Source organism: Rutidosis leptorrhynchoides, chromosome 2 (genome assembly GCF_046630445.1).
Source record: "Rutidosis leptorrhynchoides isolate AG116_Rl617_1_P2 chromosome 2, CSIRO_AGI_Rlap_v1, whole genome shotgun sequence".
NCBI lineage: Eukaryota > Viridiplantae > Streptophyta > Magnoliopsida > Asterales > Asteraceae > Rutidosis > Rutidosis leptorrhynchoides.
The window spans coordinates 501,143,806-501,215,894 of record NC_092334.1 but is presented as its reverse complement, the minus strand read 5'-3'; the positions used below and the strand labels follow the sequence as shown (position 1 = coordinate 501,215,894).

At 33.6% G+C, this 72,089-nt stretch overlaps 2 protein-coding genes across 2 annotated transcripts; one reads left to right on the top strand and one right to left on the bottom strand.

Annotated features, from left to right (window-relative positions):
- Positions 1–52,745: 52,745 nt before the first annotated feature.
- On the bottom strand, positions 52,746–56,660 carry LOC139889493 (uncharacterized). The gene is made up of 9 exons (XM_071872441.1): positions 56,354–56,660; positions 56,079–56,198; positions 55,655–55,992; positions 55,155–55,546; positions 54,754–55,002; positions 54,409–54,474; positions 54,257–54,320; positions 53,573–53,899; positions 52,746–53,249 (listed from the first exon to the last, which is right to left on the bottom strand). The coding sequence occupies exons 1-9, from the start codon at positions 56,658–56,660 to the stop codon at positions 52,746–52,748; spliced, it is 2,367 nt and encodes a 788-aa protein (XP_071728542.1).
- Positions 56,661–57,400: 740 nt separating this feature from the next.
- On the top strand, positions 57,401–59,539 carry LOC139892745 (GDSL lipase-like). The gene is made up of 6 exons (XM_071875867.1): positions 57,401–57,919; positions 58,010–58,131; positions 58,266–58,475; positions 58,581–58,830; positions 58,921–59,151; positions 59,233–59,539. Exons 1-6 carry the CDS (start codon positions 57,631–57,633, stop codon positions 59,271–59,273), a joined length of 1,143 nt encoding a protein of 380 aa, XP_071731968.1. The 5' UTR covers positions 57,401–57,630; the 3' UTR covers positions 59,274–59,539.
- The last annotated feature ends 12,550 nt before the right edge of the window (positions 59,540–72,089 follow it).

Sequence of the window (72,089 nt, the reverse complement as noted above, 5' to 3'; positions counted from 1 at the left end):
TAACTACGGCACCTATATTGTCATTGCCTGAAGGGAATGATGATTTTGTAATTTATTGTGACGCATCAAAGCAAGGTCTCGGTTGTGTATTAATGCAACGATCGAAGGTGATTGCTTATGCGTCTAGACAATTGAAGATTCACGAACAAAATTATACGACGCATGATTTGGAATTAGGCGCGGTTGTTTTTGCATTAAAGACTTGGAGGCACTACTTATATAGGGACAAAAGTATTATATATACCGACCACAAAAGTCTTCAACACATATTTAATCAGAAACAACTGAATATGAGGCAGCGTAGGTGGATTGAATTGTTGAATGATTACGACTTTGAGATTCGTTACCACCCGGGGAAGGCAAATGTGGTAGCCGATGCCTTGAGCAGGAAGGACAGAGAACCCATTCGAGTAAAATCTATGAATATAATGATTCATAATAACCTTACTACTCAAATAAAGGAGGCGCAACAAGGAGTTTTAAAAGAGGGAAATTCAAAGGATGAAATACCCAAAGGATCGGAGAAGCATCTTAATATTCGGGAAGACGGAACCCGGTATAGGGCTGAAAGGATTTGGGTACCAAAATTTGGAGATATGAGAGAAATGGTACTTAGAGAAGCTCATAAAACCAGATACTCAATACATCCTGGAACGGGGAAGATGTACAAGGATCTCAAGAAACATTTTTGGTGGCCGGGTATGAAAGCCGATGTTGCTAAATACGTAGGAGAATGTTTGACGTGTTCTAAGGTCAAAGCTGAGCATCAGAAACCATCAGGTCTACTTCAACAACCCGAAATCCCGAAATGGAAATGGGAAAACATTACCATGGATTTCATCACTAAATTGCCAAGGACTGCAAGTGGTTTTGATACTATTTGGGTAATAGTTGATCGTCTCACCAAATCAGCACACTTCCTGCCAATAAGAGAAGATGACAAGATGGAGAAGTTAGCACGACTGTATTTGAAGGAAGTCGTCTCCAGACATGGAATACCAATCTCTATTATCTCTGATAGGGATGGCAGATTTATTTCAAGATTCTGGCAGACATTACAGCAAGCATTAGGGACTCGTCTAGACATGAGTACTGCCTATCATCCACAAACTGATGGGCAGAGCGAAAGGACAATACAAACGCTTGAAGACATGCTACGAGCATGTGTTATTGATTTCGGAAACAGTTGGGATCGACATCTACCATTAGCAGAATTTTCCTACAACAACAGCTACCATGTTTATATATATTAATTGAGATTGATATTTACATGATTAAATGTTTCCAACATGTTAAGCAATCAAACTTGTTAAGACTTGATTAATTGAAATATGTTTCATATAGACAATTGACCACCCAAGTTGACCGGTGATTCACGAACGTTAAAACTTGTAAAAACTATACGATGACATATATATGGTTATATACATAGTTAACATGTTTTTATTATAAGTATGTATCTCATTAGGTATTTTAACAATGAGTTATATACATAAAAATGAGACTATTAATTTAAGAAACTCGAAAACGATATATATAACGATTATCGTTATAACAACGTCTTACTAGGTACATATGAATCATATTAAGATATTGATACACTTGGTTAATTATGTTAAATGATAAGTAAATATATTATTAAGTGTATTAACAATGAAATACATATGTAAAAATAAGACTACTAACTTAATGATTTCGAAACGAGACATATATGTAACGATTATCGTTGTAACGACATTTAACTGTATATACATCATACTAAGATATATTATATATCATAATATCATGATAATATAATAATTTAACATCTCATTTGTTATAATAAACAATGGGTTAAAACATTCAACAAGATCGTTAACCTAAAGGTTTCAAAACAACATTTACATGTAACGACTAACGATGACTTAACGACTCAGTTAAAATGTATATACATGTAGTGTTTTAATATGTATTCATACACTTTTGAAAGACTTCAAGACACTTATCAAAATACTTCTACTTAACAAAAATGCTTACAATTACATCCTCGTTCAGTTTCATCAACAATTCTACTCGTATGCACCCGTATTCGTACTCGTACAATACACAGCTTTTAGATGTATGTACTATTGGTATATACACTCCAATGATCAGCTCTTAGCAGCCCATGTGAGTCACCTAACACATGTGGGAACCATTATTTGGCAACTAGCATGAAATATCTCATAAAATTACAAAAATATGAGTAATCATTCATGACTTATTTACATGAAAACAAAATTACATATCCTTTATATCTAATCCATACACCAACGACCAAAAACACCTACAAACACTTTCATTCTTCAATTTTATTCATCTAATTGATCTCTCTCAAGTTCTATCTTCAAGTTCTAAGTGTTCTTCATAAATTCTACAAGTTCTAGTTACATAAAATCAAGAATACTTTCAAGTTTGCTAGCTCACTTCCAATCCTGTAAGGTGATCATCCAACCTCAAGAAATCTTTGTTTATTACAGTAGGTTATCATTCTAATACAAGGTAATAATCATATTCAAACTTTGGTTCAATTTCTATAACTATAACAATCTTATTTCAAGTGATGATCTTACTTGAACTTGTTTTCGTGTCATGATTCTGCTTCAAGAACTTCGAGCCATCCAAGGATCCGTTGAAGCTAGATCTGATAATGCTAAAAACGAACATATATTTCATAGCATTATTCCTCAAGAAAGACAAGCTTTTAGTTGCAATTGTTCTATTTACAAGAGATATTCGTTTAAATAATAAAAGGTGAAGACAAAAGACAGATTCGACGAATTGAAGACGCAAACGACCAAAAAGCTCAAAAGAACAAAAGACAATCAAAAAGGTTCCAATTATTGATAAGAAACGTCTCGAAATTACAAGAGTACAAGATTCAAAACGCAAAGTACAAAATATAAAATTGTACGCGAGGACGTTCGAAAATCCGGAACCGGGACCAGAGTCAACTCTTAACGCTCGACGCAACGGACTAAAAATTACAAGTTAACTATGTATATAAATATAATATAATATATAATTAATTATATTAATTATATATATTATATATATATATATATTAAAAACCGTCGGCAGAGAAAACTCCAAGGACTGAGCTGTAATTTCTATCTCCGCGACTCGCGGAGTTTGGAGAGGCTTTTGCCGCGAGTCGCGGAGCCCCAAATTTCACTTCTGGCTATAAAGCAAACCGAATTCTGATCAAATTTCATATTCTATTTCTATCTCTCTCTCAATATATACGTAATATATATATATAATTTATATTTTAATTTTAATTTTAATTTTAAATCCTAATAATAAGGGTATGTTAGCGAATGTTGTAAGGGTGTAAGTCGAAATTCTGTCCGTGTAACGCTACGCTATTTTTTATCATTGTAAGTTATGTTCAACCTTTTTATATTAATGTCTCGTAGCTAAGTTATTATTATGCTTATTTAAAACGAAGTAATCATGATGTTGGGCTAATTACTAAAATTGGGTAATTGGGCTTTGTACCATAATTGGGGTTTGGACAAAAGAACGACACTTGTGGAAATTAGACTATGGGCTATTAATGGGCTTTATATTTGTTTAATTAAATGAAAGTTTGTTAATGTTAATATAAAGATTTACAATTGGGCGTCCCTATAAATTACCGTATACACTCGATCGGACACGATGGGCGGGGTATTTATATGTACGAATAATCGTTCATTTAACCGGACACGGGAATGAATTAATAGCCACTAGAATAATTAAAACAGGGGTGAAATTACATTCAAGGGTAATTGGTGTAATTGTTAACAAAGTAGTAAAACCTTGGTTTACACGCAGTCGATAACCTGGTGTATTCATTAAACAAAGTATTAAAACCTTGTTACAATTCGAATCCCCAATTAGTTGGAATATTTAACTTCGGGTATAAGGATAATTTGACGAGGACACTCGCACTTTATATTTATGACTGATGGACTGTTATGGACAAAAACCAGACGGACATATTAAATAATCCAGGACAAAGGACAATTAACCCATGGGCATAAAACTAAAATCAACACGTCAAACATCATGATTACGGAAGTTTAAATAAGCATAATTCTTTTATTTCATATTTAATTTCCTTTATTTTATATTTAATTGCACTTCTAATTATCGCACTTTTATTTATTGTTATTTAATCGCACTTTTAATTATCGTACTTTTTAATTATCGCAATTTTATTTTATCGCATTTTTATTGGCAATTTCATTATCGTTATTTACTTTACGCTTTAATTTAAGTCTTGTATTTATTTAATATTTTACATTAGGTTTTAACTGCGACTAAAGTTTTAAAATCGACAAACCGGTCATTAAACGGTAAAAACCCCCCTTTATAATAATAATATTACTTATATATATATTTGTATTTTTATAAAAGTAAACTAATATAGCGTTGAGCTTTGTTTAAAGATTTCCCTGTGGAACGAACCGGACTTACTAAAAACTACACTACTGTACGATTAGGTACACTGCCTATAAGTGTTGTAGCAAGGTTTAAGTATATCCATTCTATAAATAAATAAATATCTTGTGTAAAATTGTATCGTATTTAATAGTATTTTCTGCTAAAATTTAATAGTATTTTATACCCCTTAGCTTTAACATCAAGTATTTTTGGCGCCGCTGCCGGGGAACTATCTTAAAAGCCGGAAGCGCAACGCTAATAATAAAAAAAAAAAAAAGATTTTTTAGTTTACTTTTATTAAAATTCGCTTTTGTAAAAATACGTTTTAATTATTCAAAAATATAAAAAAGAAAAAACAAAAATATAAGCATTTTTAAGATTTTGTTAAATATTTAAGTTTTATAAGTTTCTTTATTTCTATTTTAGTTTATAAAAATATAAGTTTTATTTTAAAATCTTTTATTTATTTAAAAAACAGAAAACATAAAATAAAAAAAAAAATAAAGAAAAACGCGTAAAAATTGAAAGCTGTCAACAGAATTTCTGAACCCCGCGACTCGCGGGGTTTTCTTCTTTAATTGCCGTGACTCGCGGAGATCATCTGACACGCGCACAGGAAGCCCTAATTCAGCATTAATTACGGTTTTTAATTAATTATTATTAATATTTAAACCTAATTATTATTATTATTATTATTATTATTATTAGTTTTATTTTTACTTTTACTTTTTATTTATATATTTTAGTTAAATTAGTTTTATTAAATTGTAAAATTAGTAGTTTTATTAAATAAATAATATAAAAATAATATTTTTATAAAAATTGTACTTTTTACAACTTTTTGTATATTTTTATATTTTGTCCCTTTTTAATCGTTGTAGCGTAATATTTGTATTTTTAGCTCATATTTAATTTCAAACTTAGTTTTTGCTATAGTTATTTTTACTCCTAGATTTTTAGGCTTTGCCGTAGAATTCCTTAAGTGCTTTTTCTTTAGACTAAGATTTAGGTGCTTTAGAATTTTGCGACGCCTTTTTAAGTTTTAGTTTCTTTTTAAGTTATTTCCATTTGGGATTTAGTTTTTCCTGTAAGCTTTAATATTTTTAGACCTTTTACTATGTACCAATTATCATTCCAATTAATAATTTCAATTTGCGATTATAATTTTAAGTTAGTTGTAGTAATAAGGTTAGGTTAGTTAAGTATTTTTAAGTTTTTATAAGTTTCTTTTATTTTTCCGTCACCTTTTATTTTTTTTAAACCATTTTTTTCTTTTTCGACCTTTTTCGACGAACTCTTTTTCTCTCTTATTTCTCGTCATTCTAGTTTTTAGGACTTAGAATTTATTCTACTTCTTATCTAAATTTCTTAAAATTACGAAAATTTATTTTAAGTGGTTAAATTGATAGACATCAAAATTTTCTGGTTCGTAGTAATAGTTGGATTTGTACGTGGACCGGGTTATTGGAGCCAAACAGTCCTCAATTATATTGAGACCAAACGAATCCTGCCCCTCTGCTGCATCTTTTGGCTATTCGAAACGTGGGCAAAATCAGAAAAGTCTATTGATTGGATAACTTATTATAATTTTTCTTTCCTTTTTAAAAACTAATAGGATATTCAGTGAATGCACCGAGCAAGACGTTCATCACCTTTTGTACGTTCACCACCTGTAACTAGATCAAGACATTTAGCGAATATAACCGCCGTTGATTTTTCTTTAGAATCGTCATCCAGTCAACCAAGTACTTCAGTTCAAATTTCCGATAATCCATTTTTTGAACCCAACCTCACAATTGAGAATCCGGAAAATATTCAGGAACGGTTCATAGATCCTGAACCACTAAACTTTCCTCCGGAACCACCAATCATTCAAACAGAGATTGTTGAGGAACGAACCATTAAATCTGAAGCATCTAGTGATACCGATTCAACAAATTCAATTATGGAGAATCTGGAACCTTTAAGTATGGAAGACCGAATGAGAGCTAAACGCACTGGCCAAGGTCACGCAATTACTCATCCAGACATTAATGCGCCAGATTATGAAATCAAAGGACAAATTCTACACATGGTGACTAATCAATGCCAGTTTAGTGGTGCGCCGAAGGAAGATCCAAATGAACATCTACGTACCTTTAATAGGATCTGCACACTATTTAAAATCCGAGAAGTGGAGGATGAACAGATATATCTCATGTTATTTCCCTGGACTTTAAAGGGAGAAGCCAAAGATTGGTTGGAATCGTTACCTGAAGGGGCGATTGATACATGGGATGTTTTAGTTGACAAATTTCTTAAACAATTCTTTCTTGCATCTAAAGCCGTAAGACTTCAAGCAGAAATTGTTACGTTCACACAGAAACCAAATGAAACTCTATATGAGGCGTGGACAAGATATGGAAAGTTGTTAAGAGGATGTCCGCAACATGGTTTAGACACCTGTCAAATAGTACAAATATTCTACCAAGGATGCGACATCACTACAAGAAAAGACATAGATATAGCAGCTGGTGGTTCTATTATGAAGAAAACCGAAACTGATGCTTACAAAATTATTGATAATACTGCTTCCCACTCACATGAGTGGCACCAAGAAAAAGACATCATTAGATCATCTAAAGCAGCTAGAGCCGATTCTAGCCATGACTTAGATTCCATTTCGGCAAAGATAGATGCTTTCGAGAGACGAATGGAAAAGATGACTAAGGATATTCACTCAATACGAATTAGTTGTGAGCAGTGTGGAGGACCACATTTGACAAAAGATTGTCTAAGTATTGAATTAACAATGGAACAAAGAGAGAATATTTCATACATAAACCAAAGGCCTGGAAATAATTATCAGAATAATTATCAACCGCCAAGACCGATTTACAATCAAAACCAGAATTATAACCGAAATATTCCATACAATAACCAACAAGGTCCTAGCAATCAACAAGTATCCAATAATACTTACAATCAGCAAAGACCAAATTTTCAAAACAAACCACCACAACAAACCGATGATAAAAAGCCGAATTTAGAAGATATGTACGCGAGGACGTTCGAAAATCCGGAACCGGGACCAGAGTCAACTCTTAACGCTCGACGCAACGGACTAAAAATTACAAGTTAACTATGTATATAAATATAATATAATATATAATTAATTATATTAATTATATATATATTATATATATATATATATTAAAAACCGTCGGCAGAGAAAACTCCAAGGACTGAGCTGTAATTTCTATCTCCGCGACTCGCGGAGTTTGGAGAGGCTTTTGCCGCGAGTCGCGGAGCCCCAAATTTCACTTCTGGCTATAAAGCAAACCGAATTCTGATCAAATTTCATATTCTATTTCTATCTCTCTCTCAATATATACGTAATATATATATATAATTTATATTTTAATTTTAATTTTAATTTTAAATCCTAATAATAAGGGTATGTTAGCGAATGTTGTAAGGGTGTAAGTCGAAATTCTGTCCGTGTAATGCTACGCTATTTTTTATCATTGTAAGTTATGTTCAACCTTTTTATATTAATGTCTCGTAGCTAAGTTATTATTATGCTTATTTAAAACGAAGTAATCATGATGTTGGGCTAATTACTAAAATTGGGTAATTGGGCTTTGTACCATAATTGGGGTTTGGACAAAAGAACGACACTTGTGGAAATTAGACTATGGGCTATTAATGGGCTTTATATTTGTTTAATTAAATGAAAGTTTGTTAATGTTAATATAAAGATTTACAATTGGGCGTCCCTATAAATTACCGTATACACTCGATCGGACACGATGGGCGGGGTATTTATATGTACGAATAATCGTTCATTTAACCGGACACGGGAATGAATTAATAGCCACTAGAATAATTAAAACAGGGGTGAAATTACATTCAAGGGTAATTGGTGTAATTGTTAACAAAGTAGTAAAACCTTGGTTTACACGCAGTCGATAACCTGGTGTATTCATTAAACAAAGTATTAAAACCTTGTTACAATTCGAATCCCCAATTACTTGGAATATTTAACTTCGGGTATAAGGATAATTTGACGAGGACACTCGCACTTTATATTTATGACTGATGGACTGTTATGGACAAAAACCAGACGGACATATTAAATAATCCAGGACAAAGGACAATTAACCCATGGGCATAAAACTAAAATCAACACGTCAAACATCATGATTACGGAAGTTTAAATAAGCATAATTCTTTTATTTCATATTTAATTTCCTTTATTTTATATTTAATTGCACTTCTAATTATCGCACTTTTATTTATTGTTATTTAATCGCACTTTTAATTATCGTACTTTTTAATTATCGCAATTTTATTTTATCGCATTTTTATTGGCAATTTCATTATCGTTATTTACTTTACGCTTTAATTTAAGTCTTGTATTTATTTAATATTTTACATTAGGTTTTAACTGCGACTAAAGTTTTAAAATCGACAAACCGGTCATTAAACGGTAAAAACCCCCCTTTATAATAATAATATTACTTATATATATATTTGTATTTTTATAAAAGTAAACTAATATAGCGTTGAGCTTTGTTTAAAGATTTCCCTGTGGAACGAACCGGACTTACTAAAAACTACACTACTGTACGATTAGGTACACTGCCTATAAGTGTTGTAGCAAGGTTTAAGTATATCCATTCTATAAATAAATAAATATCTTGTGTAAAATTGTATCGTATTTAATAGTATTTTCTGCTAAAATTTAATAGTATTTTATACCCCTTAGCTTTAACATCAAGATCCATTTTTCTATTTTCCAGTAGGTTTATTCAAGGAAATTAAGGTAGTAATGATGTTCATAACATCATTCGATTCATACATATAAAGCTATCTTATTCGAAGGTTTAAACTTGTAATCACTAGAACATAGTTTAGTTAATTCTAAACTTGTTCGCAAACAAAAGTTAATCCTTCTAACTTGACTTTTAAAATCAACTAAACACATGTTCTATATCTATATGATATGCTAACTTAATGATTTAAAACCTGGAAACACGAAAAACACCGTAAAACCGGATTTACGCCGTCGTAGTAACACCGCGGGCTGTTTTGGGTTAGTTAATTAAAAACTATGATAAACTTTGATTTAAAAGTTGTTATTCTTAGAAAATGATTTTTATTATGAACATGAAACTATATCCAAAAATTATGGTTAAACTCAAAGTGGAAGTATGTTTTCTAAAATGGTCATCTAGACGTCGTTCTTTCGACTGAAATGACTACCTTTACAAAAACGACTTGTAACTTATTTTTCCGACTATAAACCTATACTTTTTCTGTTTAGATTCATAAAATAGAGTTCAATATGAAACCATAGCAATTTGATTCACTCAAAACGGATTTAAAATGAAGAAGTTATGGGTAAAACAAGATTGGATAATTTTTCTCATTTTAGCTACGTGAAAATTGGTAACAAATCTATTCCAACCATAACTTAATCAACTTGTATTGTATATTATGTAATCTTGAGATACCATAGACACGTATACAATGCTTCGACCTATCATGTCGACACATCTATATATATTTCGGAACAACCATAGACACTCTATATGTGAATGTTGGAGTTAGCTATACAGGGTTGAGGTTGATTCCAAAATATATATAGTTTGAGTTGTGATCAATACTGAGATACGTATACACTGGGTCGTGGATTGATTCAAGATAATATTTATCGATTTATTTCTGTACATCTAATTGTGGACAACTAGTTGTAGGTTACTAACGAGGACAGCTGACTTAATAAACTTAAAACATCAAAATATATTAAAAGTGTTGTAAATATATTTTGAACATACTTTGATATATATGTATATATTGTTATAGGTTCGTGAATCAACCAGTGGCCAAGTCTTACTTCCCGACAAAGTAAAAATCTGTGAAAGTGAGTTATAGTCCCACTTTTAAAATCTAATATTTTTGGGATGAGAATACATGCAGGTTTTATAAATGATTTACAAAATAGACACAAGTATGTGAAACTACATTCTATGGTTGAATTATCGAAATCGAATATGCCCCTTTTTATTAAGTCTGGTAATCTAAGAATTAGGGAACAGACACCCTAATTGACGCGAATCCTAAAGATAGATCTATTGGGTCTAACAAACCCCATCCAAAGTACCGGATGCTTTAGTACTTCGAAATTTATATCATATCCGAAGGGTGTCCCGGAATGATGGGGATATTCTTATATATGCATCTTGTTAATGTCGGTTACCAGGTGTTCACCATATGAATGATTTTTATCTCTATGTATGGGATGTGTATTGAAATATGAAATCTTGTGGTCTATTATTATGATTTGATATATATAGGTTAAACCTATAACTCACCAACATTTTTGTTGACGTTTTAAGCATGTTTATTCTCAGGTGATTATTAAGAGCTTCCGCTGTCGCATACTTAAATAAGGACAAGATTTGGAGTCCATGCTTGTATGATATTGTGTAAAAACTGCATTCAAGAAACTTATTTTGTTGTAACATATTTGTATTGTAAACCATTATGTAATGGTCGTGTGTAAACAGGATATTTTAGATTATCATTATTTGATAATCTACGTAAAGCTTTTTAAACCTTTATTGATGAAATAAAGGTTATGGTTTGTTTTAAAATGAATGCAGTCTTTGAAAAACGTCTCATATAGAGGTCAAAACCTCGCAACGAAATCAATTAATATGGAACGTTTTTAATCAATAAGAACGGGACATTTCACTATGGAGGTTATGGGTATGGTTCGTGGGTATGCTCATGAGTCAAATCTAGTGTTTATCATCTCCGTTGTATCTATGTACTTTCCTGCAATATTGAATCTCAATATTGATACGTTCGTGAATCCGAGGCCAACCTTACACTTGTTCAATGCCATCATATGTATTTTTACTACGAAATACAGTATTGTGAGTTTCATTTGCTCCCTTTTTAAATGCTTTTGCAATATATATTTTTGGGACTGAGAATACATGCGATGCTTTTATAAATATTTTACGAAATAGACACAAGTAATCGAAACTACATTCTATGGTGGGATTATCGAAATCGAATATGCCCCTTTTTAGCTTAGTAGCCTAAGAATTAGGGAAATGGCCCCTAATTGACGCGAATCCTAAAGATAGATCTATGGACCTTGACATGTCCCATTCAGATTACGAATGCTTTAGTACTTCGATTATCATATCCAATGAGAGTCCCGGAATGATGGAGATATTCTATATGCATCCTATTAGTTCGGTTATCAAGCGTTCACCATATGAATGATTTTTAATTCGCGGGTTACGCGTATTATTTTGTACTCGGGTTACGGGTACAATTAAATATCTAGAAATCTTGTGGTCTATTAAAATGATGAAAATGAATGATTATGATAAACTAATGAACTCACCAACCTTTTGGTTGACACTTGAAAGCATGTTTATTCTCAGGTATTAAAGAAATCTTCCGCTGTGCATTCGCTCATTTTAAAGATATTACTTGGAGTCATTCATGGCATATTTCAAAAGATGTTGCATTCAAGTCGTTGAGTTTAATAAAGATTATTATTTAGTAAATGATAGATTAGGTCATTTATAGTTTGGATATTATGAAATGGTATGCATGCCTGTCAACTTTCATTGTAATGAAATGTTGTCTTTTGAAAACGAATGCAATGTTTGTAAAATGTATCATATAGAGGTCAAAAACCTCGCAATGTAACCATATATTATTGTATTCGTCCTTATGGATTATGACGGGTCACTTCATGTGGTATCAGAGCGGTGGTCTTAGCGAACCAGGTCTTGCATTAGTGTGTCTAACTGATAGATATTAAGATGCATTAATGAGTCTGGACTTTGACCGTGTCTGCATGTCAAAAGTTTTGCTTATCATTTTTGTCAGAAATTATCTGCTTATCATTCTTAGTCTAGACACATCTTACTACATTGATTGCATGAATAGTGTATAGACAAAAATTCATATCTTAGCGTATCTGCTAATTCATATCTTAGCGTATCTGTTACAGTAAACTTTGCCTGACATATTCCGTAAATTCCTCCTTAATCTATGAAATCTTTTGTTCTATATATATATATATATATATATATATATATATATATATATATATATTTATATATATATATATATATTCTATGTAATTAGAATACCATTCGATAGCAGGAAATCCTTTCATATAGAAAAATCCTTTATTCAATTGTACGAAATGGAACTCGCCACTAGTTCAAGTCCCTCGAATTCCGATATGGAGTTACACTCAAGCTCCGAAAGCAGTGTAACCGGAATGGATCAACCCATTATCCATCATCTATTCTGGATGATTTGGGGATGAGTTTGTAGTCTACTAAATCATTGGAGACAAGAAGAAGGTGATCCCTTCCATCCACCACATTGCCCCCTTGGCGATGAACCTGAAGCACTTACCGGCAAACCCGTTCGTGACACCATTTTCTTTCTCATTTCCAGAGTATCTCGACACGATAATATACTATCTCAAATTCTAGATCTTATTCACATGCTCGTTCGAACCACTGATCATTCCGGTGTAGTAGAAGAAGTCAACGAGCTCCGCGCTCGAATATTAGCTTTGAAGAATATGGTGCAAAGGTTACAAGCACCATCAGCATCACCGGCATCAACAGTACCACCACCACCAACACCAACAGTACCATCACCACCACCAACAGCAACATCCGCATCCCACACCTCAACATCACAAACGGTACCGCGAGTATCAACGTCACACACACCATAGATACCAAGGAGTACCAACAACAGCAAACGATGAAATATTGATTCATAATTTCATCGGAGAAATATTCTACGGTGATTATGTAATCTCTAAAGTTTTAGAGATTATTTATTCCAATCATAACCATAAACCAAGATGAATGGATGGATAGAGATGATACAGGGAAGAATAGAAACCCTGACAAGTATGGTGCACAAATTATAAGCTAGACTTGTTTACCAGTAGCATCAACAGTACCGTCAGCATCACTAGCACCGTCAGTACCGCCAGCATCACCATTAGTATTACCAATACCAGCAACACCTGTAACATTACAAGCTCCACCAGTTACATAACCACAAACGATATCAACACCACAATCACATATGGATATATTGAAATAATGAGTTATAAAGTATTAACTCATTATTTCCAAAGAATTTATATATTATATAAATTTTGGAAACATAATATATCTTTTCGTTCTAAGCTATTACGTATGAATTGAAAAATGGGTAGATACTACTCGGTTAATTCATATTCATATGACTAATATGCTATAATGTACATCCTTCGTTAGCAACTTAACCATCATTAACTACAATCTCTGTTTCAATGAATTCCATTTCATAATAAACTAAGTGTGTTACTTAATTACATATTTGATTTTACACCTTCGATATACTCGAAACTTTCAATTACATATTTGATTTTACACCTTCGATATACTCAAAACTTTCTAGACAACATCATTCGTATTTTGCGAAGTTCGCAAGAATTTTACGAGCACCAACATCATTCACCGAAGAAATATCAATAAAAATGAATAATGAAGTATTGATTCATAATTTCATTTACATTGGAGAAATAATCCACGAGGATTACGTAATTTCTAAAGTTTTAGGAATTATTCATTTCTAGTTTTAGCCAAAAATTTAATGAGTTTAATATTATATTATATTAACTCATTAAGTCTGTGTTACATCTGAAGAAAATATACATATATATATTTTTATAAAGACTGTAATAAAATTCATTGTACAAAAATATTACTTGTGAAATTTTTTTTAACGGGTAGGTAATACCCTAGAAATGTTTAAATTTCACATTAATATGTTACACTGTACATTCTTCGATTCTGATTCAGTAATCATTAACTATACTCACTACCTTCACAACAGTATACATTCTTTCATAGAAATCAAAACAACCATACTCATTCAAATTCAAATTTCATATTCTGATTTTAACATATCAGAATCCAAGTCGAGATACAACCGATATCATCACTCTTAGATCCCTACAGCTTTCAAAACTATACCTTGACTTCAAAACTGTGCTAGAACATCACTTTTATTCATAAAACACAGAAAGATATTCGAATCATTCAAGAATCACGACGACTGCATCATACAGATATTGACGATGACAACCTGCATTTAAACCCTTCAAATTCTTGAAAACAGATCAACTAAAGAACAATCGAGAGAATCAACCAATCGCACGTTATCAATAGAAAGGAGGATTTACGCGTATAGCGATACACCTGAAAACTCTCGAAACCAAAATAACAGCTTAACACATATCTGTGTCAGACCCTTTGGCATTTATTAGCAAAAAAATAACTTTTCAATTCCTTTTCAAAGTAGACAGTTTTGTCACAGCTCCAGCAAATCAACTTCAATGGTTCATTCGAATAAGCCTTATTATAACGATTACCCCTTCATCATTGTTACCGGGGAACCCTTTATATCTCGCCACAGTAGCAGTAAACTTACCAACAACTTCATTGAACTTTAAGCCTCTCCGAAAAATCACTATATTGATTCATTGAAACCTTATCATGTACTCATCTGTATCTTGTAATGGTAGTTGCCATACCAAAAAGCTTGAATCATTATTCTTAAATTTCGTAGCAATTCTACGCCAACAGTTATATATATACATATAACGTCTATTTCCAAGACTTACATACTTCTAATGTGAAGTTTCTGAAAAACACTCTAAACTGCGAACTAGTTCTCGAAATTTTGAAAAATGTTGATGAAGCAGCAAAAACTGTAAACGACCTTAACAGCCAAAAGTTTGATGATAAAGAATAGTGTGTTTGCAAAGATCAGAAAAAGAGAAGGTTTGGAACTGGAAAACGGATTGAGCAAACCATGAAGGAGGCTGTGGACAAATCACAAAGACAAAATCTGTCTTTAAAGAATCCAAATGATTCAGTGTCTGCTGAAATTATTATCGAATACCTTGCTCCTGACTCTAAACCTTTACGGACAAATCTTCATCATCATCCATCGATGTTAGAAGTTCTAAGATATCATCATATCTTTCATTATAAATATCTTCGATGTTTCTGAAGATGTCTTCATAACTATAGTCATCCAAAATCATTTACCTCTTCGCGCTATCTGTGTTACATCATAAAAGAAACTATTTTAGTTTCTAAATTCTGAAACCAACGAGTTTAAAATATGAATGTTTTTGAAGTAATGTTGGGAACTGAAGCATGAGTTAGTATAATATAATGACACTTGATCAACGTGATTATATTACAGTAAGTCATGCTGAGTTTCTAATGGAACATGATGATTCACAGACCATACCTTCATCATGTGCCATGTTACACGACTCTTGTATTCTATTTAATCTCTAAAAATATCAAGAAAATATTTTCTTGATGATTCAGTCTTTTCCGGATATTCTGGTAATTTGACAAATCAAATCGTGCTATTACCCTTCCTTTCTACTTTGTATATTATGATCATTCGAAACTCTATACCTACGAATTCTGGACCATTATTCGCTTGACTTGAAGTCGGTAAGAGGAGACAAAAGCATGGAACTATTAAATATAAAAGAAAATATTAAACCTGACAACAACAAATAAATTACAAACCGTGCATATCAATACGTATTGCAACTTAAAGGCACGGGATAATTAAGAACACTATAATCCCAAGGTAATAGAAGAAGAAGATAGATTCCTCCGGTGGAAGATGAAAAAGAAGAAAAAGATACGATAGCCGGATGAAGCATTTTCACAATCTTTTAAAAGTATGAAATGAGGAAGAAGATGTGGGGGTGATGAAAATAATGGAACGGAAGAGAGTGAATTTATAGTGAAATATCAGACAGAGCAATTAAGATAGATTATCGCATTTAATCAAAGAGGATCCTAATTTCCTTAATTACCGAAGAACCAAATCTTATTACGAAAATTTTCTCCCAATCCCTTGATATTCGGAAATCAACCGTGACTACATCACTGGTTAAGACAAATCTACATTTATTCATTTCACTCTTTTGTGATAGCTTCACTTATACTCTTTATGTAATCGAGTTGTTTTATCAATACTACTCAATGATGATAAAACTCGATTTATCCACTCCTATTCATCATGAAAACATTTTTATTGTTAGCCATGACGACCTCGATCAAATTTCGGGACGAAATTTCTTTAACGGGTATGTACTGTGACGACCCGAAAATTTCCGACCAAATTTAAACTTTATCTTTATATTATTCCGACACGATAAGCAAAGTTTGTTAAGTTGAATCTCAAGGATTTTTAAACCGTGTTCATATATTCATTTAACCTCGACCAAATTCTGACGATTCACGAACCATTATATAAATGAATATGATTATATATATATATATATATATATATATATATATATATATATATATATATATATATATATATATATATATATATATATATATATATATATATATATATATATTATAACTTGAGAATATTAACAAAGTATTAAACGTATAATACTTTACATGAACGTATTTATTTCAATATGTTTACCGGTGGAATTAAAGGATAATATCAAATTATTGATTTATCAGATACATTGTATGATTATGAGTCTTTGTTGTGAGGTCCATGTTGATTTGAGAAATCGTTCATTTTTAACGATATTCGAAATTATTGGTAAAGTATCAAAGTAACGGGAACTAGACAAGGGGTAGTGGATTTCCTGTTCGATGTCCTATTTATATGCGTCAACTATTTAACTTTAATATTATTTAAGATGAAAGTAAAGTTATAGAATATAGATAACTTAGAAAATAGATATCGACGTCTTACCTTAAAATGATTTCGTACGTTCATTTAACCTTTGAACTTTATCTCACGCTTCATCAATATTTAGTAATTTAAGAACTTGAAACCTACTGTGAGTATATATAACTTTACTTTTCTAAAACGTTTTATGATATAACGATTTCCATTATTTGAACCTTTTAAAATGATTCTTATATATATTTAGTTTTGGAAAAACAAAATTATCATATTTATTTGATTTAGTTTCAAATGTACAAAACGTTTTCAGTTTAAAAAGAACTTTATTATTAAAACATTTTATAAGATAATTTGTTTATGAATTTTGAAGAACTTAATTAAATCGTTGTATTATAAATTTATAAATATATTTTTATTGTTTCAAAAAGATAAAAGTATTACTAAATAATAATTTCGAAACGATTTTAAATTATATAAAGAAATTTGAAATATATTTAGTTTTGAAAAATTATATATTATATTATTAAATAAATATTTCAAATTTGTATTTCGAAATGAAAGTATAAATATATATATATATATATATATATATATATATATATGTATATATATTTATTTTACAATGTAATAAGATTTAATATTAATTTAGTTATAAAATGTTTTTATTTATATATATATATATATATATATATATATATATATATATATATATATATATATATATATATATATATATATATATATATATATATATATATATATATATATATATATATACATATGTATATATAACGAGACGTCGATTTAAAGAAGCAAATGACCAAAACACTCAAATGAATAAGTTACACTTTGAATGAGTTAGTTTTTCATTGATTTGAGTCTTGTTATTTATAAAGGTACAATACACGAAACATAAAGTACCAGTTTTCTAAGCGTACGAAAATGCGTTCGAGAAACCGGAACCAGGACACTAGTTGGGTGACAACGTACAAGTCATTGGAATTAAATTTACAAATTTACTATGCACGTAAATATAATATAATATATAATTAATTATATAAATTATATATATTATATATAAAATATAATAAAAAATGTCGCCAGCCCACGAGATAAATGAGAATGAGCTGGAACCAGTGGTGCCGCGATCGCGGAGGTGTGTACCCCAAAACCATCGCAATCGCGGAGGTAATGGACCCAGACGAGTTGTATAAATGATCTAGTTTTGGTTCAGTTGTTACACCATTCCATCTATCCATATTACTCCGAAGATATTTATTTATTTTAATAATCCTATTAATATTATTATTATTAAAGATTACTAGTATTAGTCTAGTAAGTATTATTATTATTATTATTATTATTATTATTATTATTATTATTATTATTATTATTATTAATATTACATATAAAATACTACGACGAAGTGATGTTCGAGTAATTTAAAAATAAGTTTTTCGAGCGGGATAGAGCTAAGGAAATTATGGTTTATAGCTATGGAGGTTATGGGTATGGTTCGTGGGTATGCTCATGAGTCAAATCTAGTGTTTATCACCTCCGTTGCGTCTATGTACTTTCCTACAATATTGAATCTCAATATTGATACGTTTGTGAATCCGAGGCCAACCTTGCACTTGTTCAATGCCATCATATGTATTTTTACTACGAAATACAGTATTGTGAGTTTCATTTGCTCCCTTTTTAAATGCTTTTGCAATATATATTTTTGGGATTGAGAATACATGCGGTGCTTTTATAAATGTTTTACGAAATAGACACAAGTAATCGAAACTACATTCTATGGTTGGATTATCGAAATCGAATATGCCCCTTTTTAGCTTGGTAGCCTAAGAATTAGGGAAATGGCCCCTAATTGACGCGAATCCTAAAGATAGATCTATGGACCTTGACACGTCCCATTTGGGTTACGAATGCTTTAGTACTTCGATTATCATATCCGATGAGAGTCCCGGAATGATGGGGATATTCTATATGCATCCTGTTAGTTCGGTCATCAAGCGTTCACCATATGAATGATTTTTAATTCGCGGGTTACGCGTATTATTTTGTACTCAGGTTACGGGTACAATTAAATATCTAGAAATCTTGTGGTCTATTAAAATGATGAAAATGAATGATTATGATAAACTAATGAACTCACCAACCTTTTGGTTGACACTTGAAAGCATGTTTATTCTCAGGTATTAAAGAAATCTTCCACTGTTGCATTCGCTCATTTTAAAGATATTACTTAGAGTCATTCATGGCATATTTCAAAAGACGTTGCATTCAAGTCGTTGAGTTCAATAAAGATTATTATTTAGTAAATGATAGATTAGGTCATTTATAGTTTGGATATTATGAAATGGTATGCATGCCTGTCAACTTTCATTGTAATGAAAGGTTGTCTTTTGAAAACGAATGCAATGTTTGTAAAATGTATCATTTAGAGGTCAAAAACCTCGCAATGTAACCATATGTTATTGTATTCGTCCTTATGGATTAGGACGGGTCGCTTCACACCTGAGAAATACATGCTTAAAAAGTCAACACGAATGTTGGTGAGCTATAGTTTGTTTGTAATCAGTAATGTAATGTAGACCACCAGATTTCAGTGCTTCAACCAGCGTTTCAAATCAGTATTTCAAATCAGTATGATAAAGTATATGCTTATCCGTGGGCACCAAAGAACTAACTTAACGTAATATTACCCCCTAAAAGTACACTTGGCGAATGCATCTATTTACGAAGTATTAGACACCCGTTGAATGCTAGCGCGACTAGCCCGAGTGGGGATGTCAAACCCTATGGATCCATATCTAAGATTCGCGTTCACCGGTTCATAAACCAATGATTAAACGTTACCGAGCTAAGGGGAATCTTTGTGCCGTTATGTCACCCACACATATATAAAGTTTAAGTACTCGTGTCTAGTATGTAAAACATAAAAAACGCATGTATTCTCGGTCCCAAAAATAGTTAAAGTAAAAGGGAGCTATAACTCACAGTGAGTGTGCGGTAAAGTCGATATGAAAATTATGCAAGTAGTAAGTCGGTCCCAAAGGTCCTCAACCGAAGTCAAAGGTTACTAGGTCAGTATATTGTCCCCAATAGTTTAAAAGTAAATAAGTTAAGTCGTAAATATCATCATCATTCGTAAAAGATAAAGTAAGTTTTCAACAAGAATAGAGATCAAAACAAAAGGCTGACTTCGGACAGCTGCTACGACCTCTATACAAAAATAAAAGACGCGTGGTCAGTGGCCAAGGCTCCGTATGTGAGTCCTCTAACCACTTTCCAATTTTCAGATCCTAACTGGGTGTCGTTTGACCTTGGCGACGGTTCAAGCGCAAGTAGGTCAAAATTTTCAGCACATCGTTACAAAGGCGTAGTGATTTTCGGAAGGCTATAAATCCTAAACCGTATATCGTATTTAGGCGAGTCCTAAATGAAAAGTCATCTAATCGAAACGAAATATCTGAAAATCAATTTTCCAGAAGTCCTAGGAGTCTGATCAGACCCCGAAAAACAGCAAACAAATGCTCTGGTGGGCTTCTTGGTGCTTGATGCTCATCACGGTTCTCATCCTTGATGTGTGTAAGCTTCAAGTGTACAACTCTTTGATGTTTAGCATCACTTTGACCAAGTTTCAACCATAAACACACAACTAAGAGTAAAAGCTAACATTCTACAAGTTTTGAACATCAAGGTTGTCTCTTTATTGCATAAACACAATAAAGCTTCAACTTTTGTCCTTTTGACACAAGTTTATGCATCTTCATAATATGGGATGATGAAGACTTGATTTTCATCATCATAAAAATCATAAAAAGGTTCCAAGCAAGTGAGATCTACAATAATAACTTAGATCTTCTAGTATTAAGAAACCTAAGCTAGAAAGCTTGGATCTTTACAAGATTAATGAGACCATAAGCTAGAAAGCTAAGATCTAGTAAAAGTAATGAGACCATAAGCTAAAAAGCTAAGATCTTTAACAAAATAATGAAACCCTAAGCTAGAAAGCTTGGATCTTTAATGTTCTTGAAGATCCTTAAAGCAAAAGGCTAGATCTTTAAGTTTCATGAAGATCATAAACACAAGTTTTGATTTTTTAACAAAATAAAAGAGATCATAAGTTAGAAAACTTAGATCCAATAAAAGTAATGAAGATTCAAAGCTAGAAAGCTTGAATCTTTCATGTTCTTGAAGGATTCAAATCAAAGTTTGAATCTTCAAGATATAACAAGATCAAGAAGCTAAAAAGCTTGATCCTTTAGTGATGATGATGATGTCAAAAATAAGAAGAAAAGAAGAAGAAGAAGAAAATTTGAAACTTACACTTTTTAGAGTGAGAAAGACTAGAGAGAAAGACTAGAGAGAAAATTAGAGAGTAAGTGTGTGTAGAATGAGAATGAGATCAAGTGTAAAATGGATGAGATTAGTTTGGTATTTATAGGGGAATGGGGTGGTGGTGGCCGTAGGTTGTAATGGGGTACAAGGGGGACACCTTTTTGCTTTTTGGTTAGTGGTGGTCTAAAGGTGGTGCTTATTGTTAGGATCCAATGCAACATGTGTGGTAATGGCTAACAAAAATGCTAGTATGTTGGCTCTTATAAATGGGTTTTTGTCCTATATCTTAATGGGTCATAAATCCATTAAAATTGGGCTAACTTAAAAGTCCATTAGCTAGAGTAGGGTGGGCTTAAGTCCAATAAGGTAGAAAGTCCAACAAGACTAACTAGTGTGCGTTAGTAAATTACTAAGCGTAATTAAGCAACCAATAAGCCAAGTAATTGTCATTAAAAAATAACAATTAGTATTACATAGTCATAATATTCCAATTACGACAAAAGTTAAACGTGTACCAAGTACGTAGCTCGTTCAAAACGATAAGTGACACTGACGGTCATAAAAGCATTTGGGGATCAAGTTAAGTAATCAAGCACTTAATAACACGTTGTAAGGTATTAACGAAAGTAATTATCATGAAGTAAGATTCCAGAGCATAAAGTAGTTCAGTACGCACATATACGCAGATTCGTGAAAATATAGAGCACAAAAAATATCAGTCGAAAAAGTGGAGTCGTTACATTACCCACCTGTTAAAGAAAATTTCGTCCCAAAATTTTGAGGAGTGACCTACAACGGTACCGAATTTGAAGAAGAAGGAGCGTATCAAAGTTTCGAGAGACTCGTGGGCTCAGAAGTGAACTATTTATCTTGAAAGATACTTGGGCGTATAAAGTAAGAATAGGTATATGCCATTAATTAAGTCTCTTGACCTTAAGATCAATAAATTGATTTTGTTTTTTGTTAACATGAATATGTCATCTGAATATATACCCACAAAAGAAAAGATGATGTTTTTAGCCTTACAGGCGTCTTCAGTAAGCTGGATGCATGAAATGCATCTTGAATGTTACCAAACTCATCTAAAACATTGAGCGCTTATGTCGCAGTACAAAACTGACAGGTAGAATGGAAAACAAGGTGATCACAACCATGCGATTTGATGTTTGGATAGTGTTTGCCACGGATTTTACTAATCCCTTAATTTCGGAAGGAGACCATAGTTGCAACTAACGGAGGAAGAAATATATAGAGTAACCACATCAGTGTCATAGATGTTTTAAGCAGTCCCTTCCAAGAGGATAACAAGATTCATATATTTTTAACGTAATTTACATTACATTTCTGAAAGAGAATCGCACGGAAGATGTGATCTTTGAACGATAGTGAACTCTTTGTACAACGAGCGAGTTGATTCTGAATTTATCCTTATACTTCAGGGGATGCGCGGATGAAAAGATATGTGAACCCTTGGTCATAAAGAATGGTTTACTCCAAGTGAAAAGAATCTCAAAAATGAATTCTTGTACCTCAACGTACTGGATCATAGAAATGATGTTTACGAGGGTGTTGCGATTAGTCGTGAAATATTGAGAGTAGAAACCCACGTAGTTCCTTTCCTACAATGGGGTGACCACTGAGTGGACCTCAGAAAATTGATTTATCGGCCCGCGTTTTTGCCATGTCTAACCTTAAGAGGAACATTTTATGAGCGTAAAGACTTCCTAACAACTTTTATAAAACTGACATCCAAAGTGGCTCAAGAGTTTTTAACAGAGATTTTAATCGTAAGCTTCATCCCTAACGGAGGACGAAAGGAAATGTGATTAATACGAAAACCTTTAATAAAATCAACCAAGAAAGTTTTGAAAAACCTTTAAACGTTTGATGTAACAACATAAATGGAACGAAGTTCTTAGTGAATTTGGAAATATGTATAACGTGTACCATTTTGCACAAAACTATTTGACTTAAGTTAAACAACTCAATAAAGGGGTGATTTTTAAATAATTTGAAGGTATAACTTAGTATGTACTAACCAAAATAAGTAAAGGTAAATTTATTAACTTAATTATATACATACATATATGATTTTTATAAATCGCATAAGTGACTGAAAAATTTTATTACTTTCATTTGTCCATAAATCTCTTGAGGACCGCACAAATAAACAATGTGTAAAAAATTTTCGATAACATAGTTTTTCGTATTTCAGAGGTTACGAGTTGAAAAAGATCGAATGAAAAATCTTTGAATTATCGGGTGACATGTTACTAGGTAATGAAAACTAATGAATTAAATGTAGTTTTGATAATTATCAGAACATAAGTCTTTGGGCTAAAAATGTTCATGTGCGAAGCCGTTGCTAAAAAAAGTGAGGTATGAAGGATAAAGCATGAGGACGAGAAGTTAATCACTTTTTGACTTTGCAAAATGCCAAATAGGTTATGACTAATATTATAGTCGGAATACCTATGGTGTTAATATCACTAAATGAGAATTCCCTGGAATAAGTCAGGACTTAGAGTTATGTAAGAAAGAGCATCGCTCCAACAGGTGTGGCGAATAGGATCCCTGGGGTAACGCAATAATTTTGAATGGTTTAAGTGTTAGTGGATGCCCAAAAGCTCTGCATGACGTGGTAGTAAGTGCCTTCAACTCACACACACACACACACATGAATCTCTCGATGGTTGTAAAGTCTTCATGATGACTTGGATACGAATAAGCAACGAAAAATTTTATATAATCAGCAACGAAATTTTTATAGAAATCGTTTTAGGTGACAATGTAAGAAAAGAAACGAAGTTCTTAGTAAACTAGAGTTATGTACAACATGTATTATTCTAAGTAAAATATCTTTTGAATAAAAGAATTGATTTGTAAAAGTGAAAGTAAAATTTTATACGTACTAGTCAAAATAAGTAATCATTTACTTTATTATATATAACATATACTGTTTCTAAAATTTGTACGAATGGCAATAAAATAAATTTATTTTTATAAAACTTTGAGAGGATCGCATTGTAAAATAGTGTGTGTAAACAAAAATTTTATATTTCGAAGGTTACAAGCTGGAAAAAGATTGATAAGGATAGAGTAAAAGATTTTTAAAATTTTGGGTGATATTTGAGCAACAATGTCACAAGGTAATGAAAACTATTGAATTTAAATGTGGTTGATGACTATTATTAGGGCATAAGTCCTTCGACCAAAAATGCTTAAGTGTAAAGTTGTTGCTTATAAGTGAGATACGAATAGGAGAGTATGAGGATGAGAATTAACCACCCATTGATTCTGGAAAATTTTGAACTGGTATAACTAATATTGAAGTAAGAAGGATGATGGTGTGATTATCATCAAATAAGAAATCTCTTGGAATAAGTTAGGATTTAGAGTCGCTTAAGAATGAGTATCAAATAAGATTCTTGGGTAGTCTTTAATATAGAATTTGAATCGCTGAAGTGACGGGATACAATTTCCTTTATGTATCATTGTGCAAGTTTGTCCATTGCATCGGTTTCTTTCATGGCTAGAAAGTGAGCAGATTTGGTGAGGCGGTCAATGATAACCCAGATAGTGTCATAACCACCTACCATTTTCGGTAGCTTCGTGATGAAATCCATTGTTATTCCTTTCCATTTTCATTGTGGGATTTCGGGCTGTTGAAGTAACCCAAATGGTTTTTGGTGCTCGGCTTCGGGCTACTCCTCTCCCCGTAAACTATTAATGGCTCACCATTCTCGCGAGGTATACGAATAATCTTCTCACTATAAATGACTTTTGCTTTCATCCTTGAAAGCCAGTCCGTTCCAACTATTTCATCAAAGCTTCCTAACTTGATGAGTATTAGGTTAATCCTAAAGTCCATTCCAACTATTGCATCAAGCTTCCCAAATTGATGGGGGTTAGGTTAGTCTTAAGGTTCATTCCAACCAAATCTTATTGTACTACCATGAAAGATTCTATCAATCTTCTCAAATAACATATGCTTGTGCGTATGTAACTAATCCTTTCCACTACCACTTTAAAACTTTTAAGTTTTGTTGACATGAGGTCATCTCCAAATGACTCACCTGTTAATATTAAGGTACTACCTTAAATTATTCCTCTATCTCTGCCAGCTTACCATTAGCTTGTCCTATAGAATACTTAACTCTCATGGTTGTTAATGGCTTATTAGTCATAACACTAGGGTCCTTAGATATAAGGTTTCTATCACTCTAGTATTAAACAACTTCGAGAAAATAAAATGTTGTGACGAAATGTACTCTAACTAAAATCGGGATCCATATGAGTCTCCATAGCTGAGATAACGATTGCTCTACCGCAAGTAAGTCCAAAGTTTTCCTATTGGAGAACTCTTTCCTTAAGTGTCCAGGGTGTCTATATCTATAATAAATTTTCGGGTTATCAATTCTGCAAACAAGGCCCTCCTTGTACAGTATCTGGGCTAAGTGGTCATTCTTTCCCTACCTCTAACAGACCATAATGTATATACTCAAGTGGTTCCTACCAAAATTTTCTTTGAATCACTTCATATTCTTTATGTAGTAACATTGGAACTTCTGCATGATTTACTGCAATATAATCACGCTGGCCTGGTGTAGTGACCCGAAATTTTCCATGTTTATATATATTAAATGAAATTGATATTTACATGATTAAGTGTTTCCAACATGTTAAGCAATCAAACTTGTTAAGACTTGATTAATTGAAATAGGTTTCATATAGACAATTGATCACCCAAGTTGACCGGTGATTCACGAACGTTAAAACTTGTAAAAACTATATCATGACATATATATGATTATATATATAGTTAACATGATATTATGATAATTAAGTATCTCATTAGGTATTTTAACAATGAGTTATATACATAAAATTGTGTTTATTGAATTAAGAAACTCGAAACGATATATATAACGATTATCGTTATAACAACGTCTTACTAATTACATATGAATCATATTAAGATATTGTTACACTATGTTTAATCATAATAAATGATAATTAAACATGTCATTATGTATATTAACAATGAACTACATATGTAAAAACAAGACTACTAACTTAAGGATTTCGAAACGAGACATATATGTAACGATTATCGTTGTAACGACATTTAAATGTATATATATCATATTAAGATATATTAATATATCATAATATCATGATAATATAATAATTTAACATCTCATTAGATATAATAAACATTGGGTTAACAACATTTAACACGATCGTTAACTTAAAGGTTTCAAATCAACATTTACATGTAACGACTAACGATGACTTAACGACTCAGTTAAAATGTATATACATGTAGTATTTTAATATGTATTCATACACTTTTGAAAGACTTCAAGACACTTATCAAAATACTTCTGCTTAACAAAAATACTTACAATTACATCCTCGTTCAGTTTCATCAACAATTCTACTCGTATGCACCCGTATTCGTACTCATACAATACACAGCTTTTAGATGCATGTACTATTGGTATATACACTCCAATGATCAGCTCTTAGCAGCCCATGTGAGTCACCTAACACATGTGGGAACCATCATTTGGCAACTAGCATGAAATATCTCATAAAATTACAAAAATATGAGTAATCATTCATGACTTATTTACATGAAAACAAAATTACACATCCTTTATATCTAATCCATATACCAACGACCAAAAACACTACAAATAATTTCATTCTTCAATTTTCTTCATCTAAGTGATCTCTCTCAAGTTATATCTTCAAGTTCTAAGTGTTCTTCATAAATTCTATAAGTTCTAGTTTCATAAAATCAAGAATACTTCCAAGTTTGCTAGCTTACTTCCAATCTTGTAAAGTGATCATCCAACTTCAAGAAATATTTCTTATTTACAGTAAGATATCTTTCTAATACAAGGTAATACTCATATTCAAACTTTGATTCAATTTCTATAACTATAACAATCTTATTTCAAGTGGAAATCTTACTTGAACTTGTTTTCGTGTCCTGATTCTGCTTCAAGAACTTTCTAGCCATCCAAGGATCCTTTGAAGCTAGATCTATTTTTCTCATTTCCAGTAGGTTTATCCACAAAACTTGAGGTAGTAATGATGTTCATAACATCATTCGATTCATATATATAAAACTATCTTATTCGAAGGTTTAAACTTGAAATCACTAGAACATAGTTTAGTTAATTATAAACTTGTTCGCAAACAAAAGTTAATCCTTCTAACTTGACTTTTAAAATCAACTAAACACATGTTCTATATCTATATGATATGCTAACTTAATGATTTAAAACCGGAAAACACGAAAAACACCGTAAAATCGGATATACGCCGTTGTAGTAACACCGCAGGCTGTTTTGGGTTAGTTAATTAAATACTATGATAAATTTTGATTTAAAAGTTGTTCTTCTGGAAAATAATTTTTCTTATGAACATGAAACTATATCCAAAAATCATGGTTAAACTCAAAGTGGAAGTATGTTTTCCAAAATGGTCATCTAGACGTCGTTCTTTCGACTGAAATGACTACCTTTAAAAAAATGACTTGTAACCTGTAATTCCGACTATAAACTTATACTTTATCTGTATAGATTCATAAACTTAAGTTCAATATGAAACCATAGCAATTGGATTCACTCAAAACGGATTTAAAACGAAGAAGTTATGGGTAAAACAAGATTGGTTATTTTTGCTTGTTGTAGCTACGTGAAAATTGGTAACAAATCTATATTAATCATATCCTAGCTAACTTATATTGTATTATACATGTATTCTAATATATTATGTAATCTTGGGATACCATAGACACGTATACAAATGTTTTGACATGTCATATCGACCCATTTATATATATATTATTTGGAACAACCATAGACACTCTATATGCAGTAATGTTGGAGTTAGCTATACAGGGTTGAGGTTGATTCCAAAAATATATATAGTTTGAGTTGTGATCTAGCCTGAGACGTGTATACACTGGGTCGTGGATTGATTCAAGATAATATATATCGATTTATTTCTGTACATCTAATTATGGACAACTAGTTGTAGGTTACTAACAAGGACAGCTGACTTAATAAACTTAAAATAGTAAAACGTATTAAAAATGTTGTAAATATATTTTGAACATACTTTGATATATATGTACATATTTGTTATAGGTTCATGAATCGACCAGTGGCCAAGTCTTACTTCCCGACGAAGTAAAAATCTGTGAAAGTGAGTTATAGTCCCACTTTTAAAATCTAATATTTTGGGATGAGAATACATGCAGTTTTATAAATATTTTACGAAATAGACACAAGTAAATGAAACTACATTATATGGGTGAATGATCGAAGCCGAATATGCCCTTTTGCTTGGTAGCCTAAGAATTAGTAAACCGATCTATTAATTGACGCGAATCCTAAAGATAGATCTATTGAGCCTAACGAACCCCATCCAAAGTACCGAATGCTTTAGTACTTCGAATTCGTTTTTATCGTGTCCGAAGGATTTCCCGGAATGATAGGGGATATTCTTATATGCATCTTGTTAATGTCGGTTACCAGGTGTTCACCATATGAATGATTTTTATCTCTATGTATAGGATGTATATTGAAATATGAAATCTTGTGGTCCTATAACTCACCAACATTTTTGTTGACGTTTTAAGCATGTTTATTCTCAGGTTATTATTAAGAGCTTCCGCTGTTGCATACTAAAATAAGGACAAGATTTGGAGTCCATGCTTGTATGATATTATGTAAAAACTGCATTCAAGAAACTTATTTTTGATGTAATATATTCTTATTGTAAACCATTATGTAATGGTCGTGTGTAAACGGTATATTTTAGATTATCATTATTTGATAATCTACGTAATGCTTTTTAAACCTTTATAGATAAAATAAAGGTTATGGTTGTTTTAAAAATGAATGCAGTCTTTGAAAAACGTCTCATATAGAGGTCAAAACCTCGCGACGAAATCAATTAATATGGAATGTTTATAATCAATATGAACGGGACATTTCAGTTGGTATCCGAGCGTTGGTCTTAGAGAACCAGAAAATTGCATTAGTGTGTCTTACCGAGTTTGTTAGGATGCATTAGTGAGTCTGGACTTCGACCGTGTTTTTCTTCAAAAACGATTGCTTAACATTTTTTTTTATTGGAAACTATATATTATTAACATGTAAATATTATGTGATATATTAATCTCTTAACGTGTTTGATATTGTGTGATAGATGTCTACCTCTAGTACAAATCCCATTGATTTACCTAATAATAATGAAGAGTCGAATATATTTTGGGAAGATTCACAAATTCCCGAAGAGGAACCGGAAGAGGAAGAACCGGAAGTGGAGGAACTGGAAGAAGAGGAACCAGAAGAGGATGAATCGGAAGAGGAGGAACCAGAAGAAGAAGAGGTTTCGAAGGAAGAAATACTGATACCTATAGTAAATTGATTAAATAAAAGAAAATCCTCAACCAACGGACCAAAGTTAATAATGGTCAATGGTGTTTTCGCCGAGGAAGCAAAATATTGGGAAGATTACCAATTTTTCGATGAATCGGATCCCGATGAGGATTCCGATGATGTTATAGAAATTACCTCGACCCAATTTAATAAAGCGAAAGAAAATAATAAGAGAAAAGGTATAAAAATGGAGAAACCCGATTCCAACCCCGATGAACTTTATATGTATCGACAACATCCGTATTTCCTAAAATGTAACAATGTCCCGGGAACCTTTAACCACCAGGTTTTTCTAAACCATTATGGAAAACGACGGCTCGTATTAGAGGAACACCATATATTCCTAGAAAATTACGAAAACGAACCAAGTTCGAAGAAGAAGAAACCAGTAATTCTGATTAGAAGGTTGTAATCATGTTGTGTATTATATGTATTGTAGTGTGCTTGTACTTTTATGTTCTATGCAAAAATTGCTTGTATTGTTTGTTAATTATCTTTTATGAATCTAATCCTTGTCTATTTTACAGTATAAAAACAAAATGAACGTTAAGGGTAGACAACTGAATATTTTAGAAGACCTACCAGAGGATATGATTGAGGAAATCTTGTCTAGAGTCGGTCAGAATTCATCAGCACATTTAGTTATGGCGAAATTAACTTGTCAAACATTTGAAAGACTTTCCAGAAATACCTTAGTTTATAAAAGGCTTTCCTTTGATAGGTGGGGTATATCACATTGGGGAGACCGTAAGTTACGCCGTGTTTTCTTTAAAGTGTTAAATGCGGGGAACCCAAATGCAATTTTACGCTACGGGTTAAGAACCTATTTTGACTCAACATATCCCAACATAGGATTTCGTGAATTAGAAAGAGCTTCTAACATGCAACATAAAGAAGCATGTTATGCTTACGGGTTAGTGATGTTCGCTTCTTACCAAAGTGAGAAAAAGAACATTAGATTGCAACTTTTAAATAAAACCTTCCCACAAGTGACGGATTCAGTAGTTGGGGTGAGAAACAAGGTTTTTATATTATTACGGGGCTATTGGACATTACGAAACCCTCATCCTTTTGATGACATTACAACATACTGCCTAGCCAATGATCATAACGGTTATTTTCCACAAGACCAAGGATGGGAAGTCCTCTTAGTAAAACCAGAATGCATGACTTGTTTCTGGACTTATGAATTACGTGTATTTATTTTCTTTGCTGAGCAACTTGCGTATTAACTAGATTTATCTTCAAAACTGTCCTGTATCAAAGTGTACTATATTTCATGTTATATGTAATATAGCGATGTTGTATGTTTGAAGAATATTTATATGTGATATATTATTATAATCAGATTTTCATATGGAATTGTAGTAGTTGAATTGTATATTATCTACTAAGTATGAACTTAACGGGTAGGTAGTACCCGAATTTAAACTTATAAAATGCTAATATGAAGAAAAAGCTTTTATAAATGAGTTCATATTATGCTACGAAATACTATTGACTACTCTTAATATTCTGTATGATTAACTCGATTCACTTGGCTATTTTGAAGGAAATGGCACCGACTACTCGACACACCATGAATATGAGCGAAGAGGAATTTCGTACCTTTCTTGCTGCGAACATAGCCACAGTACAGGCTGAGCTACATACCAACAATAACTCTGAATCTAGCAATGTAGCTAACGGCGCAAGAAATCGTGTAGGATGCTCCTACAAAGAATTCACTGCATGCAAACCTTTGGAATTTGATGGAACCGAAGGACCAATTGGATTGAAACGGTGGACCGAGAAAGTCAAATCGGTGTTTACCATAAGTAAGTGTACTGAAGAGGACAAAGTTAAGTACGCTACGCATACCTTCACAGGTACTGCGTTAACGTGGTGGAACACCTATCTTGAACAGGTAGGACAAAATGCTGTTTATGCACTACCGTGGTCGGCATTCAAGCAATTGATGAACGAGCAGTACCGTCCTAGAAATGAAGTCAATAAACTCAAGGCAGAACTTAGAGAGTTACGAACACAAGGGTTCGAGGTTACCACATATGAACGACGATTCACAGAGTTGTGCCTATTGTGTCCGGGAGCATTCGAAGATGAAGAAGAGAAGATCGACACATTTGTAAAAGGGTTACCAGTAAGGATTCAAGAAGATGTGAGTTCACACGAGCCCGCTTCTATACAGAAGGCAAGTCGAATGGCTCATAAACTCATAAATTAGATTGAGGGAAGAATTAAAGAGCAGGCGGCCGAAGAAGCTAACACGAAACAACTCAAGAGGAAGTGGGAGGTAAATGGTGACAAGAGTCACCAGTACAACAACAACAACAATTACAACCACAATCGCAACAACTATCCCAACAACTGCAACAACAATCGCAACAATAACCGCAATCCTAACAATAACTACAACAAACATCCCAACAACAACAACAATAACAACTACAACAACCGTTTCAACAACAATAACAATCCCAACAACAACCTCAATAACAACAACGGCAACAAAAACCAAAAATAGCCATGTCATAGGTGTGAAGAAAATCATCAGGGGTTTTGCACGGCATTTTGCAACAGGTGTAAAAGAAATGGTCATAGTGCGACAAAGTGTGAGGTCTACGGACCAAAGTTTAACAGAACTAAAGGAACAAATAATGTCCGAACAAGTAATGCCGAAACGAATAGTGTCGGAGCAAGTAATACCAACGCTGTTTGTTATAAATGTGAAAAACCGGGCCACATTATTAGAAATTGCCCGAATCAGGGGAATACTAATGGTCAGGGCCGTGGAAGAGTTTTCAATATTAATGCGGCAGAAGCACAGGAAGACCCGGAGCTTGTTACGGGTACGTTTCTTATTGACGATAAATCTGTTTATGTTTTATTTGATTCCGGTGCAGATAGAAGCTATATGAGTAGAGAATTTTGTGCTAAATTAAGTTGCCCATTGACGCCTTTGGATAGTAAATTTTTACTCGAATTAGCAAACGGTAAATTAATTTCAGCAGATAATATATGTCGGGAGAGAGAAATTAAACTGGGGGATGAAACGTTTAAAATTGATTTAATACCAGTCGAGTTAGGGAGTTTTGATGTAATAATTGGCATGGACTGGTTAAAAAAGGTGAGAGCAGAGGTCGTTTGTTACAAAAATGCGATTTGCATTATGCGTGAAAAAGGAAAACCTTTAATGGTGTACGGAGAAAAGAACAACGCGAAATTAAATATTATTAGTAGTTTGAAGGCGCAAAAACTAATAAGAAAAGGTTGTTACATCATTCTAGCACACATCGAGGAAGTTAAACCTGAAGAAAAGAACATCAGTGATGTTCCCGTCGCAAAAGAATTTCCCGATGTATTTCCGAAAGAATTACCGGGATTACCCCCACATCGATCCATTGAATTTCAAATAGACCTTGTACCAGGAGCTGCACCAATAGCTCGTGCTCCATACAGACTCGCACCCAGCGAAATGAAAGAATTACAAAGTCAGTTACAGGAACTTTTTGATCGTGGTTTCATTCGACCAAGCACATCACCATGGGGAGCTCCTGTTTTGTTTGTCAAGAAGAAAGATGGTACATTCAGGTTGTGTATCGACTACCGAGAGTTGAAAAAACTTACCATCAAGAACCGCTACCCACTACCGAGAATCGACGACTTATTTGATCAACTACAAGGCTCTGTTTATTCGAAGATCGATTTGCATTCTGGATATCATCAAATGTGGGTGAAGGAGGATGATATTCCAAAGACTGCTTTTAGGACGCGTTACGGTCATTACGAGTTTATGGTTATGCCGTTTAGATTGACTAACGCACCAGCTGTGTTCATGGACCTCATGAACCGAGTGTGTGGGCCATATCTTGACAAGTTTGTCATTGTTTTTATCGATGACATACTTATTTACTCGAAGAATGATCAAGAGCACGAAGAACATTTGAGAAAAGTGCTAGAGTTGCTGAGAAAAGAAAAAACTGTACGCTAAGTTTTCAAAGTGTGCATTTTGGTTGGAAGAAGTTCAATTCCTCGGTCACATAGTGAACAAAGAAGGTATTCAGGTGGATCCAGCAAAGATTGAAACCGTTGAAAAGTGGGAAACCCCGAAAACTCCGAAACACATACGCCAGTTTTTAGAACTAGCTGGTTACTACAGAAGGTTCATCCAAGACTTTTCCAGAATAGCAAAACCCCTGACTGCATTAACGCATAAAGGGAAGAAATTTGAATGGAAAGATGAACAAGAAAAAGCGTTTCAATTGTTAAAGAAAAAGTTAACTACGGCACCTATATTGTCATTACCTGAAGGGAATGATGATTTTGTGATATATTGTGACGCCTCAAAGCAAGGTCTCGGTTGTGTATTAATGCAACAAACGAAAGTAATTGCTTATGCATCTAGACAATTGAAGATTCACGAACAGAATTATACGACGCATGATTTGGAATTAGGCGTGGTTGTTTTTGCATTAAAGACTTGGAGGCACTACTTATATGGGATCAAAAGTATTATATATACTGGCCATAAAAGTCTTCAACACATATTTAATCAGAAACAACTGAATATGAGGCAGCGTAGGTGGATTGAATTGTTGAATGATTATGACTTTGAGATTCGTTACCACCCGGGGAAGGCAAATGTGGTAGCCGACGCCTTGAGCAGAAAGGACAGAGAACCCATTCGAGTAAAAGCTATGAATATAATGAATCATACTAACCTTACTACTCAAATAAAGGAGGCGCAACAAGGAGTTTTAAAAGAGAGAAATTTAAAGGATGAAATACCCAAAGGATCGGAGAAGCATCTTAATATTCGAGAAGATGGAACCCAGTATAGGGCTGAAAGAATTTGGGTACCAAAATTTGGAGATGTGAGAGAAATGATACTTAGAGAAGCTCATAAAACCAGATACTCAATACATCCTGGAACGGGGAAGATGTACAAGGATCTCAAGAAACATTTTTGGTGGCCAGGTATGAAAGCCGATGTTGCTAAATATGTAGGAGAATGTTTGACGTGTTCTAAGGTCAAAGCAGAGCATCAGAAACCACCAGGTCTACTTCAATAACCCGAAATCCCGGAATGGAAATGGGAAAACATTACCATGGATTTCATCACTAAATTGCCAAGGACTGCAAGTGGTTTTGATACTATTTGGGTAATAGTTGATCGTCTCACCAAATCAGCACACTTCCTGCCAATAAGAGAAGATGACAAGATGGAGAAGTTAGCACGACTGTATTTGAAGGAAGTCGTCTCCAGACATGGAATACCAATCTCTATTATATCTGATAGGGATGGCAGATTTATTTCAAGATTCTGGCAGACATTACAGCAAGCATTAGGAACTCGTCTAGACATGAGTACTGCCTATCATCCACAAACTGATGGGCAGAGCAAAAGGACGATACAAACGCTTGAAGACATGCAACGAGCATGTGTTATTGATTTCGGAAACAGTTGGGATCGACATCTACCGTTAGCAGAATTTACCTACAATAACAGCTACCATTCAAGCATTGAGATGGCGCCGTTTGAAGCACTTTATGGTAAAAAGTGCAGGTCTCCGATTTGTTGGAGTGAAGTGGGGGATAGACAGATTACGGGTCCGGAGATAATACAAGAAACTACCAAGAAGATCATCCAAATTCAACAACGGTTGAAAACCGCCCAAAGTCGACAAAAGAGCTACGCCGACATTAAAAGAAAAGATATAGAATTTGAAATTGGAGAGATGGTCATGCTTAAGGTTGCACCTTAGAAAGGTGTTGTTCGATTTGGTAAACGAGGGAAATTAAATCCAAGGTATATTGGACCATTCAAGATTATTGATCGTGTCGGACCAGTAGCTTATCGACTTGAGTTACCTCAACAACTCGCGGCTGTACATAACACTTTTCACGTCTCGAATTGAAGAAATGTTTTGCTAAAGAAGATCTCACTATTCCGTTAGACGAAATCCAAATCAACGAAAAACTTCAATTCATCGAAGAACCCGTCGAAATAATGGATAGTGAGGTTAAAAGACTTAAACAAAACAAGATACCAATTGTTAAGGTTCGATGGAATACTCGTAGAGGACCCGAGTTCACCTGGGAACAAGAAGATCAGATGAAGAAGAAATACCCGCACTTATTTCCAGAAGATACGTCAACACCTCCAACTGCTTAAAATTTCGGGACGAAATTTATTTAACGGGTAGGTAATGTAGTGACCCGAACTTTTCCATGTTTATATATATTAAATGAAATTGATATTTACATGATTAAGTGTTTCCAACATGTTAAGCAATCAAACTTGTTAAGACTTAATTAACTTAAATAGGTTTCATATAGATAATTGACCACCCAAGTTGACCGATGATTCACGAACGTTAAAACTTGTAAAAAGTGTATGATGACATATATATGATTATATATATAGTTAACATGATATTATGATAAGTAAGTATCTCATTAGATATTTTAACAATGAGTTATATACATAAAATTGTGTTTATTGAATTAAGAAACTCGAAACGATATATATAACGATTATCGTTATAAAAACGTCTTACTAATTACATATGAATCATATTAAGATATTGTTACACTAACTTAAGGATTTCGAAACGAGACATATATGTAACGATTATCGTTGTAACGACATTTAAATGTATATATATCATATTAAGATATATTAATATATCATAATATCATGATAATATAATAATTTAACATCTCATTAGATATAATAAACATTGGGTTAACAACATTTAACAAGATCATTAACTTGAAGGTTTCAAATCAACATTTACATGTAACGACTAACGATGACTTAACGACTCAGTTAAAATGTATATACATGTAGTATTTTAATATGTATTCATACACTTTTGAAAGACTTCAAGACACTTATCAAAATATTTCTACTTAACAAAAATGCTTACAATTACATCATCGTTCAGTTTCATCAACAATTCTACTCGTATGCACCCGTATTCGTACTTGTACAATACACAGCTTTTAGATGTATGTACTATTGGTATATACACTCCAATGATCAGCTCTTAGCAGCCCATGTGAGTCATCTAACACATGTGGGAACCATCATTTGGCAACTAGCATGAAATATCTCATAAAATTACAAAAATATGAGTAATCATTCATGACTTATTTACATGAAAACAAAATTACACATCCTTTATATCTAATCCTTATACCAACGACCAAAAACACCTACAAACACTTTCATTCTTCAATTTTCTTCATCTAAGTGATCTCTCTCAAGTTCTATCTTCAAGTTCTAAGTGTTCTTCATAAATTCTATAAGTTCTAGTTTCATAAAATCAAGAATACTTCCAAGTTTGCTAGCTTACTTCCAATCTTGTAAAGTGATCATCCAACTTCAAAAAATCTTTCTTATTTACAGTAAGATATCTTTCTAATACAAGGTAATACTCATATTCAAACTTTGATTCAATTTCTATAACTATAACAATCTTATTTCGAGTGGAAATCTTACTTGAACTTGTTTTCGTGTCATGATTCTGCTTCAAGAACTTTCAAGCCATCCAAGGATCATTTGAAGCTAGATCTATTTTTCACATTTCTAGTAGGTTTATCCACAAAACCTGAGGTAGTAATGATGTTCATAACATCATTCGATTCATATATATAAAACTACCTTATTCGAGTGTTTAAACTTGAAATCACTAGAACATAGTTTAGTTAATTCTAAACTTGTTCAAAAACAAAAGTTAATCCTTCTAACTTGACTTTTAAAATCAACTAAACACATGTTCTATATCTATATGATATGCTAACTTAATGATTTAAAAAAGGAACCGTAAAACCGGATATACGCCGTTGTAGTAACACCGCGGGCTGTTTTGGGTTAGTTAATTAAAAACTATGATTAATTTTGATTTAAAAGTTGTTCTTCTGGAAAATAATTTTTCTTATGAACATGAAACTATATCCAAAAATCATGGTTAAACTCAAAGTGGAAGTATGTTTTCCAAAATGGTCATCTAGACGTCGTTCTTTCAACTGAAATGACTACCTTTACAAAAACGACTTGTAACCTGTAATTCTGACTATAAACTTATACTTTTTCTGTATAGATTCATAAACTTAAGTTCAATATGAAACCATAGCAATTGGATTCACTCAAAACAGATTTAAAACGAAGAAGTTATGGGTAAAACAAGATTGGTTATTTTTGCTTGTTGTAGCTACGTGAAAATTGGTAACAAATCTATATTAATCATATCCTAGCTAACTTATATTGTATTATACATGTATTTTAATATATTATGTAATCTTGGGATACCATAGACACGTATGCAAATGTTTTGACATATCATATCGACCCATCTATATATATTATTTGGAACAACCATAGATACTCTATATGCAGTAATGTTGGAGTTAGCTATACAGGGTTGAGGTTGATTCCAAAAATATATATAGTTTGATTTGTGATCTAGCCTGAGACGTGTATACACTGGGTCGTGGATTGATTCAAGATAATATATATCGATTTATTTCTGTACATCTAATTATGGACAACTAGTTGTAGGTTACTAACAAGGACAGCTGACTTAATAAACTTAAAACAGTAAAACGTATTAAAAATGTTGTAAATATATTTTGAACATACTTTGATATATATGTACATATTTGTTATAGGTTCGTGAATCGACCAGTGGCCAAGTCTTACTTCCCGACGAAGTAAAAATCTGTGAAAGTGAGTTATAGTCCCACTTTTAAAATCTAATATTTTGGGATGAGAATACATGAAGTTTTATAAATGTTTTACGAAATAGACACAAGTAAATGAAACTATATTATATGGGTGAATGATCGAAGCCGAATATGCTCCTTTTGCTTGGTAGCCTAAGAATTAGTAAACTGATCTACTAATTGATGCGAATCCTAAAGATAGATCTATTGGGCCTAACGAACCCCATCCAAAGTACTGGATGCTTTAGTACTTCGAATTCGTTTTTATCATGTCCGAAGGATTTCTCGGAATGATAGGGGATATTCTTATATGCATCTTGTTAATGTCGGTTACCAGGTGTTCACCATATGAATGATTTTTATCTCTATGTATGGGATGTATATTGAAATATGAAATCTTGTGGTCTATTATTATGATTTGATAATATATAGGTTAAACCTATAACTTACCAACATTTTTGTTGACGTTTTAAGCATGTTTATTCTCAGGTGATTATTAAGTGCTTCCGCTGTTGCATACTAAAATAAGGACAAGATTTGGAGTCCATGCTTGTATGATATTATGTAAAAACTGCATTCAAGAAACTTATTTTTGATGTAATATATTCTTATTGTAAACCATTATGTAATGGTCGTGTGTAAACGGTATATTTTAGATTATCAATATTTGATAATCTACGTAATGCTTTTTAAACCTTTATAGATAAAATAAAGGTTATGGTTGTTTTAAAAATGAATGCAGTCTTTGAAAAACGTCTCATATAGAGGTCAAAACCTCGCGACGAAATCAATTAATATGGAACGTTTATAATCAATATGAACGGGACATTTCACCTGGCGTTATTATATTGTACTAAATCGTACGTTCATTCCAATATCACTCCATATGGTCAATGTAACGTGATCACTTCAAGTTCTACTCAATTTCATCTAACGGTGCTTTATCTATGCTATCTCAAAACAAATCTACATAATTAATCTCACGGTTTCTCGGTGTGGGTGCGTAGGTTCCGTAGGTCATGCATCAATGCCTAAATGTCCTGAAATTTCTTCAAAATGTTTGGGTTCAGGTAATGTCGTTAGGTTTCTTTCTAGAAATTCAATCTGGGTCTCGTGTCGAGTTGTACGTGTAGCAAGTAGTAATACGATATGTCTTGCGACGACTCCCAAGTCTTTGGGTATGGCTGAGCATCAGTAGAAGACACTCTGACCTTGTGAAAGGAGATGTCCTCCAGACTTCTCCAATGCCTAAGAGTGTAAGGGACCTAAGTCCAGAAGTGTCGTTAGATTGTCGAGTAGTGGTGAAGGATGAAAGAGATAAGTGACGGTCATGAAAGCGTATGAGATATGGGTTAACTGAACAACCTTCTAATGTTCATACGTTGTACGTGGCTAATTAGGGTACGGTTACTCCGACAAGTACTCACCTATTTCCTCCTCCGAGGATCAACTTTAGTGGGCGTGTAATCCGAGGGGTACTCTTCCTAGATTACGTGAAGTAATGTTTCGATCTCTGGAATGGTGGAACGGTAGTAACAGGTGGATTACATTACTAGTTAGACGAGTGGGAAAAGAGTTCAGAAAAACATCTGAACTAGGAACGATAAATTTTCCAAGTCGGTACAGTGGATAGCAGACATGTAGCAAGAACGTAATCAGGTATAATAACTATAGCAACCTAGATTGTCTACAGCAATACATAGCATGGCAATAGTAACAGTATTAAACAGAAGTATCATGCAAAAAGCAGATAGTAACATGCAGTAGCGAGTATAAGCAGTAGCATACAGCAAGTTCACATGGCAGTAAAAGTAAGCAGTAGCATGCAGCAGGTTCACATAGTAGTAAAAGTAAGCAGTAGCATGCAGCAGGTTCATATAGCAGTAAAAGTAAGCGGTAGCATGCAGCAGTTTCGCAGAAACAAGTAAACGAGCAAGTTATAGATTAGTCCTATTAGCGAATCCTACTCGACTCGGTCAAGACTCACTAATGCAACCTAATTCCCTACAACCAATGCTCTGATACCAAATGTGACGCCCCGTACAAAACCATCATGTACGAATCGTCAATAACATGTCCATTACATGGTATAATACTACATGCTGTTTTAAAACAAGTTTTGCATTCATGAAAAGATAACGTTTTACAAAAGATAACGAGACACAAGGGTCGTTACAAAGCCATTATTCAAAATAACATAAGTTGCGAATGCAAAATAAAAGTTCCATGATTGAGACATCTCTAAGTAATGCAGTGGAAGTGTAACACAGCGAGTCTGTAATAGCAAGTCTATAACATCAACACAGCAAGTCTAACAGCAGAAGCAACAACGTCTAAGCACCTGAGAAATACATGCTTAAAAAGTCAACACGAATGTTGGTGAGCTATAGATTGTTTGTAATCAGTAATGTAATGTAGACCATGAGATTTCAGTGCTTCAACCAGCGTTTCAAATCAGTATTTCAAATCAGTATGATAAAGTATATGCTTATCCGTGGGCACCCGGTAACTAACTTAACGTAATATTACCCCCTAAAAGTACACTTGGCGAGTGCGTCTGTTTACGAAGTATTAAACACCCGTTGAATGCTAGCGCAACTAGCCCGAGTGGGGATGCCAAACCCTATGGATCCATATCTAAGATTCGCGTTCACGGGTTCATAAACCAATGACTAAACGTTACCGAGCTAAGGGGAATCTTTGTGCCGTTATGTCACCCACATATATATAAAGTTTAAGTAATCGAGTGTGACGATCGCTCCAAATCCATATGGACGAACACGTCATTCGTTGATTTCATTGCGAGGTATTTGACCTCTATATGATACGTTTTGTAAACATTGCATTCTTTTGAAAAGGAACACCATAAATGTATATTTAAATCAAAGGTTTTCGACAACTGATGATTTCTACATATAGACAATCACCGTATATAATAGTTTACAATAGTGCTTTCGTTGACAATACAGTCAAATAAGGTACATGGTGATGAATTGGTGAATGCAACGTTTTCTTGAAAAATATGTCAGGTAAGACTCCATGCACATAGCTTGTATATCATATAAGCAAACAGCGGAAGACTTCTAGGGAACCTGAGAATAAACATGCTAACAAGTGTCAACACAAAGGTTGGTGAGTTCATAGTTTATATGTTTCGCATAATCTGTATATAAAGATGGATCACAAGATTTCAGTTGTTTCTTCCATAAATGGTTATCAAAATATTCTACAAGAATGAGCACCCTGGTAACTAAGCTTTAACGTCTATATAATAAGTACCCCTCGTTTAACATGCAACCAACATGTACAATACACTCAAATAGCATACGTCTGTTTTATAGTTCAGGATAGGATTTCTATACCTGGAACAGACGGGGATGTCAAACCCTATGGATCCATATACTACTACTCGCGCCCACCAGTTCTTATAACTGGCAGTTAACAGTTACCAAAGCTAAGGGATTTTCGGTTCAAACTCGGTGTAGAATTTAGTATGTACTTGTATCCATTGCGTTTAAAATAAAGTGCATGTATTCTCAGCCCAAAAATATAAATAAAAAGGGATCGTATGAAACTCACCCATATAAATATTGTAAATCAGTTAATAAAGCATTTGCATGTATTCTCAGCCCAAAAATATTGAGAGAAAAAGGGTTCTTATGAAACTCACATTTCAATATTGTGGTTCAATATTGTAGGCAAAATATGTAGATGCAATGACAACAACGAATGCATAGTTGGTCTGAGATTCACGAACAATACACCCGAACATTATCCATAACCTCCTTAGCTATAACCCACTTGAAACTCGTTTTCAAAATCACCCGAACATAACCCCGTCGTTGTATTTTATGTATATTATTATTTTTGTATCATAAAAATAATAATACTAATAGTAATAAAATTGATAATAATAATATTAAGTATAATAATAAAATATTGATACTATGAAGTAACAAGTGTGTTTTATAAAAAAAAAAATGATTGAGTGTAATCCATCTATCTATCCATATGCGTATATATATAGAGATATAGATGTAGATATTTTAAATTTAATAATATAATAAAACATTAATATAATATAATAAAATAATAAAATAATAATCATTTTTGTTGTTTTCCTTGTCGACATATTTAAATATAATATATATAATAATATAATAATATTGAAATAAAATATAATAATATAATAATATATTTAGAATCAAATTTGAATCGTAAATGTTTAAAAAAAATCGTATTTATTAAATACTTCAGGGTTATATTATGTAACTTATAATTAATAATTTCTATCATGTCGCTTTCATGTGAATAGTAAATTAATTAATTTCGTTTCATTTACTATTCAATGAATAGTAAATGAATTAATTTAAATTCAACTATTTAAGCTACACGTTGTTGTACGTTATGCTTTACAAATTGTACATTTTTAATTTAACTTCGTTTCTTAAAAAAAATTACAAAAATTATATCATAAAAATAAAATGACTTAATACGTAAAAATTTTAAATAGAAAAAGCATCGTTTAATAGTAAATTTTTATCATTTCATATATAAATATTATAAAATTTAGTTTTCTAAAACTAATTATATTCAATATTCATAACCACGTTTTAAATATACGTCGCAAGTTATTCATACAATTACTATTCCAACTTATCATATATATTCAAATAGATATATAAACCAATAAGTTCAATGTACGGTATCATACAATTAATACCTTATTACGCTTTCAGGTTATAGTATATATAGGTATCTATTTACATATAATTGTTCGCGAATCATCGAGAACAGTCGAAGGGTAATTGTATAGTTCAAAATTTTGAGATTCAAATTCATAGACTTTGCTTATCGTGTCGGAAACGTTAAAGATTAAGTTTAAATTTGGTCAGAAATTTCCGGGTCATCACAGTATCCCCCCGTTAAAGAAATTTCGTCCCGAAATTTGAGTGAGGTCGTAATGGCTAACAATAATAATGTTTTCATGACGTATATGAGTCGATAAATAGAGTTTTATCTCCGTTGAATAATATGGATATAACAATCCGATTACTCGAAGCGTAAGAGAGAAGTTATCGCATAATAGTGAATTTGAAGGAATAGAGATTCGTCTTAACTTTTGATGTAGTAACGATTGATTTCCGGAATTTAAGGAATAGAAAATCTTCATAATCTAAATAAGATTTGATTCTTCGGGAATTAGGGAAATTAAGTTTTCCTTTGATTGAATGCGTAATCTACCTCGATTGCTATATCTGATATTTCGCTATAAATTGACCACTTCCGTTTCATTTATTTTCACCACTCCTATAATCTTCTTCCTTATTTCATACTTTCAACAGATTGTGAAATGCTTAATCCAGTTCTGATTCTTGATATACTCCTAACTTTCATATCTGTCATTCTTATTAATATTCCTCAATAAAGGATGTTGGTATTCGTGGAATTCTTGCTAACTTTGCAAGGTGCAATTGATGTTTTCTAGAAAGTTTCGAGTGCATCGAAGATGAAAGTGTAAAATCAACCATGTTATTGAATAATACACTTGGTTTATTATGAAACGAAATTCATTGAATTGAAACAGAGATTGTAGTTAACGAAGGTTGTACATCATATCATATTAGTAATATGAATTAACAGAGTAGTTAAGTTTCATACATAATAGCTTAGCACAGAAAGATTTATTAGGGTTTAAAATTTATATATATATAAGATATACATATAATTTCTTCGGAGGGAATGAGTTATTATTTTATAACTCGTTGATTCAATATACGCGTTATTGATTCGTAATGATGTCCACGGTAATTCTTGACCTAGAGGAGCTTGTGATGTTAGAGGTGCTGACGATTCTAACGATATTGACAGCACTGACTGTGCTGGTGAGGCTAAGGGTATTGTTGTTATTGTGATATAACAAGTCTAACTTGTAAATCATTCACTATTCCGATCAAGGTTTCTAATCTATCTGATTTATGGTTAAGGCTTGAATAGATAATCTCTAAACTTTAGAAATTACATAATCGCCGTAGAATGTTTCTCCGATGAAGTTATGAATCAATACTTCATCGTTTATTGTTGTTGATACTCCTTGGTATCTATGGTGCGTATGATGTTGATATCCGAGGTACAGATCGTGATGTTGAGGCGTGTGATGTGGATGTTGTTGGTGGTGGTAATGGTACTGTTGGTGTTGTTGTCAGTGGTACTAGTGCTGTTGGTGCTGAGGATGGTGATGTTACTGGTGTTGGTGATACTGCTGGTGTTTGTAAATTGTGTACCGTGCTCTCTAAAGTTAACACTCGAGCTCGAAGTTCTTTAACTTCTTCTACTAACCCTGGTTGGTTATCGGTGTGAGGTCGGATATCTTTTCTGGTTCCGTTAATGGTAGCTTCAAGATGAAAAATTCTCGCAAAAAGAGTATAAACGGTGTTGCGAACAGGTTCGCCAGTAAGTGGATCGAGTACTCCGACGTTAGGCGGTAGGTTCGGCTCGTGGTATGGAGTACCTTCTTCATTTCTCCATAGGGTAAGTATTTCGCTAACCCATCTCCACTTTCTAAAGAAATCACGGTAGTTGATCGGTCGATGCGGTCCCGTCACGCTGTCTTCGGAGTTGGAGGGACTTGGTCTATTCGAGGAGGCCATCTTACGTGTTCACAGAAAGTTATGAAATGATTCTTGGTATAAATTGAGGGTTGAATACTGGATGATACCTTCGTCTTCTCGCATACGTATATATAGTAAAAGGATTCCGTAATTTACGGAGGAAATTTCGAAAAGCGCCAAATAAGATTCACTGTAGTAGATATGATAGGATATGATTTCTATATACACCGTGTATGCAATAAATGCAAAAATACGTGTCAAGACGTAAGATTGATAAACAGGTAATTTCCGACAAGAAATGATAAGCAAAACTTTTTACATGCAGACACGGTCAAAGTCCAGACTTACGAATGCATCCTAACATCTATCAGTTAGACACATTAATGCAAGACCTGATTCGCTAAGACCAACGCTCTGATACCAACTGTGACGATCGCTCCAAATCCATATGGACGAACACGTCATTCGTTGATTTCATTGCGAGGTATTTGACCTCTATATGATACGTTTTGTAAACATTGCATTCTTTTGAAAAGGAACACCATAAATGTATATTTAAATCAAAGGTTTTCGACAACTGATGATTTCTACATATAGACAATCACCGTATATAATAGTTTACAATAGTGCTTTCGTTGACAATACAGTCAAATAAGGTACATGGTGATGAATTGGTGAATGCAACGTTTTCTTGAAAAATATGTCAGGTAAGACTCCATGCACATAGCTTGTATATCATATAAGCAAACAGCGGAAGACTTCTAGGGAACCTGAGAATAAACATGCTAACAAGTGTCAACACAAAGGTTGGTGAGTTCATAGTTTATATGTTTCGCATAATCTGTATATAAAGATGGATCACAAGATTTCAGTTGTTTCTTCCATAAATGGTTATCAAAATATTCTACAAGAATGAGCACCCTGGTAACTAAGCTTTAACGTCTATATAATAAGTACCCCTCGTTTAACATGCAACCAACATGTACAATACACTCAAATAGCATACGTCTGTTTTATAGTTCAGGATAGGATTTCTATACCTGGAACAGACGGGGATGTCAAACCCTATGGATCCATATACTACTACTCGCGCCCACCAGTTCTTATAACTGGCAGTTAACAGTTACCAAAGCTAAGGGATTTTCGGTTCAAACTCGGTGTAGAATTTAGTATGTACTTGTATCCATTGCGTTTAAAATAAAGTGCATGTATTCTCAGCCCAAAAATATAAATAAAAAGGGATCGTATGAAACTCACCCATATAAATATTGTAAATCAGTTAATAAAGCATTTGCATGTATTCTCAGCCCAAAAATATTGAGAGAAAAAGGGTTCTTATGAAACTCACATTTCAATATTGTGGTTCAATATTGTAGGCAAAATATGTAGATGCAATGACAACAACGAATGCATAGTTGGTCTGAGATTCACGAACAATACACCCGAACATTATCCATAACCTCCTTAGCTATAACCCACTTGAAACTCGTTTTCAAAATCACCCGAACATAACCCCGTCGTTGTATTTTATGTATATTATTATTTTTGTATCATAAAAATAATAATACTAATAGTAATAAAATTGATAATAATAATATTAAGTATAATAATAAAATATTGATACTATGAAGTAACAAGTGTGTTTTATAAAAAAAAAAATGATTGAGTGTAATCCATCTATCTATCCATATGCGTATATATATAGAGATATAGATGTAGATATTTTAAATTTAATAATATAATAAAACATTAATATAATATAATAAAATAATAAAATAATAATCATTTTTGTTGTTTTCCTTGTCGACATATTTAAATATAATATATATAATAATATAATAATATTGAAATAAAATATAATAATATAATAATATATTTAGAATCAAATTTGAATCGTAAATGTTTAAAAAAAATCGTATTTATTAAATACTTCAGGGTTATATTATGTAACTTATAATTAATAATTTCTATCATGTCGCTTTCATGTGAATAGTAAATTAATTAATTTCGTTTCATTTACTATTCAATGAATAGTAAATGAATTAATTTAAATTCAACTATTTAAGCTACACGTTGTTGTACGTTATGCTTTACAAATTGTACATTTTTAATTTAACTTCGTTTCTTAAAAAAAATTACAAAAATTATATCATAAAAATAAAATGACTTAATACGTAAAATTTTTAAATAGAAAAAGCATCGTTTAATAGTAAATTTTTATCATTTCATATATAAATATTATAAAATTTAGTTTTCTAGAACTAATTATATTCAATATTCATAACCACGTTTTAAATATACGTCGCAAGTTATTCATACAATTACTATTCCAACTTATCATATATATTCAAATAGATATATAAACCAATAAGTTCAATGTACGGTATCATACAATTAATACCTTATTACGCTTTCAGGTTATAGTATATATAGGTATCTATTTACATATAATTGTTCGCGAATCATCGAGAACAGTCGAAGGGTAATTGTATAGTTCAAAATTTTGAGATTCAAATTCATAGACTTTGCTTATCGTGTCGGAAACGTTAAAGATTAAGTTTAAATTTGGTCAGAAATTTCCGGGTCATCACATCGAGTCTAGTATGTAAAACATAAAAAGCGCATGCATTCTCAGTCCCAAAAATAGTTAAGCTAAAAGGGAGCTATAACTCACAGTAAATGTGCGGTAAAGTCGATATGAAAAGTATGCAAGTAGTAAGTCGGTCCGAAAGGTCCTCAACCTAAGTCAAAGGTTACTAGGTCAGTATATTGTCCCCAAAAGTTTAAAAGTGAATAAATTAAGTCTTAAATATCATCATCATCATCATCATTCGTAAAAGATAAAGTAAGTTTTCAACAAGAATAGAGATCGAAACAAAAGGCTGACTTCGGACAGCTGCTCCGTATGTGAGTCCTCTAACTGCTGTCCAATTTTCAGATCCTAACTCGATGTCGTTTGACCGTGGCGATGGTTCAAGCGCGAGTAGATCAGAATTTTCAGCACGTCATTACAAAAGCGTAGTGATTTTCGGAAGGCTATAAATCCTAAACCGTATATCGAATTTAGGCGAGTCCTAAACGAAAAGTAATCTACTCGAAACGAACTATCTGAAAATAAATTTTCCAGAAGTCTTAGGAGTCTGATTAGACGCGAAAAACAGCAAACAAGTGCTCCGGTGGGCTTCTTGGTGCTTGATGCTCAACACGGTTCTCATCCTTGATGCGTGTAAGCTTCAAGTGTACAACTCTTTGATGTTTTAGCATCACTTTGACCAAGTTTCAACCATCAACACACAACTAAGAGTAAAAGCTAACATTCTACAAGTTTTGAACATCAAGGCATCACTTTGACCAAGTTTCAACCATCAACACACAACTAAGAGTAAAAGCTAACATTCTACAAGTTTTGAACATCAAAGTTGTCTCTTTATTGCATAAACACAATAAAGCTTCAACCTTTGTCCTTTTGACACAAGTTCATGCATCTTCATCATATGAGATGATGAAGACTTGATTTTTATCATCATAAAAATCATAAAAAGGTTCCAAGCAAGTGAGATCTACAATAATAACTTAGATCTTCAAGTATTAAGAAACCCTAAGCTAGAAAGCTTGGATCTTTACAAGATTAATGAGACCATAAGCTAGAAAGCTAAGATATAGTAAAAGTAATGAGACCATAAGCTAAAAAGCTAAGATCTTTAACAAAATAATGAAACCCTAAGCTAGAAAGCTTGGATCTTTAATGTTCTTGAAGATCCTTAAAGCAAAAGGCTAGATCTTCAAGTTTCATGAAGATCATAAACACAAGTTTTGATCTTTTAACAAAATAAAAGAGATCATAAGTTAGAAAACTTAGATCCAACAAAAGTAATGAAGATTCAAAGCTAGAAAGCTTGAATCTTTCATGTTCTTGAAGGATTCAAATCAAAGTTTGAATCTTTAAGATATAACAAGATCAAGAAGCTAAAAAGCTTGATCCTTTAGTGATGATGATGATGTCGAAAAGAAGAAAAGGAAGAAAATTTGAAACTTACACTTTTTAGAGTGAGAAAGACTAGAGAGAAAATTAGAGAGTAAGTGTGTGTAAAATGAGAATGAGATCAAGTGTGAAATGGATGAGATTAGCTTGGTATTTATAGGGGAATGGGGTGGTGGTGGCCGTAGGTTGTAATGGGGGACACCTTTTTGCTTTTTGGTTAATGGTGGTCTAAAGGTGGTGCTTATTGTTATGATCTCATGCAACATGTGTGGTAATGGTTAACAAAAATGCTAGTATGTTGGCTCCTGTAAATGGGTTTTTGTCCTACATCTTAATGGGTCATAAATCCATTAAAATTGGGCTAACTTAAAAGTCCATTAGCTAGAGTAGAGTGGGCTTAAGTCCAATAAGGTAGAAAGTCCAACAAGACTAACTAGTGTGCATTAGTAAATTACTAAGCGTAATTAAGCAACCAATAAGCCAAGTAATTGTCATTAAAAAATAACAATTAGTATTACATAGTCATAATATTCCAATTATGACAAAAGTTAAACGTGTATCAAGTACATAGCTCGTTCAAAACGACAAGTGACACTAACGGTTATAAAAGCATTCGGGGATCAAGTTAAGTGATGAAGCACTTAATAACACGTTGTAAGGTATTAACGAAAGTAATTATCATGAAGTAAGATCCCAGAGCATAAACTAGTTCAGTACGCACATATACGCAGATTCGTGAAAGTATAGAGCACAAAAAATATAAGTCTAAAAAGTCGGGTCGTTACAAAGCGGGAGGAAGCAATTTTTTTTCGTTTTTTTGGAATTTTTTTTTCAGGCATCAAGATCACGCGAAAATATGAACATTTAAAAAAGACACTTCGTGATTAATGTTATTATTTAGGCGAGAAAAAGATCGACAAAAATAACACTCAAGATAATATTGATCGTTAAGAATATTAACTTTTTTTTTCTCATGTTTTGTGAAGTACTTTTTGTCAAAATTTAGCCCGATTTAGAATTTAAAAATTTAGGGTTTAGGGTTTTGGGTTTAAGGATTAAACCCATAACTCTAAACCCTAAAATCTAAACCGTTTGAGTTAAAAACTCAATCTAAATCATAAATCTAAACCCTAAACCCTAAATTTCTAAACCCTAATATCTAAAACCTCAAATACGCACGAAAAACACGATAATTGTTATATATTAATTCTTCGAGCGTTTTTCTGTCAAAAAGTGTCTTTATTAAATGTTTATATTTTCATCCAACCCTAAACCCTAAACCAAGTTTTTTCAAAAAATGGGAAGAAAAAAAAAATTGGTTCTCCCCGCTTCCCCAATTGGTTACTTCCCCCTTGATCCTACCTATATATATATATATATATATATATATATATATATATATATATATATATATATATATATATATATATATATATATATATATATATATATATATATATATATATATATATATATATATATATATATATAGGGGCAGAATCAATGGGAAAATAACCAATCGGGGAGAAGCGGGGGGAAGAAAAAAAAATTCATTTTTTTGGAAAAAAATTTTCAGGCATCAAGATCACACGAAAATATGAACATTTAGAAAAGACACTTCGTAATGAATGTTATTATTTAGGCGGAAAACGATTGAAAAAACTAACATTCAAGATAATATTGTTCGTGAAGAATGTTAACGGTTTTTTTTTCATGTTTTGTGAAGTAAAATTTAGCTCGATTTAGAGTTTAAGGTTTAGGGTTTAGGGTTTGGTGTTTTGGGTTTATTCCATAACCCCAAAACACCAAACCCTAAACCCTAAACCCTAAACTCTAAACCGTTCGTGTTAAAAACTCAATCTAAATCCTAAATCTAAACCCTAACTCTAAACCCTAAACCCTAATATCTAAACCCTAATATCTAAGCCCTAATATCTAAAACCTCAACATACGCTCGAAAAACACGATAATTGTTATATATTAGTTCTTCGAGCGTTTTCCCGCTAAAATAAAAACATTTATCACAAAGTGTTTTTATTAAATGTTCATATTTTCATCCAACCTATAATGTTAGTGAACAAAGTTTTTTCAAAAAACGAAAAAAAAAATATTTTGCTTCCCCTCGCTTCCCCCGATTGGTTACTTCCCTCTTGATCCTACCAATATATATATATATATATATATATATATATATATATATATATATATATATATATATATATATATATATATATATATATATATCGAGTCAAAGGCATTTCAGAAAGCGAAATAAAAAAACTAGAAAACATCACAATAAATAAAAAAACTCCAAACGAATAATCCAAGAAACATGAGAACCACCAAATATTTCTTGATCGGACCACCGACGTCATCGTGCATATCTGGCGTGAAAAGACATAAACGTTCCAATTCGGCTCATTTGAATTGAACTGTAAATCATAATAACAATATATATATATATATATATATATATATATATATATATATATATATATATATATATATATATATATATATATCGAGTCAAAGGCATTTCAGAAAGCGAAATAAAAAAACTAGAAAACATCACAATAAATAAAAAAACTCCAAACGAATAATCCAAGAAACATGAGAACCACCAAATATTTCTTGATCGGACCACCGACGTCATCGTGCATATCTGGCGTGAAAAGACATAAACGTTCCAATTCGGCTCATTTGAATTGAACTGTAAATCATAATAACAATATATATATATATATATATATATATATATATATATATATATATATATATATATATATATATATATATTAAAGGTAAACTTGATAGTTACGAACTTTAGAACTTTTTTTAAAGGCGTCAATTGAATTAAATATAAAAATCTCACAGTACAAAATTTTTACAACATAAACGTCAAATCCCACACCTGATCAAGTCACAAATAAATCAAAGCAAACAAGAACATCTAAGATGGTGCTAAGAATGCACCATAGCAAATGTCCTAAATGAACCACAAAACTAATAGGTTAAGATAATAACATATGGGGATTATGAAGCCACGTATGCCAATCGATAATTCTTGTTTTGCATCTTTTCGCGATCCATTCGAAGCTTTTTACTTGAATCTCGTTTAACGCCGTTGGCCTATTCCAACACTTATTTGCAAATACTTTTTGGTTTCTATTTTTCCATATGAGATAACTACACGTCCATAGAACTGCTTGCCATATGGCTTTACCCACAAAAGAGCATGCTTGCCCCGAATCGTTGAAGAGATCCCCGACATTAATAAAATGGATACCACCATGACCTCACCAATCGAACACTTTGCACCACCCATCAAAGGCATGTTTGCATACAATAAGAGAGTGATCAACCGTCTCATGGACACCGGACCGAGTGTAGGTCAATACATCTTTTATCTAGTTCAACTAATACCGGGAGATGCTTTTTTCTTGCCCTCCACACAAAAACTTCAATTTTTTTCGGCACCAATTTATTACTCTCAGTCTCACTAGCCAAGGGATTAGGGACTAGTAGTATCGAGTTGATCATCTTTGTTAGAGCCTTTGTCGTAAAGTTGTTGTTTCCATTTGCCACCCATTTCCACGAATCACTTGATTGAGGGTTCATTCTCATACCCGCTAGAAGATCCTTCAAGCCTTGCAATTCGTCCATTGCCCACCCACTTGGAAGTCTTGTCCACGACCAATTTCCTTCACAAATTGCACCATCCCAAGAAACTCTATCTTTAATCGTCACATGTAAATTGGAGTCAAGTCTTACCAATCTCTTGAATTTGTTTTTAAGCTTTTCATCACCGATCCAAACTTCATTCCAAAAAGAAGTGCTAGCACCGTCACCTATTTCTTTGACAAAAAATTCCTAAAAGGAAGGCCAATCTCCTCGATGTTAAGTCCAATCTTGATAATATCATTCCAACTCGACTTGTAAGAGTCGACCCGAAATGGATCATCAAACGAAAGTTCACCCGAAGGTCCATAAATACTCGAAATAACCTTGACCCACAAAGTGGTGGTTTCGGATTTAAACCTCCACCACCACTTGCCGATCAACGTCATATTTTTACTTTTTAAAGAGCCAAAATTTAATCCCCCCTTCCCGTAAGGCAAAATCATTTCCTCCCATTTTACCCAAGAAATTTTAGATTTGTTACCCGTCCCGCCCCCAAAAAAAGAACGTCTTACACACTCAAGTTTTTTAATCACACATGGCGGAGCACGGAAGAGCGAGAAGTAATACAACGGAAGACTATTCAACACCGATTTTACAAGAGTCAAGCGACCACCAAACGAAATCGATCTAGCTCTCCAATCCGAAAGCCTTTTCTCAAACTTTTCTATGAACGGTTTCCAAGTCTCCTCTTTTTTCATATTACCACCAACCGGAAGACCAAGATATAAGAATGGGGTTGAACCAACCTTGCAACGAAAAAGATTAGCCATATTCTCAACTTCACTCTTTTCCTCTCCAATCCCAATTAGACTACTCTTTTGATAATTCACCTTTAGGCCCTACGTTAGTTCAAAGCATTTGAGTAGCTTCATTAGATTTCTAATATTTCCTTCACTCCATGACTCGAAGAAGATCGTATCATCCGCATATTGAAGATGTGAAATATGAATTTTATCCCGACCGATTTCCGAACCTGAGAAGGTCTTGTTTCTAACGGCATTTTTAGTTAACACATTTAATCCTTCCGCCGTTAAAATAAATAAGAACGGTGAGAGAGGGTCTCCTTACTTTACCCCATGTTCTAAGTTAAATTCACCCGTCGGGGATCCATTAACTAGAACCGAAATAGAAGCCGACTTGAAACACATAATAATCCATTTTCTCCATTTTAATCTGAAACCCATAAGTTCCATTACCTCAACCAAGTACTCCCAATTTAGACAGTCAAAGGCTTTCTCGAAATTGACTTTGAATATTACGCTTATGTTTTAAAAAACAAAGGGTTTCATTAGCAATAAGAGCCCCGTCCAAAATATTTCTACCTTTAACAAACACACTTTGTTCAAACCCGACAAGATTAGGGATAACCTTTTTTAGACGATTAGAAAGAAGCTTAGCAATAACTTTATAGTAGCTACAAATTTAACTAATCGGACGATAGTCATTCAAACTTACCGGATCCGATTATTTCGGGACTAGTGTGATACACGACGCATTACAGCCCTTTGAAAGCTCTCCTTTATCCCAAAACATATTGATAGCCTCTATAAGATCACTTTTAATTACGTTCCAATATTTTTTGTAGAACCCCAAATTAAAATCGTCTGGTCAGGGTGCCTTCGAACTACCGCAAACTTTGACCGCCTTCCAAATTTCGCATTTGATGAAAATAACTTCCAATTCTGCAGCTTACGTACTAGATAGTTTATTAGTCAATTTCACATTTTCCATGTCAGGCCCACTGATGTCATTAAGTCCACTACTATCATGGTTTTCCAACCCATTAAATGCCACATTATTGATATGCACTATGTTACCATATACTGCCTCATTAGAATGACCCAGCCCAACATTTAATGAGCCCTCAAGCCCACTGATGTACTGATCCCCCACCCCAGTGTCAGGCCCAATGAATTTCTCGGCCCACATGCCCATGGATGGCCTGCTACAATTTTTTTAACACCAAATTTTTTTCAGAAATGCGATTGAACATTGGCCTTAACATCACTTAGGTTCTAGTTCCATGATCCATTAATGTTTAAACCTTTAATATTGCATTTATTATATTTTCTACGTATGGTAGTATGAAAATACTTGGAATTTTCGTCGCCTTCAAGCACCCACCGAATCCTAGCCTTTTGTTTCAACATACCGGATTTTATTTTTTCTTTTTCAAGCCATGTTCTACGGGTCTCTAACCAACGGGCGCGATCAATCTCACTTATTGTACCCACATCGGCCAACGATTCAAAATTAGTTGCTTTATCTTTCAACTCATTTATTTCTCTATCCAAGTTCCATTCACTTTTACTCCAACTCTTCAAATCATTTTTTACATTCTTGAGCTTATCTCTAAAAATGCATTCCTTTCGCCCACCTCCCATTAACTTGCCCCACGCACCATGTACCACTTGATCTACCCCATCTTGTTTAAGCCATTCATCAAAAATCTTGAAAGGTTTCGGACCGAAATTATTGTTTGGTCCCTAAGTAACAACGGACAATGATCTGATTCCCTACGCTCTAAAGCAACACCGAGAGGTCCTTCCAAAGTTTAATGTAGTTGTCATTTACAAGGAATCGATCAATTTTACTAAATTGGTACCATCATCACTAATACACGTGAACCTTTTCCCATTAATTGGAATCTCAATCAAGTTGTTCCTTGCTATGAACTCATTGAAACGATTAGCCCGAGAATGATGAAACACACAATTTAGCCTATCCGATTGGTTTCTTACCTCATTAAAATCACCACATACAACCCAAGCCGAATCAATTGAAATTACAAGATTATCTAAGGAATTCCACATAACTTGTTTCTTTATGTCATTGTGTGGCCCATAGACATTGACGATTATTGATTCGTGCCCGGAGCCACACCATTTCCCTCGAATAGCCAAAAAATACTCGTTACTCGATGCACTTTCCACTACAAAACTAGTATTGTCCCACACTAAAAGTAACCCTCCCGAATTTCCTATCGCATCTTTTGTACAAATCCACAATTATTATTACCCCACAAGGCATGAACCCAAGTATCTTTCACATTTTTACACTTAGTTTCTTGAAAGGCGGCTATGTCCGGCCTTTCCTTACCACAAATATCTCTAACCCACCCGAATTTACCCTTGACACCTAACCCGCGAATATTCAAAGATAGAATCTTCATAAAAACAATCTTAAACGAATTTGGAATAGAACTTACATAGGATTGGGGCAAGGCCACCTCAATCCGATTTGTTCTCCGAAATCCTTTAGCTCCGCATTGCTAAATGAATGACCAAGTGAACCTCCTTCACTCATTGAATTTCCTTTCGAATCATGCTTCCCTGATTTGGACTTTTTCCGGCAATTTCTACACTTATGACGATTATCTTTGTTTAAGTCGACCCCATTCTTTGCCATACATTTCACCCTCATTATACAAGACGAGGCTCTCCAATTACCCATTGCGTTCCAATAGCACCCATTACACAAAGATACTTCCTCCGATTTATGACTTGTACTTGAACTCGAATACCTTTTCAAACGTACACCTAATACCCTCCTCAACAGAAGGTGCCGATCCATTTTGGTTTTTTGAGTTACAGACCCCATTTAAATCACAAGGTTTTTCCAGCCCATTAGTATTAAACAAAGACCCACTCTTATTGGACCCGTCAACCCCAATGTGAATTGGGCCATTTAGCCCACTATTGGATTCATTCACCTCTGCTCGTTGACTATTGAAAATCCCGCACACCCCCACGCGTTGTACTTTCTGCAGCAGATACAGTAGGGCTTGTTGTTTGTTTAGAACCAAAGCTATTATCCAGCGGATTATAACTTTATAACTATATTTTTACATCATAAGTGATTTTAAACTGTACATCATGGATGTGTAGCGTAGTTTATTGGAGCTTATGAAAGCTTATGAGAGCTTGAGCTTGTGATTTTAATAAGCTCTAAGTCATAAGCTTCGTTTGGTAGACAAAAAAAAAGTAGAGCTTATGAAAATCATAAGCTCTGAAAAAATATACTTGTAGTAGCTTATGAAAAAAAGTATAGCTTATGAACTGAAAAATAAGCTCCGGCTAGCTTACCAAACATTTATAAAAAATAATAAGCTCCAGTTACCACCTTCAAAAATAAACTCCGGCTCCACCTCCTGCTCATAAGCTCCAGCTCCAACTATAAGTTCCAGCTTTAGCTACTTTCGTCCAAAAACACCCCATAAGTGTTTTTTTTTATTGGTTTAAGAAAAAATATATCTTTATAACTATATTTTTACAAAGGAAATGCACAAGGTTAAAACGTGTTTGAAATAAAATTAAATTCCACTTTATATTTCAAAAATCAAAAGGAAAGGCACGTTTTTGAACCAAGGCACCGTGTTCATGATCAATTATTCTAGACTAGATTCTTGAACAGAGAATAGCGAGAACATACGATGCGCGATCGATTCTATAATATTCAATTCAACCTTCAATTATAACTTTGCACTAAACGCAAAATATTTATCACCACTTAAACCATTAGAAATTAGTAGTAATTAATTTTACACTTTTGATCAGACCACATATTAGCCATGGCTGTTGCAACTACTAGTAGTAGCAGTAGTAAATCGGAAGCTGGTATTGCTATTGCTTTGATTTTGTGTCTATCAATTTCTAAATCTTGCTCGACTCCTTCTCAGGGGCATTTCGTCGAACACGTTGCGCTCTTCGTGTTCGGCGATTCGCTTTTCGATCCTGGAAACAACAACTACATCAACACCACTACTGATTTTCAGGCCAATCATTGGCCATATGGTCAGTCCTACTTCAATCCTCCTTCTGGAAGATTCTCCGATGGTCGTCTCATACCCGATTTTATCGGTGAGCAATATATATTTGACTTTTGTTTTACCTTCTTCTTTAGTACTTATTGGTTTTATTACATATGAATTTGTGATGTTATATATGCAGCTGAGTATGCAGGACTTCCTTTTATTCCTGCGTATCTCGAACCCGCAAATAATGAATTTACGCACGGAGCAAACTTTGCGTCTGGAGGAGCTGGTGCCTTGGTTGAAACTCATGCTGGATTTGTATGCATTCATACTTGTTTATTATACAATTTGCTATGCAACATTTTTGTTAAAAAAATGCATAGCTCAAAAAACATGCCATAATACTTTTTAGTAATATGTATATTTTGCTCTTTTCATGTATATATATGTAGGTAGTTGATCTTCAGACACAGCTACGGTACTTTGGCGAGTTAGAGAATTATTATCGGCTGAATTTAGGTGATGCTAAAGCGAGGCAGCTGCTATCGAACGCTGTCTACTTGTTAAGCTGTGGAGGCAACGACTACCAATATTTTGGCAAACCATATACCAAAGAGCAGTACGTGGACATGGTGATAGGAAACATGACTAACGTCGTCAAGGTTACTTACTAGTTTACTGTCGCGCCTCTAATTTAAGTAACAGAACCCAAAATTACTACATCTGTTTGTCAGTTGGTGGTTGTTGAGTTTGATTTTGGTAAACAGGGAATATACGAAAAAGGTGGAAGAAAGTTTGGTTTTGTGACTGCTCCACTTATAGGCTGTTGGCCGGCTATTAGGATACAACAACCTGGCCATACTTGCAACGAAGAGATCAATGATGTCGCCAGATTACATAACCAAGCACTTGCCAGGCAACTACAAAATTTGGAGAAGCAGTTGGAAGGATTTGTATACTCAAAATTTGATATCTCCACCTCCATTAACGATAGAATGAAGAATCCATCCAAATATGGTAGTCATCAACTAACTAATATCTTTGCTTCCAGTTTCTGAAAAAGTTTAGCATCTTTTTAAATTTTAAAATGTGAAATATGACATGAAGGTTTTAAGGAGGGTGAGTTAGCATGTTGTGGCAGTGGTCCTTTTCGAGGAATCTATAGCTGTGGAGGGATGAGAGGACGTAAAGAGTATCAAGTGTGTGATAATGCTACTGAGCATTTATTCTTCGACTCTTTTCATCCCAATGAATTGGCAAGTCGGCAATTCGCAGACTTGTTTTGGGATGGAGATACCAAGGTTACCGCGCCTTACAATTTGAAGCAACTATTTGAAGGTATACGCGATTTGAATGACAAATAATATTTCTGTTAGAGTGTTTGTTATTCATTTATCTTCTGTTAAATTACTACTGCAGGGAAGACGTCAACAACCTCTGTCCCAAATGATGAATTATAAGTAATGAAATACATACATACTTCTGTTATAATAGCTAGTACAAGTGGCTTCTTGGTGAAATTGTCATGACTGCTTTAGTTGAAGCCATCAAAGTTTCCTGATTAGTGTTGCTTTAGTAGTTAGATTGGGAAAAAAAAAAAAAAAAAAAAAAACAATGTGAAGATAATAAGTGATAACAGTGAGCCATTTACTATCATATTTTATATCATTGATCAATGGTCATGTTTTCAATGTAGTAATTCTGTGTTTTGTGATTATGTTTTTGATACAAGCGGTATTATTTGTTTCATTTGTGACATTCTATAGTAAGTTTCTGGCTTTCTGCTATTAAAATTAAAAAGGGTGTGTAACATCAAACTAGAGATTATTATGGAGAAAATTGTTTGAAAATACATTGAACTTTCACTAAATTCCTATTGTATGCATACAACTTTCAAATCTCCTATTGTATGCATTCAACTATTTAAATTGTTCTATTGTATGCATTGTGTAACTTGTACATCAGGTATCCGGTTAATATGTAGAAAAATTCGTAGTTGGTCCCTCAACTTAACGTCTGTTAATTTTTTGTTATAACTTAACTTTCATCTTTAGATTAACAAAGGATAACAAACCTAGTTTCTTCATGAATTCTTCTACATCTTCATCTTCATCTTCATCAACATCATATCACTAATTTAACAACTTACATAAAAATCAAATCAAAATTAATTTAAAATATGTAAATCTAAACCAAATAAAAATCCCTTCATTGAATCCACGGATATCCTTAAAATCTAATCCACAGCTATCCCCTACTCATCCTATTCGTCGGTACACTGGTACAATAGCATAGTTCCATACACTAGTACACCCTTATTGCATCAGTTTCAAAATGCAATTACATTTAAATTCCTTAATCATAATCAAATCTAAACACTACCTTATTCAAACTAACTGTCAACCTCTGGTAGTGGTGGTGTGTGGGGAAACTAAAATCAGCAATTAAATTCCGATGTTCCCATAGTCAACCGCTAATGATATCGCTGTCAGGCGTCGCTAGTGAATGGTGATTGATCGCCGGAAATAGTTGTAACAACCCTCACTTTTCGACTTCTAAATTACTGAATTAACCCTAGGGTTATATGTCCGACTATATGTATTAAGGGTTGTTTTATACAATTAAATATTGACCGAATAGTAATTTTTAGTCAACAATGTACGCTTAAATAAATAATATATTATTAATTTATATAATTTGACATAATTTAACTAAGTATATAAACTTTGTATCACTTTTATTATTTAGTTAATGTATTATATATTTAACTATATAATAAATCCAATTATATATAATTGTAATAATATTTACAAACTTACTAAAACTATAGTTTAATAATTAAAATCATAATTATTATTAAAAATACAAAATACCGAATTATTTATTATTTTTATGCAAAATTTGTATTTATTAATTAAATAAAACAAAAATAAAATAAAAAAATATATTATTGACAAATATTCTTGAAAAAACATTAAATAAATTTGTTTATTTACATAAGAAAAAATCCTTAAAATAAATAAAAAAAATAAATAAAAAATAAATAAATAAATTACTTTTTAATTAAAAATTTTAATGGAAAAACTACTTTTATTATTTTATTTTGTGCACTATCCCATGACCTAATATTTAATACTTTTTAATTTTAAAATCCCATTAAGAATTAAATATTTCTTTTTCTTTTAATTATTTTATTCTTTTTACCTAATTTTTTCAAGTATAAATACCCCTCATTTCTCATTCAAACTCACACCAAAATTTCTCTCATTCTCTCTTTGAAGAATTACTACTAGTAATTATTCTTTTCTTACTTTTTATTTTTTTTACTTTTCACTTTTCACTTTTTACTTTTTACTTTTTACTTTTTACTTCGGTTATTATTTTTACCGAAATATGTAAATAATGTTATAAATTATATGCAATTAAAAATAAAATAAATAACATGTATACACTATTACTATTACTAGCACCTATAACCTACTACTTATATTGTAACATAAAAACATTTTGGGATATGTATTAGAGATGTATAGATCTTCGAACTTTCTTGACGAATGGTTTCTATGAGATTCTAGGCAGAGGGTTTGGATTTCCGATTTAAAGGGTCCTATGGCTCAAGCCCCTAGATCTAAATTAGCCATTCGAAGGGAAAGGGGTGATTGGAAGCTTATCTAATACGACAAGTATCCTAAAATGGAAAACACTGATAAAAGTAGAAACTCTCTAGTCATAGAAACTTAGTAAAATAAGAAACTTTCTAAAAATGGAAACTTTATAAAAATAGTAACTTACTAGGAATAGAAACTTAGTAAAACAAACTATACTTAAACACATACTTAAACTTAAACATGGGCAAAACACTTAACTACTCTTAAATGTCAATAGGTTGACTTTCCTGCTCACTCGTTTAACTCTTTATTCCGAGGAATAACACTCTCTCTACTTACTAAGGTGAATTCATAGCCCCTCTTTAATTGCTAGCAAACTTACTTACTTTTACTTGGGGTGAGACACATGCTGTTTTTACTTATTACACTTTAGACACAAGTACCAAACTGTTAAACTATGCTATACCCGGCTATGCCCGACTAAGTCCCTACAGTGATATTTTTAATTGCTGCGGCATGCTTAATTATTGAGGGTAGGCCTATCGGGAGTAACGTCCCCGATACATTTGACCAAGTCATTGTATTACTTAATAATGAAATTAAACCGACAAGGACAGACACAATGTAACATCCCGCGTTTTTCCGTTAAATTTAATTTTAACACCGTCTTTTTTTTTTTAAAAACATAATCTTTCGTATTTAAATTAATAGTTTCCGTGAGTAACGTTCATTATATTCCCGCTATTTAATTTTGACATCACCCGTTTACTCGAGCGTTTTAAAAATATTCGATCGGTTAAATCCCGCACCCGCTTTGAAACTCGAGGGACCGGAGTTGCCAAATGGGCAAACTAGTTGACTAGGTCAACTAGTCAACCCATTTTTCCACCATTTCCATCATCCCTCCATCTCTCTCTTTCTTTCTTTTTTTCTCTCAAGAACACAAACATAATTCATCATCTAAATTCGGATCGGGAAGCAAACTTCAAAACAAATTACATATTCGGGATCCTCTCATCATCCTCTTCGATTTGGTACCAATTTCATCCATTTTGGGTAACATTTCTAAAACACTAAATTTCTCTAAATTCGTTTTATATACTTGAAATCGTGTTAGTTAGTGTCTATGGCTCGTGTGTAACATGAATATATGTTTGGTTTGCTCGATTTGTTGTTTTTGGAGTAGCTAGCATGAACTTGAAATGGGTTTGCTTAATCCTTGATTTTGGATGAGTTAATGTTGTTAGATTGTTAAAGTGCGTGTTTTAATTGTGTTACTAGTATCATTAGCCACATTTGGATGTGTAGGTTGATTAAGAAAACTTCAAAACCCGATTAATGATTTTGTGATGTTTGACTAGGGTTTGATAGTTCTTGACATGAACTTTTGATGCTTGAATGCCATGGAATGTTAATTGTTAGTGATTAGTTGTAATGTATGCTTAATTACCTTCGAAACGGCATATCGTATGTGTAAATTGGATTCCCGAATCATAAAATACGTTTTACGAACTTGAAACTTTGAAAATAAACCTTTCTTGATCAATTGACGAGTTTTCGGTTATTGTAAATGATGTTTTTGATTAATGATATGTGGTTAGTTGTATTCCTTGTCGCAATAGCTTTCCGATGATATAAAATACATGTTCTAATTGTTTGCGGATCATAAAATGTGATTGTTTGTGTTTTGGTTCGTGCATACTTTGAAAACTGACCAGAATTCTCTGGCCAGGTAGTGGCGCGGCGCGCCCCATCCCCGCGCGGCGCGCGGATTGGCCTGGCCAGATTCTGCTCACTTTGGCGCATTTCACGCGAAATGTTTGACTAGCTATCGACCTCCGATTCACATGAAACTTGATCTAATATGCTTATATATGAATAAAAACCTCAGAAAAATAGTTCGGGACCGAACCCGAACGCGTTGACTTTTTCGTTGACTTTGACCAAGTTTGACTTTTAGTCAAACTTAACCAAACTTTTATACAATCGTTCTAACATGCTTTTATACTTGATTCTTGCATGAAACTTGACAACGTGATTCACATGCTATACTATTCGAGTCGTAACGAGCCATAGGACTAATTGAACACATTTCACCCGACCTTGTGTCGTAACCGGTTAATTGATATAACTTACTTGTTTAGGTCAAGGCTAAGCAACTTTCATGCATACGTTACTTTGTGAAGTACTTTTATACTCGTGCACTCGAGGTGAGATCATAGTCCCACCTTTTCAACAACTTTTTATACTTTAAATTGTGGGCTGAGAAACATATACTTTGTTACATTTTGTACTACTTGCTTTTATACTTTGAACACAAGTACAAGGAAAACAAACATTCCACAGCGAGTTAGAACAAAAATCCTCAATTCGATTATCATTAGTTACACTTGCAGGGTGTAAGCGAGAACTTATATTGTGTGGCCATACGGGTTTGACAAACCCTCATTACGGACGGTTCGCTACCGTCTACGGATGAAATATATTTTCGGGAAACAGTGTATGTTCTAACACTATTGTGATGGGGTTCTATGGAAGGAAACGTTAAGTCTTGATAATTGGGTGCTCGCGAACCAACTTTTGGAATGCAACTTTTGGATGATCAATTTATGGAAATACTAAATCTTGTGGTTCAAAATATAACTTTTACTAATACACCTATGATTTCACCAACGTTTTTGCGTTGACAGTTTTCTATATGTTTCTCAGGTTCATACTTGGCTATTTGATACATGCTTCCGCGTACACTCATACTTGCTTGGGGTCAAGCATACATGCATACACTCTGATTATTTGCTTGGAGTCAAGATACATACATACATACGCTAGTGATAGCACCTTTGGATTCAAACTTTTGTTTACATACTTACGCTATTTTTAGCAACTGTGGTTTCAAACTAATTATGTCGCAAGTTATTCATTCATACCTTATAACTTTGTAAACTTAAACTTATTGTCGATCCGTTTGCTAAACTAAACTTTGTACCTTTCAAATGAACGCGACATAATTTTGGTCAAACGAGTCTCATATAGGGACTACGACCACGCAACGGGACCTAAGTAGTCGGCGCCGTCAATGACGATTTGGTCGGGTCGCTACAGATGGTATCAGAGCGTTGGTTGTAGGGAACTAGGACGTGCATTAGTGTGTCTAACAGAGTCGTTAGGACGCATTAGTGAGTCTAGACTACAACCGGATGGTTAGCATTTGCATTCTGACATACATTTGCTATAGATAGCACTTACTTGACTACTTGTGCATTATACTTGAATCATTCTTAGGCAAACTTTTTAATGATGCCCAACCTTCATCATACGAACTCGTATACCGCCACTTTTTGGTAACACACGCAAATTCATGATTCATACACGTATGGATGACGACGACTTCATTAGTCACACTTGTTCGGGAACTCTGTCTCCCGGATTGTTATTCGCCACCGTTTCAACTTACTATCGGTTTCCCACTGGTGTTTCTTACTATCTATTTTTTTTTGGTATTACTACCATCACTACTCTAGGTGAGTATCGTCATCAACATTTATCACTACGGTTGCGTGCTACTCGTTATCATGACTCGTTACTCTTTTCATACCTAAATACATTATTGTTTGAATCGAACCGATTTGACGTTAACAATCATTTATACACTTCACGCGGGGAAACGCTTCTTTAGAGTTGTAGAAACTATTTCGATTTAATACGAGTCACGTTTGAGACGTCGTTACATTTTGTTCATTTTAGATTTTCGCGATGACACGAACTTGAATCTATAGAGTGATGTGGGAATGGAGGTATGAGTTAGCGTAATATAACGACACTCGATCAACGTGGTTATATTACGGTAAGACATACCAAAGTTCTAGTGACGCGTGATGGTGGTTAGACTCGATCAACCTAAACACCACCATGTGCCATGTACATGACTTCATCCTTTCATGTTTGGACATCCGAAAACTCCGAGAATATTGATAACAACCATACCGGGGACACCCCTTCGACTTTTGTCGAACTATACTTATGCTTCCGAATGAATTACCGATTCCATTCGACTTCAACCGTATGTCACACGGGTATACTAGCTCGTCCTCGCGCAGTCTTGTTGACTAACTACAATTTACTCGTTATGCTCGCATCGAGGCGGAAACTTCTCTCGCCTTACACTCGTAATTCTGGTTCAGGAAATCTTTCATTTTAAATTCTCAATGGAGGGAGACTCTCCACGTTATACTAGTATTCACCTCGAGGGTGAATAGTTCCGACGAACGTTTTTGGAAACCGATAAATCTTCCGCAACGCAAATTTTCTTGAGAAACTTGTCCTAGCTAACGTTTTCAATTCCTAGCAAACTTGTTCAATATGCCTTAGGGAAATGTACCCCGTTTCGGATCGAGATCCTCGTTTCACTTCTAGATTTTGGAGTGCCTCACAAAAAGTCTCGGGACCACGTTTAGACATGAGTACCGCACATCAACCATAACCCGACGGACCGAACAAACATGCGATTTAAACCTTGGAAACCATAATACAAGTTTGTATTACCAACTTCAAATTTACTTGAGAAAAGTATTTTCCTTTAACCGAATCCTCGTACTACAATGATTTTCATTCGAGTTTTAACGTCACTCCTTTTGAAACCACATGTGACCGGAAACGTCATTCTCCTTTGTCGAACCAAGTAAACGATGATCAATTCACCGGGGCCGAAGTTATTCATGAGCAACCGAGAAAATTTATTCATATTCAGGTAAAACCCTACGCGACTCGTAATCACCAAGAGCTACGCCGATGTTAGACGTAAACATTTCAAATTCCACGTGGGAAACCGCGTCACGTTAAGAGTCGCACCCTGGAAAGGTGCAATCCGTTTCGGGAAAACGTAGGAAGCTAAATCCGCGATATTTTGATCCTTTAAATTCTTGGGGTGTTTTGGACCCGTCGCTAGCCGTTTAGACTTTTCCGACTCATTTTGAGTCTCCGTTCATCCTACATTCGATGTATTAAACTTAAAGAAGTGTCTTGTGGAACAAGAACTTGTTATCCTTTTCGATGAGCTTACTATCGATGACAAACTCCGCTTCCTAGGAGGACCGGTTGAAATTTTGAATTACGAAACCAAACTCTGAAACAACGTAAAACCCCGACTGTCAAAATTCGTTAAAATACCCTAGAACGTACTTCTCCCTCATTCGTAGAATTGGCAACACAAAATCTCGAGGAAGATTCAACAACTATTACTTCCAACTAAATTTCGGGACGAAATTTCTTTTGAGGTGTGGATAATGTAACATCCCGCGTTTTTCCGTTAAATTTAATTTTAACACCGTCTTTTTTTTTTTAAAAAACATAATCTTTCGTATTTAAATTAATAGTTTCCGTGAGTAACGTTCATTATATTCCCGCTATTTAATTTTGACATCACCCGTTTACTCGAGCGTTTTAAAAATATTCGATCGGTTAAATCCCGCACCCGCTTTGAAACTCGAGGGACCAGAGTTGCCAAATGGGCAAACTAGTTGACTAGGTCAACTAGTCAACTCATTTTTCCACCATTTCCATCATCCCTCCATCTCTCTCTTTCTTTCTTTTTTTCTCTCAAGAACACAAACATAATTCATCATCTAAATTCGGATCGGGAAGCAAACTTCAAAACAAATTACATATTCGGGATCCTCTCATCATCCTCTTCGATTTGGTACCAATTTCATCCATTTTGGGTAACATTTCTAAAACACTAAATTTCTCTAAATTCGTTTTATATACTTGAAATCGTGTTAGTTAGTGTCTATGGCTCGTGTGTAACATGAATATATGTTTGGTTTGCTCGATTTGTTGTTTTTGGAGTAACTAGCATGAACTTGAAATGGGTTTGCTTAATCCTTGATTTTGGATGAGTTAATGTTGTTAGATTGTTAAAGTGCGTGTTTTAATTGTGTTACTAGTATCATTAGCCACATTTGGATGTGTAGGTTGATTAAGAAAACTTCAAAACCCGATTAATGATTTTGTGATGTTTGACTAGGGTTTGATAGTTCTTGACATGAACTTTTGATGCTTGAATGCCATGGAATGTTAATTGTTAGTGATTAGTTGTAATGTATGCTTAATTACCTTCGAAACGGCATATCGTATGTGTAAATTGGATTCCCGAATCATAAAATACGTTTTACGAACTTGAAACTTTGAAAATAAACCTTTCTTGATCAATTGACGAGTTTTCGGTTATTGTAAATGATGTTTTTGATTAATGATATGTGGTTAGTTGTATTCCTTGTCGCAATAGCTTTCCGATGATATAAAATACATGTTCTAATTGTTTGCGGATCATAAAATGTGATTGTTTGTGTTTTGGTTCGTGCATACTTTGAAAACTGACCAGAATTCTCTGGCCAGGTAGTGGCGCGGCGCGCCCCATCCCCGCGCGGCGCGCGGATTGGCCTGGCCAGATTCTGCTCACTTTGGCGCATTTCACGCGAAATGTTTGACTAGCTATCGACCTCCGATTCACATGAAACTTGATCTAATATGCTTATATATGAATAAAAACCTCAGAAAAATAGTTCGGGACCGAACCCGAACGCGTTGACTTTTTCGTTGACTTTGACCAAGTTTGACTTTTAGTCAAACTTAACCAAACTTTTATACAATCGTTCTAACATGCTTTTATACTTGATTCTTGCATGAAACTTGACAACGTGATTCACATGCTATACTATTCGAGTCGTAACGAGCCATAGGACTAATTGAACACATTTCACCCGACCTTGTGTCGTAACCGGTTAATTGATATAACTTACTTGTTTAGGTCAAGGCTAAGCAACTTTCATGCATACGTTACTTTGTGAAGTACTTTTATACTCGTGCACTCGAGGTGAGATCATAGTCCCACCTTTTCAACAACTTTTTATACTTTAAATTGTGGGCTGAGAAACATATACTTTGTTACATTTTGTACTACTTGCTTTTATACTTTGAACACAAGTACAAGGAAAACAAACATTCCACAGCGAGTTAGAACAAAAATCCTCAATTCGATTATCATTAGTTACACTTGCAGGGTGTAAGCGAGAACTTATATTGTGTGGCCATACGGGTTTGACAAACCCTCATTACGGACGGTTCGCTACCGTCTACGGATGAAATATATTTTCGGGAAACAGTGTATGTTCTAACACTATTGTGATGGGGTTCTATGGAAGGAAACGTTAAGTCTTGATAATTGGGTGCTCGCGAACCAACTTTTGGAATGCAACTTTTGGATGATCAATTTATGGAAATACTAAATCTTGTGGTTCAAAATATAACTTTTACTAATACACCTATGATTTCACCAACGTTTTTGCGTTGACAGTTTTCTATATGTTTCTCAGGTTCATACTTGGCTATTTGATACATGCTTCCGCGTACACTCATACTTGCTTGGGGTCAAGCATACATGCATACACTCTGATTATTTGCTTGGAGTCAAGATACATACATACATACGCTAGTGATAGCACCTTTGGATTCAAACTTTTGTTTACATACTTACGCTATTTTTAGCAACTGTGGTTTCAAACTAATTATGTCGCAAGTTATTCATTCATACCTTATAACTTTGTAAACTTAAACTTATTGTCGATCCGTTTGCTAAACTAAACTTTGTACCTTTCAAATGAACGCGACATAATTTTGGTCAAACGAGTCTCATATAGGGACTACGACCACGCAACGGGACCTAAGTAGTCGGCGCCGTCAATGACGATTTGGTCGGGTCGCTACACACAACTTGTCATGGGGCAAACTAGAACGTTTAGTCAAAATATCACGCATTGGCATAACTTTTTGATCCTGCGGGAGATCAACTTTACAAACTAAATCTTGTGGTCTAAAACAACGACAAACTTTTTGTTAAACCTATGAACTTCACTCAACCTTTTTGGTTGACACTTTAGCATGTTTTGTCTCAGGTACTGTTTGATTCAAGCTCTTATACTTACTGCTTATGTGATGCTACTTGGACATAGGATCAAGAGATATCGCATTTATTACTTCTGCATGTGAACATTTACGATATTGTTATTCCTGTCATTGTAACGATATTTCATTTTCCGCTGCGTACTCATTAAAGTTAAATTCATCATTTAGTATTGTTCTCGTTTATTATAATATGTTGGTATGTTTTGATATTAGTGACGTTCCTTCCAGACCCTATTGGGAGGACGTTACAGATTGGTATCAGAGCATAACCAGGCTGTTATAGAGAACCAGGATTGCATTTTTATGTGTGCCTTACTTGTTAGCTAGGGTGCCTTAGCAATCTAGGGAACTATAACCTTTCCTACCTTAGAATTAAAGCACTTAGGATTGCTCCATAATCTTAACGATTATGCTTTAATATACTTGACTTAAAGATTCTAATCAAAATCTCTTTCCTAATATTAGGATGTCTAATTCTCATCAAGCGAACAAAATGAATCTTTTCGAGCCAACCGAAAAAGATACTGAAAGATCTTCCACTGAAAGACCAGTCCAAAGCCCACCTTATGGATTTGGTGGTCCTCCATCACCAAATTATAGCCCAAATACTAATCTTGATTCACATGGGTCTCCTCAATACTATCCAACCCCAAGAAATAAAGACAAGAGGAAACGTCTTGAAGAAACTGGCCCGTCAAAGAAAAGATCCCGATCTCCTTCCTACGATGAAGTTGATGTCAAGTACGAGATCATGAATCTGCGAAGAACTACCGAAGGCCTAATTCGCCATATTGCAAGGATCGATGCTCTAATGAAGGAAAAAGACCTAGCGATCAAGAAGCTCATGAAGGAAAATGCTGAGCTAAAGAAAGAGATTATATACATACATTTGTTTTATCCCATGACCGATGTGGGACTTTGGTTTGCACCCTTACAAGAAATGCCCGATGGGGGAAGCAATATCTCTCCTACCTAAGAAAAGATGTTGACTTTAGATTGAAGATGGAGGAAAACCGCGTGAATAATCAACTTTCTATGAGGGACCACAAGTACCATGTAATCAACAATGATGTTTCCAATCTTTATGATAACATCAAGTATCTTTATGAGGAACAAAAGGAGAAGAACGACAAGTTTGAGAAGTTTATGAAGGAGGTTGAGGACGAGAAGAAGAAATATGAAGACTACTTCAATCTTAATATTTCCTAGTTATTTTCTATCTATGCAAAGGCTAGTCCTTAAACTATTTCTATCCCCGAATCGTGTAATAAGAAGGCTTGTTTAAAGCCTTGTTCTTAATAAAATAAAGTGTTTCGTTTATATCATATTCATCTTTATTCCACTTAATTTTTTTTTCAAACTTATGACCTATCAAGTTTATCAAACTTCTATATGTTATTGAAGATAACGGTTCGTCCACAAGCTCCTGCTACTAATTCAAACACTCACGTATCTTATGCCTTTATGCATCGGTTTGCGAACCAGAAAATATTATTGGGTTATCACAGTATACGAATTGAAATTCTTTAATCAATATCTGGTTACAAATCTCAACACGTCATACCACCATTATTACATAAATGGATGACACATCATATCTTATCATATATTATCATGTCTATAAACTTTGTCTACCACTTATCCTAAATTTCCTCCGTAAATTACGGAAATCTTTTTACTATAAATACGTATTCAAGGAGACGAATATATCATTCGGTATTCAATACCCATTTCATATCAAACCCTATTCCAAACATATAATATCAATTTCTCAAACTCTTCAAGCTCCCACGGCAGCGTAACCGGAACAAACGAACCAATCAGCCATCATCTATTCTGGATGAATTGGGGATGGGTTCGTAGTCGACTCAATCAATGGAGACAAGAAGAAGGTGATCCCTTCCACCAACCGAATTCACCTCTTGGCGAAGAACCTGAAGCGCTTACCGGCGAACCAGTCCGAAACACCATTTTCTCTCTTCTTTCCAGGGTATCCCGTCACGAATATATAATATCGAAGATTCTAGATCTTATTCACCCCCTTGTTCCAACCACCAATCATCCCGGAATAATAGAAGAAGTCAACGAGCTTCGCGCTCGAGTAGTGGCTCTGGAAAATCTGGTGCGAAACCTACGAACACCAGCAGCATAACCAGCATCACCACCAGTACCATCAACATCACCACTAACAACATCAGCTTCATCAACAACAACATTCGCATCCCCCGCCTCAACAACACACTCAGTACCTCAAACATCAACATGATACGCCCCATAGATACCAAGGAATATTAGCAATAAAGAGTTAAGATGTATTGACTCATTCTTCATGAAGAATTATATATGTATACCTTATATATATATGATTTGGAACAATAATAAATCTTATCGTACTAAGCAATTACGTGAGAATCTCAACTAGTATGTACTACTTGGTTAATTCATATCACTAATATGCTATGATGTACACCCTTCTCTAATGACTTAACAATTGTTAATCACTGCTTCAGCACAATAAACTCAATTTCATAATAAATCAAGTATAACGATGAATGTATTGATTCATAACTTCATTAGCGAAATATTTCGCAACAATTATGAAATCTCTAAGATTTTGGAGATTATTTACTCTCGTTCCAAACCGCAAATCAAATGAGTTTAATATATATTAACTCATTAAATCCATGATTATATCTGAAGAATACATAT

Coding starts and splice junctions, on each gene's coding strand:
- LOC139892745 (XM_071875867.1), top strand. CDS start 57,631: ATGGCTGTTGCAACTACTAGTAGTAGCAGTAGTAAATCGGAAGCTGGT. Junction 57,920..58,009: donor TCTCATACCCGATTTTATCG/GTGAGCAATATA, acceptor TTATATATGCAG/CTGAGTATGCAGGACTTCCT. Junction 58,132..58,265: donor TTGAAACTCATGCTGGATTT/GTATGCATTCAT, acceptor ATATATATGTAG/GTAGTTGATCTTCAGACACA.
- LOC139889493 (XM_071872441.1), bottom strand. CDS start 56,660: ATGGGGTCTGTAACTCAAAAAACCAAAATGGATCGGCACCTTCTGTTG. Junction 56,199..56,353: donor AAATTCAATGAGTGAAGGAG/GTTCACTTGGTC, acceptor TTCGCGGGTTAG/GTGTCAAGGGTAAATTCGGG. Junction 53,900..54,256: donor ATTGGGAGTACTTGGTTGAG/GTAATGGAACTT, acceptor GAACTAACGTAG/GGCCTAAAGGTGAATTATCA.